The following is a 72,089-nucleotide window of genomic DNA, read 5'->3' as shown; positions in this document are numbered from 1 at the left end:
GCCTCCTGTACATTTTGGTTGACCATGTCTAGTAGCATCTCTATGAAATTCTCCTTAATTACTTGTAGAATTTCTTCTTTCAGGGTGTTCTTATCATCTTCATTGGGTTCCTTTGTATAGTTTATCTTTGTTTTGTTAGAGTCTGGACCTGGGTATCTGTTTTCTTCATTTCATTCTAAATCCTGTGCTCTTTTTTTTGTAGGGGAGAATGGTTTCTATCTCTTTTTCTTTTTCCCATATTTCCACTAGGTACCATTTCTGTCCCTGGACTATGTGCAATTTAGTATTAGCTGGGTTACAATATTAATACTAACAAAATTGCAAGAGAAGAATAAAAAAGAGAAAGAGAAGGAAAGATAAAAGGAAGAGAGAAGAGAGGAAAAAAAAGAAAGGGAGAAAAAAATGGGAGAGATGTTAGGCTGCCAAAGCCTTGAAGAAGGGAGAAAAAGAAAAAAAAAATCACCAGTTCTGGAACAGTAGGATTGCAGTCTTAGTTGTTGTTGCTACTCCTTTAATGTCCAATCCAGTCTGTGAGTGTCTTTTTGGCACACTTGGAGCCCTGTAGTGGTGGCCCAAGTGGGAGCCTGGTGGAGTGGTTATCTGGGAAGCCTCTAGAGCTGGGGCTGGCTCCTCCCAAGGGGCAAGGTTCCTGGAAGACTGGTGGGTGCATCTGCCTTGTGCCAGGCTGGTGCCTGTCCCAGCAGGGCTGGGCTCCAGTTGTTCCTCATGGAGCTGGAGCCTGGCAAGTCCTGATAGGCTGGGGTAGTCCAAGGGGCAGAGGTTCAGTCATCCTAGGCATAGCTGTGGTTCAGCAGGGCCTGAAGAGCAGTGGGCTGGGGGGGCAGTTGGGTATCCCAGCAATCTGTGGGACCATCTCCAGGCTGGAGTCTGGTGCAGATGGGTAGTGGGGATTCTGGTGGTTGTGGATCTTGCTGCTCAGCTGAAGGGTGTGAATTCAGGCACAGTGTGGGTGGGGAGCTGGAAGCCAGCATGGTTGAGAGGCGGGGATCTCGCCTTGAGTGGGTCTGGTGCCGGGCTGAGGCCTGGCACCGCCCAAGGTATGGAGAGCCCAGCAGAACAGACAGCGGCTCTGCAGACCTACTTGGCATGGTCAATTATAATCTATAATAATAATAGTTTGTGGTACTGGGGTTTGAACTCAAGGACTTGTGTTTGCTAGGCAAGCACTCTACTACTTGAATCACACATCCAGTCCTTTTTCCTTTACATTGTTTTTCATGTAGGGTCTTGCTTTTTGCTTAAGACTTGCCTCAGACTGTGATCCTCCTACCTATACCTCCCACATAGCTGGAATGACAGACATGTGACATCATGTCTGGCTTGTTTTGTTAAGAAGGGTTCTCACTAACTTTTTGTTCTTGCTGGCCTCAAACTGTGACCCTCCTGATCTCCACTTTTTGAGTAGTTGGGATTACAGGTACTCAGAAAGCATGTTCTCTATGATTTCAGATAGTTTAAATTTGTTAAGATTTGTTTTATGGCACAAGATATGGTGTTTGAAAAGAATGTGTATTCTGCTGTTGTTTGGAGGAGTATTTTACAAATGTCGGTTAGTCCTATTGATTGTGTGTTTTTTAGATATCCTTGCTGTGTCTAGTCATTTTATTAGTTACTCAGAGGGGCGTGATGGAATTTTCAACTACATGGTAAATTTTTCTTCACGTTCTTGATGTTCTGTTGTTTGATTCACATATATTTATATCTGTCTGTTCCTTACATAGCATTCTTTTATCATTATATAGTGTCTTTCTTCATTTTTTTATTATTTTCTTTGCTCTGATATTTACTCTGGTATTAATTTAGCTACTCTTCAATTTTTAAAATTAATGTTTGCATGGCACATTAAATTGACCGACTCCATTTTTGCCCTTTTTGCTGACAGCTTTCATTCCATACAACCCCCTTTTGCCACATATATCTAAAAAATGATAAGAAACCCTTGACTCTCCTATATTTTGTGTTAACAAAGGTTCAGTCCATGCATGTATGTAGACATACATGACAAAATGATTATTACAATTGAGCCATTAAGTATGCATCATCTTACCTAGCTGCCTTTTTAAAATTTTGTGGTAAGTACACCTAAAATCTGCTCTCCTAGCAAATTTTCAATATAAAATATAATTTTATTAACTTTAATCCTTATGCTGTGCATTAGGTCTTTAGACTTATTCTTCCTACATTATTGCAACTTTGTGCCCTTTGACCAACACCTTCCCATTTACTTCTCTGTGTTCACCACCATTCAACTCCCTGATTTAAGATTCTGTATGTAAGTAACATTATCAAGTAAATTTTTTCTGTATCTGTCTTATTTCACTTTATAGAAAGTACTCCAGGTATATCCATATTGTTATAAATGACAGGATTTCTTTCTTCTTTCTAATCTTTATTAGCGCATACTAATTGTACAAAATCATGAGTTTTATTATGACATTTCCATACATGTACATAATGTTGTTTGATTGTATTCACCCCCATTATCCTTTATTGTTCCCCCCTTCCCACATAGTCCGTCTTCTATTTTCATATCTTTTAAAAAATTAGATAGATTCTTCCTATGACAGAAAAATGTCATATTTGTCTGAGTCTGGCTTGTTTTGTTTAATATAATTACCTCAACTTCTACCCATGTTCCTTCAAATGATGTGATTTCATTCTTTATGGCTAAGTAATACTCCACTGTGTGTATATACTCCAAGTTTTCTTTGTCCGTTCATCTGTTGATGGGCACTTAGGCTGATTCCATAACTTGTTTCTTGTAAATGGTGTCTTGCGGATCTCTTCTTTTGAAAGGCTAAATAATACTCCAGCATACACATATATAAATATGTAAATCATAATTTCCTTATTATTTATCCATTAAAAACTCAAATTGTTTCCATAATTTTTTTAGACAGTGTCTCTCTATAGAGCTCAAGCTGCCTTTGAACTCATGATTCTTTTGCCTTATCCTCCCTGATGCTGGGATTACAGCATGTGCCACATGCCAGTTCTCTTTCCTGTATATATCTGCTGTATGATTTTACTTTGTAGTTATTGGGAGGCAATATTTATACCCATATACTTGAAGACAATAACTTAACTTTGATCACATACAAAATAATTTTTGGCAGTACAGGGGGTTGGACTCAGGGCCTTAGACTTGCTAGGCAGGCACAGGACTACTTGACTGACTCTGCAAGCATACACATGCAAAAATTCTGAACTTCTACTCTCCTATCTTTTTAAAAGTAGTTTTGTTGTTGTTTGCATTAGTATATATTAATATTATGAAGGAGTTCATTGTGATAATTCCATACATGTGTACCATGTACTTTGAACAAGTTCTTGAGCCACACATCCAGCCCTTTTTCCTTTATGGTATTTTTCACATAGGGTCTTGCTTTTTGCTTAAGAGCTGCCTCAGACTGTGATCCTCTGAATTCTATTCCAATTCTTCTTCTCTCCTCTCCCCTGTTTTTAAACAATGTTTGATGGGTTTCATTATGCTGTCTTTGAACATATTCATGTACTGTTTCCCCACAATAAACTTTCTTTTCTCCCTCTCATTGATCCCCCTCAGACTTTCCTCCTTTTATAATCATGTGACATTAGTATTATTATTACTAATTATTAGTATTGTTACATCGTCATTATAGTCATCATCATAGTTTTAAGTCTAGCTTCCACAAATGAGTGAGAACATGTGACATTTGACTTTTTGAGTTTGGCTTATCTCACAGTTCCATTAATTTTCCTGCAAATGATATAATTTAATTTTTCTTTACAGCTGAGTAATAGTTCATGGTATATTTATACCATATTTTTTTATCTGTTCATCAATGTTGGGCATCTCAGATGACTCCAGTTTAGCTCTTGTGAACAGAGCTGCAGTAAACATGGGTGTGGAAGCACTTCTTTTGCATATTGATTCATTCCTTCAGATATGTGCCCAAGAGTGGTGTGGTGGGACTATTTTTAGTTTTTGAGGAATCTCCTTATTTATTTCCATAGTGGTTGCACCAGTCTACATTCCTACCAACAGTGTGTAAGTGCTCCTTTTTCTCTGCATTGTTGTAAACATTTGTTGTTTGTTTTCATGATGATTACCAATCTGACTAGGGTGAGATTGAATCTTAATGTAGCTTTGAATTGCATTTCCTTTATAGTTAAGAATGTTGAAAATTTCCTCATGTGTTTATTAGCTTATTGAATCTATTCTGAGAATTGTCTATGCATTCATTTGCCCATTTATTAATATGATTATTTTTTCCTTCATTGTTTAATGTTTTGAACTCTTTGTATATTCTGGATGTTAATCTATTAACTGATGAATAGCTGAGGAAGATTATTTCTGATTTTATAGATTATCTCTTGAGTCTACTAAATGTTTTATTTGATTTGCAGAAACTTTCTAATTTGATGCAGTCCATTTGTAAATTATTGCTCTTTTTCCTGGGCAATTGGTGTCCTATACAGAAAACAATTGGTTATACCTGTATCTTCCAGAGTTTTTTTTTCTATTGTTGTTTTAAAGCTGCAGCTTTTAAATTAAAGTCCTTGATCCATTATGAATTGATATTTGTACCAAGTGAGACATAAGAGTCTGGTTTTAGTGTTTTGCATGTACATAACAAGTTTTCCCAGCACCATTTGTTGAAGAGGTTCTTTTTCCAGTATGTATTTTTAGCTCCTCTGTCAAAAATCCAATGGCTGTAGTTGTGTTGTTTTATTTCTATGTCTTCTGTTCTGTTCTATTGATCTTTGTGTCTTTTCCATGCTAGTACCCTGCTGTCTTGATTACTATGACTGTAATATAATTTGAAGTCCGGTCTTTTGGTACCTCTGGTCTTTCTCTTTTTTCTCAGGATAACTTTTGCTATTTGGGGTCTTTGATTCTCCTATGTGAATTTTAGGATGGACTTTTTTTTTTCATTTCTGCAAAGAATGACATTGGAATCTTGATGGCCATTACATTGAATCTGTGGATTGCTTTGGTTAGGATAGTCTTTTTAACAGTATTAATTCTGTCAACCCATGAGCATGGTAGATCTTCCCATCTTCTTCAATTTCTTTCCTTATGGTTTTGAAGTTTTCACTGTAGAGATCTTTTACCTTTGATTAGGTTTATACTAGATATTTTATTTTGTTGTTGCTGTTGCGAATTGGATTATTTTCCTAATTTCTTTCTCAACCTCTTTGTTGTTGGTATATAAAAAAGTTATATTGTATGTTTATTTAATATTATTCTACTTTTTCTGAAAGTGTTTATCAGATCTAAGGGGTTTGGGTGGAATGTTCAGGATGTTTTAAATATAAAATCATATCATCCACAAATAGGAACAATAGGAAGGACATCCTCCTTCTCTATTTAAATCTCTTTTCTTTCTTTCTTTTGCCTTATTTTTCTAGGAAGGAATTCCAGTACTATATTACATAAGAGTGGGGAGAATTATCACCCTTGTCTCATTCCTGACTTTAAAGAAATATTTCAGTTTTTCTCTTGTAAGTAAGGTGTTTACTGTAGATTTGTCATATAGAGCCTTTATTATGCTAAGGTAATTTCCTTCTATTGCTATTTTCTTTAGACCTTTTAACATAAAACAATGTTGATGTTTGTCAAAGGATTTTTCTGCATCAGTTGAGATGATCATGTGATTTTTGTGCTTGATTCTGTTTATATACCATATACATTTGTTGATTTATGTTTGTTGAACAGTCCTTGCATCCCTCAATGAACCATACTTGATCATGGTGTATGATCTTTTTGATGTGCTGTTGAATTCAGTTTGCAGTATTTTATTGAGAACTTTTGTGTCTATGGTTCATTAAAGAGATTGGCATATGATTCTGTTTTTGTTGTATCCTTGTGTGGTGTAATGCTGGCTTCATAGAATGAGTTTGGCAGTCTTCTGTTTCTGTTACATGGAAAAGTTTGAGGAGTATTGGTACTAGTTCTTCTTTAAAGTTCTCCTTGAATTCAGCTATGAACCAAGCAGGTCCTGGGATTTTCTTTATTGGGAGACTAAAACTGCTTTAGTCTTAATCCTCATTTTAGATCTGTTGAAGTGGCCTATATTCTTTTGGTTCAATTTTACTAGGTCAAATGCATGTAGAAATTTATCCATTTCTTCTAGACTTTCCACTTTGATTATAGGTTTTCAAACTATTTCCTTATGATGCTCTGGATTTCATTGGTAATTTTGTGACACATACTTTTTTCTCTCTAATTTTATTAATGTGGGTCTTTCCCATCTTCCTTTTAGTCAGATTGGCTAAGGTTTATCAATCTTATTTACCCTTTTGAAGAACCAACTTTTTGTTTCATTGATTTTTTTCTTCAGTTTTTTTGGCTATTTCATTAATTTCTGTCCTACTTTTTATTTTTTCCATCTGCTAATTTGGAGTTTAGCTTATTCTTATTTTTCTAAGAGTTTGAGGCACACCATTAGACTATTTATTTGAGATTTCTCTGGGATTTTTGTTTGTTTGTTTTTATGTGGGCATTCATAACTATAAACTTTCCTCATAGCACTGCCTTTAATGTATCTTGTAGGTTCTGCTAGGTTATGTTTTCATTAAATTCTACAAACCTTTAGATTTTCCCCCTTGTTTGTCCAATAACACACCAATCATCAACAATGTTATGTTCAGTCTACATGTGTTGGAATGTTCTCTGCAGTTTCTTTTGCTGTTGAGCTCTAATTTTTTTCCATTATGGTCTGATAGGATACAGGGAGTTATTTAAACTCCCTTATATTGCTAAGATTTGTGTCCTAAAATATGATCTATTTTGGACAAAGTTTCATGGGCTTTTGAAAAAAATGTGTTGTGCAGCTTCTGGATGAAATACTCTACAGATATCTGTTAAGTCCATTTGGTCTATAGTATCGTTTAATTTTCTTGTATCGTCGTATGTCTGGATGATTTATCTACTGGTGAGAGTGGGGTATTGAAAACTCTCACTATCATTGTGTTGGAGTCTATCTTTTCTTTTCAGTCTAGTATTGGTTTAATAAAGTGGGGTACACTGACATTTGGCACACATAAGTTAACAATTATTATTTCTTCTTGCTGAATTGTCCCCCTTATTAATATCAAGTGACTTTTTTGTCTTTTCTGATTTATTTTTATTTGAAGTCTACTTTATCAGATATGAATATAGTTACTCCTACCTACTTTTGGGGTCCATTTGCTTGGAAAATTTTCCACCATTTCACCAACATCCCAATGTTTGTATCTGTCAGTGATATGCTCCTCTTATAGGCAGCAAGCAAATTGTCAGGGGTTGTTTTTTAATCTATTTCACCATCAAATGTCTTTTGACTGGGGTATTTGAGAACATTAACATTCAATATTAATATAGAAACATATGTAGTAATTCCTGCCATTTTGTTACTGTTTTATTTTTTGATTCTTTCTGAATTTTTATTTGCTTAAGTACTCATCTGGTGAGATTATTTTTATTCCTATACTTTTATAGTTATGTTTATCTTCACATTCTGTATATAGGATCCACTTGAGTACCTTCTGGAGTGCTGGTTTAGTGGCCATAAATTGCTTTAGTTTTTATTTATCATGGAAGGTTTTTATACCTCTTTCAGTTATGAGTGATAGCTTTTCTGAGTAAGTTTGCAATTATTTTCTTTCAGCATTTGAAATGCCTCCATTCCATACTCTCCTTTTCTAAAGTATCTCTTGAGAAATCTGCTGCTATTCTGTTGGGTTTGCCTTTATAAATTACTTGGTACTTATCCTTTGCAACTTTAAATAGTCTTTCCTTGTTCTCTGTACTTAATGTTTTAACTATGATATGCCATGGAGAGATTGTATTTTGGTCTTGTCTGTTTGAGGGTCTAGATGTATCTTGTACTTGGATAAGCATCTCTGTTTGAAGACTTGGGGAGTTTTCTGCTATTATGTTGTTGAATATGCTTCTTATGCTTTTCATTTGCACCCTTTCTTCTTTAATGCCCATGATAAGTATTTTGGTCTTTTGGTGAAGTCATAAAGTTCTTGGACATTCGATAGTTCTTCATACTTTTTTCTATATATTCATTTGATTTTTCTGTTATACCTACTTTGTCTTCAAGCTCTGATAATCTGTCTTCCACTTGATTAGTCTGTTGGAGAGATTTTCAACTGAATTTTTTATTTAATTTAAGGAACTTTTCATTTTGAGGGCCTCAGTGTGACTTTTTCAGACTTTCTTTACCTTTACTGAATTTCCCTTTGATATCTTGCATTGTCTTCCTTATTTCATTTAGCTGTTTATTTATATCTTCCTTGAATTTATTCAGCTGTTTACTTGTGTCCTCTTTGAGTTCATTTTGATGTATATTTGAATTCAGTTTAAAATCACTTACCTGTTTATTCATATTCTCTTTAATTTCATTGAAGTGTTTATGCATGTCTTCTTTCAGGTCATTAATCATTCTTATCTTCATTCTTTTGAGGTCAGAATTGGGATTTTACCACCATCACTAATGTGTGATTGTTGACTTTTTGAGGTATCATATTCACTTTCCTCTTCATATGTCTTTGTGCTTCTATTTTGAGATCTTCTCATCTGTAGTCAATTAGTTGGTTGAGGATTTTAGTCAACTAAAATTGTTCCCTTGAATTATTCTGTATGTTCTGCAGGACTAGTTAGTGATAAGGTTCATGTATCATTTCTGGCCACTGGCCTGGGAGTAAAACTTAGCAATAATAAATTCACCAATTCAATATCAAGCCAGATATTTACATAAAGTAAAATACCACTGGCAGCATTATCTATACAACTGATCACATTTTATATAAAAAAGGGACTAGCATTCTTATATGGTATAGTAGGGGGTTAAAACTTGTTTGCATAGGAGTTAAAACTTAGGTAGTTAAAGGATTGAAGATGGAAATAAGGAAAATGGGGAGAAGTGGGAGTGAAGTTAGAAGGTTGAAGGTAAGCAAAGTTCTAGTGTGTAGGAATATTGTTCAATTATTGTGGAAAAGGGTGATATTGTCAGGGATTACAGGATATAATGGTTAAGAATAATAGAAGAAAGTGGTAGATTAAACCATCAGTAGAAGAGCTTGTATTCAAGAGAGAAAAATTAAAAAAAAAAAGAAAAAAGAAAAGAGAGAAAATGACAATATAAAAGAGATAAAATAACTTTTTAATTTTAAGAAATTTACTATTTGTTCCTTGTTGAGAAGAATGAATGTGTGCTAGGCAGTATTAGTACACTGGATGCTCCTCCCCAATCTCTGGTTGTCTGGTTTTGTCTGCAGTTCTTCTTTTGTGTTTACTCATATGTCCCCTCAGAGCCCTGAATTGCTCAGGTATAACTTAGGAGCACAGGGCACTCTGGATTAGGACATTTACTTGGATGAGTGAGGCATTTCCAGGTGTGTGAGCTAGGAGTTGGAGTTGAGTGGTAGGGCCACTGAGTACAGTGAGTAGGTCAGAAAGCATTCTGCCACTCTCAAAGCCTGAGTTTTTCACTGTTCAGGGAGTCCATTGGCTGTTCTGACTTACCCACAATGAGTTTTTTCCCCTTTTTGACCTAGGCCTCCAGTTTTCATTTGAAGAGTGAGAGCCAAATAGCTCCTGTCACTTTTGTATATGCATACACTGCAAGGTTGGCCAAGTTATTAAGGGTTCTAGCTAGCTGGCCAGCTTGCTTCCATATCCTCCTTGTCTTGGGATAGAAAGCCAGATGTTGAGCTCTAGGCAGTTAACCTGCCCACTTCTGTGATCTTCCTTTGGATAGAGACCCTGCATGAGGTGGCTTTACCTCACCCCCCAGAAGTATAGGGCCATGTGAGGGTGCCTTTGATCAACCTGCTTAGCTGAATATTTTCATGGGGGTCACATGTATTTGTGTTCATGCACTGGGCTTAGTTGGGCAGCAGCCCTCAGAGGTAACACCATTTATAGTAAATTTAACCTCCCACCCCCACTCCACCAGGCTGGGGCTGGGTGTGGGGTTCTTTAATCAGTCTACTTGACCAAAATTTTCTTCAGGGTTAGATGTATTTGCAACCAGGCACTTGGTCAGGAAAGCTGTGTGGTGACCCACAAGACTGAAACTGGTTCATTCACTCCCTTGCCCTCATCCACCTCATTTCTGTGCCATTTTTTTTGCCTGAGGGTATAAAACACAGATGCCAGTTGACTTCTATCCAGTGTCCTAGGCAAGGCTTGCCAGCCTGCTCATAGCTTTCCATGCAGTTGTTTTGTTCACAGGCTGGCCCTCACTAATGGCTCTCATTGGAAACAATTCAAGCTCAAGACAGTCAAAAAAAAATTGGCCCTGAGGGGTACAGGATGGAGCAGAACCCATGGCAGATTTGCACTGTTAGAGAATTAATTAGAAATCAGTATTTCTAGCTACTCTCTGTCCTTATATTGGCATCCTTCTTTAGTTTACTAACTTTCCCACCTCTCCTTGCAGCCATCTCTTGAGGAGATTTGTGGAGGCATAGAAAAGTGGTGCCTATCAGCAGTCCACCATTTTAGAATGCACTCTTTTTCGTATCATAATTTATCTCTATTAAAGTCAATAGAGATACATTTGCTTTTAATAATTTTATCTTTTAGTGTTTGTATTTTAACTAAATGGATTTACACACCATCATTACAGTATTAGAGACTTCTAAATTTGACTTTGATATTTATCTTTAACAATGAGTTTTTTGTTTTGTTTTGGTAGTACTTGGATTTGAACTTGGGGCCTCATGCTTGTTAGGCAAGCGGTCTACCTCTAGTAGCACTGAGTTTTATATTCTCAAATGTTTTCATGTTACTAATTAGTAGATTTCATTTCAGCTTAAGGAATTCTCTTCCTTTACTATTTTTCAAGGTATATCTACTAGTGATAAACTTACTCATTTCTGAAGGAGTATTAGCAGGTTAAGTATTGTTGTTGGTCATTCTTTTCTTTCAACACATTGAACATATCATCCCACTCTCACCTGGTCCACAAAGTTTCTTCTTGAAATCTGCTGATGGCCTTTTTGACCCTACCTTGTACTTGCTCTTTCCAAATTCTTTCCTTTCTTTCATTTTTTTCCCTTCAGTTTGATTTTCACATAGTTTGGCAAGTTTTTCTTTGGGTTGAATCTGATTGGAGTTTTATGAGCCTTCTGTGCCTGGATGTTCATATCTTTCCTCAGTTTGGGAATGTTTCCAGTCATCATTTCTTTTTTGCTATATTTTAAATAATTTTTGCAATTTATCAAATTGTATTTACTTATGATATATAATGGGCTGTTTTGATATAGGTATATATCATGAAATGACTAAATAGAGATACTATATGAATTACATTATATACTTTAACAAATAATCAGCAATTTTCAAGTACACAATATATTGTTATTAAGTCACCATAGGGTACAATATATCTCTGAATGTATGCTTTCTTTCTAACTGAAATTTTATAACCTTGACCAATTTCTCCCAATCCTACCTATCCTATTGTCTGGTAGTAAAGCAATTAACAAGAGATGCTGGTGAGGATGTACAGAGAAAGGAACATTTACCATTGTTGGTGGGGAAGTAAATTAGTACAGCCACAATGGAAGTCACTATGGATTCTCCTCAAAAAATTAAAAATAGAACTTCCACTTGATCCAGCCATACTACTTCTGGGTAAAAGAGTCAAGGTCAGCTTACTACAGTGATACCTGCATACCCATGTATACCAGAACACTATTCACAACAGCCAAATTATGGAATCAGCCTACATGCCCATCAATGAATGAATGGATAAAGAAAATGTATAGATACACAATGGAGTTTTACTCAGCCATGAACAAGAATAAATATATGCTGTTTTCTGGAAAATAGGACTATACGTTATGATGTTAAGTGAAATAAGTCAGTTCTACAAAGACAAATATCACATGTTTTTTCTCATTTGTGGAAGTTAGAGGAAAAAAAAACAAAATACAACAAAAACCAAGATTATGAAAGTAAAAGTGTGACTAATAGGAGGTGGAGGGGGAAGAGAAATGGGGAAGAGGAACAGGGAGCATAAGAAAGAGTAATTGAAGGGGTGAAAATGACCTAAATACACTTTATGAATATGTGGAAATGTCATGATGAAACCCCTTTGTGCAGTTTAAACATACTAATAAAAATCTACTGTTGCATTATTCAGTTACTTCTATTGTTCTATATTCAAGTTCACTGGTTGTAGCCTCTGTCATTTCTACTGTACTATTAATATCATTCAATACATTTTTATTTCAGTTATAAAATGTGGCACTTTTTATAATTCCTTTATTGTAAGCTTTTCCATATTTTCATGTTTCAAAAGATATTTAATTATTTATTGAAGCATTTTTGTTATAGTTATTTAAAAATCCCTAATTCCAGAATCTGATTAATCTTGGTTTGGGCATCAGTCCATGGTTCTCAATGAAGTTGATAGTTTCCTGGCTGTTAGCATGATTGGTGATTTTTGTTCAAATATGGACATTTGAGCTATTATTTCAGAATACCCTGGGTCCTGTTGAAAGCTTTTATTAATCAATAGTTACCTAGGGTTAGTACTCAGGAATGGGTCTGCTATTGCCAGTTGTGGTTACAAAGACAATTTTTGAGCCTTTTAAATTTTTCATATACTTGAATAATTCGCTAATCTTAGGGTTCCTGCTGATTATTTCTAGTGCTGTCTGTAGAAATAGAATCTGCTCCCCCAGGTGAGACTCCCTATATTTCTAGGTGAGGTAGAAGAGACTCTGTCCCACAGGGACAAACAGTATTTCCTCTGATTTCTTGTCAGTGGAGCTGCTGCTCAATTTTTCTGCCAATACTGCCAGGTCTACTTGATGTGAGTGATGAGGAGTGGGGAGGAGTGAGACTACCTAAGACAACTTTTATTGGTAGGTAATAGAGTGCGCAGTTTCAACCCTTGGTCTCTAGTCAGTTTACCTTCCTTTTCCTCGCTTCCAGAATTTCCCTATGGCTGCCTCTTATGTTATTTTTAGTGCTTAAATTTTTACTTAGAATCTCAGGTATAGTGATAGAGAGAGAGAGAGTAGAAAGAGAGAAGGGGGAGGGAGACGTCTACACTGTCTTATATGAACCCCCTTCCTTAGAACTTCCACCTTACATTTATCCATTTATTCCCTCAATGAACAATTTATAAGGCTCTGTGCACCATTCAGTATCTGGGGAATGGCATGAAATGGAATACAAAATAAAATTTCTGTCTGGATTATGGATATGGGCCATAACAAATGATGAAGTAGGTGTTAAATATTTAGGAGTGCTCATCTTAGTATCCCACATCACAAATGGAAGTTAGACTAAACCCTCCTTGTGTTTTAGTTAGTGATTTAAATCAAATGCCCAAATAACTCCCGTATCTGTCTCTCCTTTCTCACAGCCTTCTTCTCTTACCCATTTCTTCTCTTTACTGGTCCCTGGAACCTCATTTTATAATGATTTATAAAGGATATCAAAAATAAAGTTCAAGTCATAACTATCACATGATGTAAAGCAGTCAATTGCCCTATAAGACTTTAGCACATGCTGTGCTTACCGGATATGGTCCACATTCCTAGGATCAAAGCATTTACTCCAAATCTGATTCTGTGCCAGTCTCAGATCTCATCTTGCATCTTTTCCTTTTGCACATTACAGTCCAGAAATACTAAATGCACATAGGTATTTCTTGAAAGCACTTTGGCACATTCACTCTCCATTCCATGTATGTACTTGCACTTTTGTCTTTATCTCCTCTTCTTCTCCAGCTTCAGGAGATCATTTATCAGATACAGAAGGATACAAATGTCACCTATGAGAAACTATGACTCTCCTAACAGTCATCCACTCTCTCTTTAGTGCTAACTTAACCATGTTTGTATGGTTTCAATTTTATTTATTACTCACCCTGTTTAGTCAGCAGACACCTTATTAAAAGGAATTCTGTCTTATTTACTTTATCAAATTTAGTTATTAGAAGTAGCCATGTATACAGTACTTGCTAAATGCTCATTAAATGAACAGGTGGTAGAAAGGCTTAACAATGTTACACAAGCCTAAGAAAGAGAATGAGAGATAGAGGAAAGTTTACTATGTGGATAGGCTAGATGAATCTGACTTAAGACAGCTGTGGCCTTAGAATGTGACCTTTGTTTTCACTCTTTCTGTGTTTACTCTGCAGAAATGAGCTCAACTCCTCTCATTTCCATCATGGGATACGTTGATGGAGGCATCCAGCTACTCTGTCAGTCTTCTGGTTGGTTATTCCAGCCCATAGTGAAGTAGAAAGGACCAGAAGGACTTGAACTTCCCACACTATTCAAAGTGAAAAAAGACATGCATGGTCAGTTTGATGTGGAGACCTCCCTTACAGTTCAAGAAAATTCTATAATCATATCATGTTCCATGCAACTCACTGACCAGAGCCCAGAAGTGAAATCCAGAATATTCATAGGAAGTGAGTGAAAAGGGGCAGGTGTTGTTCGGCACTTTGGAGGAAAAGAGGCTCTATCTCAAATGTTCAGTATTGTTTTATTTTATTTTATTGATTAGGTTTGAAAGGCAAAGTCAATGAAATATAAAAAGAAAATCATAAATATTTGATTAGGCAGAAACAGAATGGCTTACAGTTCTCAGAAGTGGAATTAGGTGTTTCCTTTACTACATGATCACCACCATGGTACACCCCACTAAACTTAATGTACATAAAAATTAGAAAACAAAATCCAGAATCAAGAAAAAGTTATTTTTTACCCATTTTTATACAAAAGTCTTTAGTCTCTGGAACAGAAAAATAAAAATATAATTTCAGTAAGGATTTCAAAAGTCATAGAATCAAGGCTAACTCAAATATTCCAATTATCATAATCAATGTGATTAAATTCCCAGTTCAAATACAAAAAATACCATTTGCTGCATTTATAAAAGAAAAATGTAAAACATGAGTTATTCATTATAATATTAAAAGTGGGAAAAAATATTCCAAACAAATATTAACCAAAGGAAAACCATAAGAATTATATTAGTGTCAAAAATGAAAAAGTTATAAGAAAAAATTTACTAAATATAGAATTATTTCATAAATACAAAAAGTTAACTCACCAGGAAATATAAATATTTTAAATATAAATGAATCTTGTAACATATATTTAATACATATTAAGCCAACATCCATGAAAATAGAAGGAAAACTCAGTAAATTGTATGCTCCAAAACTATGTAAATAGATTAAATTAGAAACAATGATGACAATTGAACTATAAATGAATAAGTCTGAATTATTTTTAGAAGACTGTACCCCAAAAAATATTTCTGCAGTGCTGGGGATCAAACTCAGGGCCTTGCACATGCAAAACAAGCACTGTATGACTAAGTTGTACCTCCAGCCCCAAAAACATTATTCTAAAGCTCACATGGAACATTTGTAGAATTTTACCAGGTATAAGAACATAAAATGGTTTTCATAAAATTTCCAGGATATAGTGTTATTGAGACAATGTTTTCTCTTCACAGTAAAATTAAGTTAAATGGCAAAAAAATTAAAATAATTTAAAATTACCATATATTTGAAAATTTTTAAATTTACTTATAAATGATAAGATCATTGAAGATATGCTGAAGGTAATTATAAAATTCTTACAACTAAATGGTAATATGATCACAATATATTATAACATGTAAAATTAAAGTTTTCTCTGAGTCAAAATTATATTCTTAAATGTTCCTCTTGAAAGTTAAAAGGCTGAAATTTTATCCTTTGGATATTGATATTCATTTCAAAATAAGCTGAAAAAGAACAGAATGATGGAATAAGTAGAACAGTTTTCAGAAATGAACAGACAGCACAAATTAACAGAGTTAAAATTGTATGTTTCAAATATTACACATTAAGCAGCATAGAAAATAACTTGGAGGTAAAACTAAATGCAGAGATACAGCAGAGACTACATTGATCATGCTAGGCAAGTGCCTACCACTGACCTACATTCCCAACCCAAAAATTGTCCAGAAACAAGAATCTCTATTTAGTATATATCAAGACATATTCTATGGCTGTGATGAAAGAGACTGTCATCACAGAGACGACAAGTGGACCAATGGCATGGAACAGAGACAGAACACGTGCAAGTGTAAACAGAAACTTGATGCAGATGATATGACACTGTGTAAGGGTATAAGGAAAGTCCATTTTAAAATGATGCTGGCACAGTTGTTCATTTAGAAGAAAATGAAATAGAACCTCTCCCTCATTTAGATAGAAAAATAAAATCTAGTTGGATCAAGACTTACTCAGAAATGCAAAGGCTTTTTTGGTTTTCTGGGGGTGTGGAGTACTGGGGTTTGAACTCAGGACCTATACCTTGAGCCTCTCCACCAACCCTTTTTTGTGATAGATTTTTTTTTAGCTAGGGTCTCACAAACTATTTTCCCAGGCTGGCATCAGACTGCAATCCTCCTGATCTCTGCCTCCTGAGTAGCTAGGATTACAGGTGTGAGCCACTGGCACCAGCACAAGGTTTTAAAATTTTGTTTATTTGGTTTTGTTTTGGTGGTATTGTGGAGTTAATTCAGAGCTTGGACTTGCTAGTGCTTGCTGTGTAAAGCAGGCAGGCCTCAAACTCAAAATCTTCCTGCTTCTGCCTCCCATGTGCCAACACACAGCCAGAAATGAAGTTTTAACATGTTGAAGGAATTATAGAAAAATACCCTTGAACAGCAAATGGAGTCCTTAAATGAGAATCGAATGGCCACTGCAGTTAAACATTAAGTGTCCTCTGTGACTGTTTTTCAGAGACATTTTTCCAGATCTCACACTGGTTACCTGTTTCTATCATACTGATGCTCCTCTGTATTAGTGGATGTGTTTGCATCATTGTGATGACCATTTTGCTCTTCAAATTCAAGGGTGAGTGAGGAGATATAGATACATACATATATACATATATATAAAGAGAGAAATGGCCCATGGTTGATTCATGGTCTAGTTTCAGTGATTCTGAGGCCTCTTGAGATCCATCATGTCGTCCACAAGAATCACAGTCCTCCTTCTCTTCTGTGCTGACCTGAAATGACCCCCTCAGAAAACACCAGCATGACCAGGTTTTTTCTACATTATAGAGGACCCAGATTTAAGGAAAGAATGATTTTTAGGAACTTCAGAACTGATAAAAAATTTCTTAGAATTCATGAAAAAGGATTCACTATATATACAAAGAATATATATGTGCAATACATATAAATACACATAATATAGATACATGTGGAGAACAAGATGAAGTAATATTCAGCCTCAAGAAGAGTTTTCATCCCCAAGAGTCAATTTTCTCCTCTTTGGAGGTGACACTTCCCCTTAAGGGTGCATGCCTTAATCCCACCTCCCCAGCTCAGCCACTTCTCCCTGATATCCTCCATCATCACAACCACAGGATCCTAGAGTTCCATCCTCTCTGCAGTGTGAATGATCCTGACATCTTGTTTGATTCCAGATAGAATTGCTCAGTATAGGGATTGGGACTTTGGACAAAAGAAGAGTTCTAAGAGAGACCCTGTCATTCAGACTAACAGCTTGTCCCGCCCAAGCAAGAAGCCATGCTTGTGTTTATACACTACTCAATTGACCACTGAATGCTCTGTCTCAGAAAGAAATCAGAAAGAATTGCATACATGTTTTGTTATGTTTGGATCCTTCCACACACTGCTCTTCTAAGACCTAAATTGTTTGAGTCATCTCTTCCTTGGACAGAAAACTGTTCACTGGACAGAAAGCTTGGGAAATGAGAATAGATGGTTTGCTCTTCTTCAATCTTTAGCAAGAAACCAATCCTTAGATAGCTTAGAGCTTTAGTAAAGGCAAAAAATTTATGTGATTTGAAGAGAAACGAGAATACTTTGGCTTTAGAATGGGAATCAAAGTCAGGAAACACTCTAAAACTGTATGCAAATTTTTCCTATTTGTTCATTTAAAGCAAGAGAAGAACAGTAGATTTCATGAGCTCTCTGTAGGTACGCAGACCCAGAATCTAATGATCACCTGGGGTGTCTCCCTTGGCTCCCCTTGATTATTGCACCTTTATCTCTTGCTTGTATCACCACTAAATATTCTGCTTTCCTCCATTTCAGGGAAACTAGAGGATGAACTGGGTAAGAGCATTGTCAAGTGCAAAACTTTCCTCTCACATTTTCCCCTGCACCTCAACCTGTGACTTGAGCCTTTTCTGTGTTTTTGGTTTCAGAATTTGAAAAGATACTCAGACTTGCAGGTAAGAAAAGCCATTCTTCTTCATTCCCCATTTGTATCTTCCTTTTACACTCCTGGGTTTATGAACTCATATCTGAAGCCCATGGGTTCCTCAACAGGTGCACTTCACATGGGTTTCAATGTTCTAGAGACCCTAAAACTGTTAGCAGATACTGGGTGAGGCACATTTTGTAAAGAGGCCTTATTGACTTAATGATATTTCTGGTGAATCCTTGGCCCAAAGAGGGCAACTACCTTTGGTCTCTTCTCTATCCCTGTTTCCTGCTCTCCATATAAATAATAACATGACTGTTCTGTCTGCTTGTTTTCAGAATGGAGAAAAGTCCAGACTTGTTCAGGTACCAAGGAATGAAGGGGTGACAATGGGACAGAGCCTTGGATTGGCATAGGAGAGAGTCTGACAAGTGACAGATACAGGGTTGCTGAGTGATACTGAGGGCTATATGACCTGAATAAGATGAATCTGTGATTCACATCAGGGAGCATCTACCTAACACACTTCTCAGCCCAAATTTAAAATGAAAGCATGGAGAGGGGGGCTCAAATAAAAAATTCCAGAACATCGAGAATACTACTGATTGGTCAGGGGACTGAGCTGATAGAGACATAAGTGGATTTGGACAAGAATTGATAGATAGGAGAAACTTGGATGATAGAGTTATTTAAGATACCACAAAATCAAATATGAACTTACATGACGGGACCATGATAGGGGCAGGATGATACAAAGGGGTTCATGACCTCAAGTGTCAATGAGTCCCCAGTCAGTACTAAAGATGAGACATGGGTCTGGAAGGGCAATGTTCAACTGATATTGTTTCTAAGACCTCCCCTAATCCCAACTTGAGTAGGTGTGTATACTGGGTGACCTCAGGGCCTAATTCAAGTTCCCCTACCCCACAGTAACATATGTTCTTTATTTTTCCCCTAATGTGACTAGTGAAGGTAACTCTGGACCCAGACATGGCTCACCCTCAGCTCTCCATTTCTGATCTGAAAACTGTGACCTACAGGAATGCTCCCCAAGAAGTGGCCTTCTCAGAGAAGAGATTCATAACAAAATGTGTGGTGGCTTCTCAGGGTTTCAAGGAAGGGAGACATTACTGGGAAGTAGATATAGGATGCAACAGAAGTTGGCATGTGGGAGTGTGCAGGGATGATGTAGATAGGAAGAAGGATGTGACTTTGTCTCCAATCAGTGGGTACTGGGTCCTTGGACAAGAGACAGAAAATTTGTATTTTGTAAACAATCCCAATAGAATCCACTTCTCCTTAACAACCAACCCCACACGACTGGGTATCTTTCTGAATTATAATGCTGGGACCCTATCGTTCTTTAATACAGATGATCACACCCTTATTTATACTCTTACATATCAGTTTGAAGGATTACTGAGACCCTTCATAGAGCATAGTCCATCTGATGAGGAAAATGTGACTCCCATTTTCATCTGTTCAGTGTTACAGAGAAAGAAGGCTGTTTTTAAAAAAATATCTCTACGCCCTCCCACATAGAAAAGAAAGCCCTAAGTGTCCCTGTCCTTCATCTGCAGGGAGACGCCGAGAAAGAATCACATTCAAAGCTTTTTTTAGGTACAAACTTTCTTTCTCAGACCCAAAACCCTACACAGCCAGCAGAAATGGGTTTTAGGTAAGAGGTGACTATCTCATCCATGTGAGAGTCAGGGATAATAGCTGTCATGAGGTATAGAGGGAAGATGGATTGAGTTTGTGAAAATTCCATTCAGACAAGAGATCTTGGATGAGTCACAACCTCTCATGCTCCTTGCTTATTAGTTGGAGACAGTGATTCACACCTCAAAAGTCATAATGAAGCATAAAGAGTAAACAAATGTGAATAGAGCTTGCATTTTGTCAATTGCATATTGTTTGCTAATGATGTGTTCTTAAATTACATTTTTCCCAATATGACCTTTATTTTCCACATTAATTCAATTCTCCATACTTCAGATAACCCATGGAATAGGTATTAATAATCTATATTTGTGAGGCCAAATAATTGAAAAGAGGTGGACTTGAAGTATGGTTCAAGAGGTAGAGCACCCCCTTGAAAGTGCCACCAAAAAAAATTGAACAGAGAAGAGTGTTGAACACTTTCTAACTTATTCTATAAGAGCCACATTACTCAAACCAAAAACAGCCAAGCACATTATAAGAAAAGAAAACAAAACTACAGGTTTATGTCTGTCATTAGCATTGATACAACATTCCTAAATAAAATTTTAGCAGATATATGTCACAACATATTTGCCAGATATGGTGAATCACATCTGTAGTCCCAGCACCTGGAGGGCTGAGGCAAGAGAATAGTTAAGTTTGAGGCCAGCCTGAGTCACATAGCCCAGGGAAGGAAAGAGGAAGTATGAGGAGGGAAGGAGGGGGAGAGGGGAGGAAGAACGAAGGAAGGAAGGAAAGAAGGAAGGAAGGAAGGAAGGAAGAAAGAGGAAAGAAAGAAGGCCATCTATTCAAGAACAATCAATCTATTCAAGCACATTGAGTGGCTACTGAATGTGATCTCTCCTGGCAATGCAGAGTTAGTATAGTAATAACCAAATATCAGCCAGAACAATTCACCACACTGACTAGCAAGATGATACAAAGAACACTTGAATGACTACTAAGGATATTTTACTGAATGAAAAAATAGCTATTTCAAGTGGTTATGTACTGCATAATCTCATGTATATAATATTCTCAAAATATACAGCAATGGAGAACAGATAAATGGTTGGGGAAGGAAAGGATGGTTGTTCATATAAAGGAGAACCATGAAGAAAATGTTTATAATGGGGGAGCCATATTTTGACCATGATGATGGTATATGATCTATACATGTAATGAATTGTACAGAACCACACATATGCATGTACATACATACACTCCATGGATGCAGAAAGTGGTAAAATATGATTTAGGCTGATATTCCAGCTAAGTATTGTGCTGATGTTAATTTCCTGATTTTGATAATGTACTATAATTGTGTGAGATATTACCATAGGAGAAGGTATGGTGGAGGGTAGTCAGGACTTCTGTTTTGCTATTCTCCATGTAAATGATTTTTAAATAATTAAAATATCATCTTATAAACCTACATTGTGTAAAAATGGTCATTGGAAAAAGTGATTCTATTGAACTACAGATCATTATATATGGCAATAGAAATGAGTATTGTTAAACCATTTCAGAGACTTAACTAGTGTTAACTCACATAAAACAATAATGAAGCAGAGATATCTACATAATAGCATGTATCTACATGATGGGGGCTCAACACCCCCTTTCTCCCACAGAAACACTAAGTTAAAAAATATATGTGGATCAGAATACTTCTGTCAGAACTCTAGAATCTACTTTGTAAGCTAAAACACCCAGACTATCATAAAGCCAAGAGAGGATTTCAGCAAAAGTGATATGAAAATTCAGATGGTTTGCACATCACCTGTGTCCCTCTCCCTATCCAACCTCATGCAGTGAAACTGAGAGGAAGTTTCACACACTGATGATACTCTCTGAGGAGGGAAACAAAAGACTAATTAGTGAATCCCACATTTTAGCATGTCCAAGAGTTGCCTGGGGCATTTCTTTCTTCTTGCCTGACTTGGAGTGCTGAAGGGATGGGCAGCATTACTTTGAAACTGCTGAAAAGAGGAAGTAGTGTCAGGATGATAGTCATCTAGGAAGTTTTAAGCACTTGCTCTAAAAGCAATGAATTGTTAACCTAGTTAACAATGTATGAACCAGTATACCTATACTTTTGTGAAAGCTCTAGAGAACAACTGAAAATCTATAGCACCTAGACAATGTCAAACCAAGACAATACCCCATTGAAGGGAAAACTAAACAGCATTTTACACTCATCTGTGCCCCGCCCCATGGAACAAAGCACAGTATGATGTCCCACACAGTGGGACTCCCCAATCAGGATGGGAATGAAAGATGGGCCATGCATTCAGCATTCTGGCTCACTTGAGGAACAGCCAAATGACTTCTTTATCTCTTGCCTACCTCAGGGTGCTGATGGGAATGGCAGTATAATTTAGAAATTTCTGTAAACAAAGATTAGCCTGGGGACATGTTAGAACTGGCAGGCAGATGACATGAATGCAAAAGATCAAATTGATCCTAGAAACTCTAAACTCTAGCCAGGCTGATTGGTGAAGGGTTTCCCCTGCATGGGAGCCAGTATCCAAAGACCAGGAGAGATGGTCTATTTTTCTTAATGTCAAAATCCCAGCAAAAGATTACATAACATATGAATAAAAAGGGAAAACGTCTAACCAAACAAATACAACTTCTGAAACTGACCCTAAGAAATGCAGGTGCATGTTCTGCCAAATAAAGAATTTAAAATAACTTATAAAGGTGCTCAGGAGGCATAGACAGAAGGATTGCAATTTGAGGCCAACCTAGGCAGGAAACTTAGTGAGATCCTATCTCAAAACAAGCCAGCTGTGGTAGTTCACACTTCTAATACCAGTTATTTGGGAGGCTGAGGTAAAAAGTTCACAAATTTGAGGCCCACCTGGGAAACTCAGTGAGATCCTGTCTAAAAGAAGAAGAAGGAAGAGGAATAGAAAGAGGAGGAGAAAAAGGAGGAGGAGGAGGAGAAGTGAAGTAAGCCTAAAGGATTTATTGAACACTAGCAACTAGATCAATATATGCATTTAGACCATCCCAAAACATGAAGAGAAAGAGAAAGTAGCCAGAGATTATTGAAGAAATTCATGCCTCCAAGTTTCCTAATTAGAGTTTTTAGGTTTTCTTTAGTCATTTTTCTGAAAACATGACTAAAAAATCCTCCAAATTTGGATAAACCCAAAGAGAACATAATCAAGCTGTCTAGAGTCAAAGGAAAGGGGAGAATCTTGACAGCAGGAAGAAAAGAGCTACTTATTATAGGGAGCTTCCATAGGATTATCAGTATAGTTATTTATTTTGAAATTGGTGTATATTAAACTAGACACAATAAGATGTTTAATCATGACACTTCCACATGTGTACTTTGATCATATTTAACTTTATTGCTCTCTATTGAAGAGGAAGATAGCCTTGAAACAGGGTTGTAAAACATGGTAAACTGTCAATTAAAAGCTGTAACCTCGGACAGAGCTGTGAGGAATTGCCCATTAGAGCCATGCAAAAGTTTGGGACCAAGATGAAAGGCACCATGCAGAGATAAGCACCCATTCCTGCCTTCCTTTGTCTCCACTTATAAATAAACTTTCCAAAGCAGACCTCCCCCACTGCTCTTATCTAAACCTTAGTTCTCTAACCCACTACTAGCCCTACTTTATGGGAGAGCACATTCCTTGTAACCTGATACCCTGCACTGCCTTTTAAATATCCTGTGAATCCTTTGTTCGGGGCTCAGACACTGGTACACATCTGGGCCCGCTAGCATAAAAATTAAAATCTGAGTTCTCCACTCCTCCGAGTGTTGCTTGGTTTCTCCTCTGACAATATTGCCACAACACTATTACACCCTCTCCTTCCTTCCCCTCTTCTCTTCACCATCAACTTTCTTAGCAGTCTCCTTTTACATAAATAACCTGGGTGTTTTGTTTTCTCCTTTCTTCCACAAATGAGAGAAAACAAAATACTTGTCTTTGTGTGAGGGGCTTATTTCACTCAACAGTATGATCTCCAGTTCCATCCATTTTACAGCAAGCAACATAGTTTGCACTTTTCATTATGGTTAATGTTCCATTACATATATATATATATATACATATATGCAATATTTGCATTTTTTCTTTATCCATTCATTGGTTGTTAGGTACCTAAACTGAATCCACAGTTTAGTTATTGTGAAGAGAGCTGCAATAAATGTGGGTGTGCAGATATCTTTCTTGTATATTGATTTATACTCCTTGAGATATGCCCAAGAGTGGTAGAATGGCAGGGTGATAAGACAGATCTATTTTTAATTTTTTGGAGAACTTCAAAAAATGATTTCCATAATGGTTTCCATAATGGTTGCACCAGTTTACTTTCCTACCAATAATATATTAGGGTTCTTTTTTCCCAGAATCCTCACCAAGATTTATTATTGTTTCTTTTCTTGATGATAGTTATTCCATCCAACTGGGGTGAGATGGACTCTTAGTGCAGTTTTGATTTGCATTCCCTTTATGGCTATAGATATTGAACATTTCTTCATGTATTGATTAACCATTTTTTTCTTCTGAGAAAAAAATTGTATGTTCAATTCATTTGCCCATTTGTTAATTGGAGTATTTTGTTCTTTTGCTGTTTACTTTTTTGGGCTCTTTGTACATGCTGGATATTAATACATTATCTGTTGAATAGCTGGTGAGAATACTTTCAATTCTGTGGAATTATTTTCTTGATTTTTTTCTCAACCTATTCTTTGTTAGTGTAAATGAAAGCTACTGATTTTTGTATGTTGGTTTAATATCCTGTTACATTTCCAAAAGTGTTTAGCAGGTGTAGGAGTTTTTTGGTGGAATCTTTACAATCTTTTAAATATAGAATAACATCATCCCTCCTTATTTGAATTTACTTATTTCTTTCTCTTTCTTGGGCTAGAAAGTCTAGTAACAGATAGATAGATAGATAGGTAGATAGATGATTGACAGATATATAGATGTATCTAGATAGATACACAAATACATTTTATTCAATATTTTGCTGGCAGTTGGATTTGAACTCAAGGCTTAATGCTTTTTAGGCAGGCACTCTCACCTCTTTAGCCACTCCACTTGCCCCAGTTCTATATTAAGTAAGAGTGAGAAGAGTAAAAGTGACATTTTGTCTCATTCCTGATGTTAGAGGAAATGGTTTCAGTTTTTCCATTTAGTATGATGTTGGCTATTGTTTGTCATATATAGCCTTTGTAATGTTGAGGTACTTTACTTATAATTCAAGTTTCTTCAGAGCTTTTACTATAAAAGGATGTTTAATGCTATCAAAGACTTTTTCTGATTAATGAAGATGATCATGTCATTTTTGTCCTTTCTTCTTTTTATGTACTATGTACATTCATTGATTTGCATCTGTTGAGCCATACTTCCATCTCTGGAATGAAATCTACTAGATTATGATATATGATCTATTTTTATTTGCAAGTATTTTATTGAGAATTTTTACATCTACGTTCATTAAAGAGATTGGTTTATAATTCTCTTTTTCATTGTGTCCTTGTCCAGTTTTGCAATGAGTGTAATACTGGCTTCGTGGAATGAAGTTGGTAGTGTTCCTTCCCATGCTACTGTGTAGAAAAGTTTGAGGAGTAATGATAGTCATTCTTCTTTAAAGGTGTGGGAGAATTTGGGAGTGAATTCACTGGGTCCTGACCTTTGCTTTATTAATGCCTCAATCATATTGCTTATTATAAATCTATTTAAGTGGTTTATATCCTCTTGGTTCAATTTTGGTAAGTCAAATGCATCTAGAAATTTATCCATTTCTTCTAGATTTTCCAGTTTATTTGAAAATAGGTTTTCACAATCCTCTGGATTTCAATAGTATTTGTTGTAATAACCTCATTTTAATCTCTAATTTTAGTAATTAGGGACATTGCCCTCTTCCTTTTACTCATATTGACTAATGGTTTCTCCATTTTATTTGTCTTTTCTGAGAACCAACTTTTTGTTGCATTGATTCTTTGTATCATCTTTTTGTCTCAATTTTGTTAATTTCTGCCCTAAATTTTATTATTTCTTTCTATTTGTTAATTTTTTGCTTGTCTTGTTCTCATTTTTCTAGGAGCATGAGGTGCATGATTAGGCTATTTATTTGAGATTTCTCTGAATTTTTTAATATATGTACTCATAGCTATAACTTGCCCCTAAGCACTAACTTTGCTGTATCCAATAGGTTCTGATAGGTTATGTTTCATTTTCATTAGATTCTAGGAACTTACAGCTCCCCCTGACACACTGCTCATTTCTTCAGTGGTACACTGGTCATTCATCAATGTTTGAATCAGTCTCCATGTGTTTGAATAATTTCTGTAGTGTTGTTGAATTCTAGTTTTATTCCATTGTGGTCTTAAATAATATAGGAAGTTATTTCAACTTTCTTGTATTTGCTAAGACTTGATTTGCATTCTAAAATGTGAACCATTTTGGAGACAGTTCTGTGGGCTGCTGAGAAGAATCTGTGTTCTACTACTGCTAGATGAAATACTCTGTGGATATCTAGTAAGTCCATTTGGTCCATAGAATCAATTAATTCTAATGTTTCTTTATAGATTTTTTTGTCTAGAAGACTAGTGGGGTGTTGAAGTGTCCCACTATCATTGTGTTGGGACCTATCTGTATCTTTAAATTCAGTAGTGTTTGGTTAATGAAACTGGGTGCACTGGCATTAGACATATTTTTGCTAACAATTGTTATTTACTCTTGATGTATTATTTCCTCTATTAAAATGAAGAGGCCTAATTTGTCTCTTCTTACTAATTTAATTTTGAACCCTGATTTATCAGATATGAGTATATGCCTGGTTTTGGATTTCACTTCCTTGGGTAATCTATTTCTAACCCTTAACCAATATTTGTATTTGTCTGTGAAATGTATTTCTTGCAAACAATAAATCATCAGGTCTTGCTTTTTAACTTACCTCAGCATTCTATGCCTTTTGATTAGGGTACTGAGACCACTAGTCTTCAATGTTAATCTTGAAAGGTATTTAATAATTCCTGTCATTCATTCCTTATTTTTTAGTGTTTGATATTTTCCTATTCTTCATTTGCATATCTACTCATTTGGTGGGATTTATTTATTCCTAAATTTTCAAGGCTATGTTGATCTTAAATCTTCCTCATATAGGATTCCTTTAATATCTTCTGGAGCACTGGTTTAGTGTTCATAATTGCTTTATTTTTTGTTTACCATGGAAGGTTTTTATTTCTCCTTGAGGTATGAATGATAGTTCTGCTAGGTAAAGTAATAACGGTTTGCAAGTATTTTCTTTTAGCACTTGAAATACCTCATTTCCATGTCTTCTTTGTTTTAAGCTTTCTGTTGTGAAATCTATTATTCTGACTGATTTGCTTTTATAGGTTACTTGGTACTTCTCCCTTGCTGCTTTCAATATTCTTTTCTTGTTCTCTGTACTTAATGTTTTAGCTATAATATGCTGTGGTCTTGTCTCTGTGGAGTCAGAGACCTCCTGTATCTGGATGGGCTTCTTTTTCTCATGATTTGGGAAGTTTTCTGCTATTATTTTGTTGACTATATTTCCCATGCCTTTAGTTTGCACCTTTTTTTCAATACCTATCATTTGAAGATTTCATCTTTTGATGGAGTCACAAAGTTCTTGCATATCCCATCAATATTTTTTTCATTCCTTTTTATATATAGTCATCTGAATTTTCTTTTATATATACTTTTTCTTCAGGCAGATGGTCTATTTTCCACTTGATCAATCTGCTGGAAGCTTTCAAATAAATTTTGTATTTGATTTAGTGATTGCAAGTGTTTCCATTTGACTTTTTTCAGGCTTTCTGTATTTTTATTGAATTCCATTTTCATTTCTTGCATTGTCTACCTTATTTCACTTAGCTGGTTATTTGGATCCTCCTTAAGTTCATTCAGCTATTTGTATCCTCTATGTATTGTTTTAGCTGTTTATTTGTATTATCTTTGATTTCACCAAAGAGTTTATGCATGTCTTCTTACATCGCAAACATTCTTATCACTATTCTTTAGAACTCAGAAATCGCGATTTCAGAGACTCCAAGACAGCAGATTGCTGAAAGACTTCAGATCACTGAGCTCTCATAATCCTGAAAGATAACCTTAGGTTTGTGATAGTAAGTGCAGTTGACCTGGATATTTTGCAAAATACAATGTTGCCAATATATAGACAATCATACATACAATGACCAACCTTCAAAAAAGCCTTTTAAAGATCAAATCCACCCCAGACACATGGGTGCAGCCAGCCAGAACACATTGTGCCATTGGCAGATGTTCATTTTTAGCTGGACCAGAGTAGACTCCAGTCCACACAGACCACTCAAAGTGCTAAAACTTGATATGCAATGCTGTCAAATTTCCAGGAGCTGGGGAAGTCCTGGACTTTGGAGAAAGGGAACAGTCACTGACCACAACCACCAACCACCAGCCTGAGGATCCCTCCAATGTCAAAGAGAGATACCCACAAACCATTAAGGCAAGCTAGCCACTTTTAGTCCTGAAGGCTATCACACAGCCCAACTCAGCTTGTGAGAATTTGATTGCATCCCTCTAGCTTATTAAGCATTTGGCCTAGTAAACTGAGTGGAAATCTTCCACCCTGCCTGGTGGGGAAGTACCATCATGGACCAAGGCTCAGTCCATGCTTCTGTATACAAAGCAAACATGTGGGTGCCAGATAGCCAAACCTGAACCCAGCCTGTGGAAAAATAATAACTCATCTAACTACCTCTAAGAAGCCTAGTTTAGGGAATAAATCCAGCTGCCTTCCCAGAGAAGAGCTTTTAGCCAAATAGCCTGAGCTAGAACTCCCAGACAGAATTTTAGAACTTGAAAACAAAGTAGATATAACAGAAAAAAACAGGTGAATACAAAGAGAGAAGAAAGAAGAAATACAAAAATAATATACAAGAAGTCTGTGACTCCATTAAAAGAACAAACCTACGAATAATGGACATTGAAGAAAGAGAAGTGCAAGTCAAAAGTGTAGGAAACATATTTAAGAAAATAATAGAAGAAAACCCAAAATCTTGAGATACAGATGCCCATCTAGGTACAGGAGGCCACTAGGACACAATACAGACTTGACCAAAATAGAACCCCTTCACAGCATATTATGGTTAACTGATTAAACACAGAGAACAAGGAAAAAATATTGAAATCTTAAAGGGAGAAACATCAAATCACCTTTAAAAGTAAACCCAACAGAATGACAGTAGATTTCTCAACAGAAACCTTAAAAGTAAAAGGGCACAGAATGTGGTATGTTAAGAATTGAAAGAAAATAATTTCAAACCTAGAAAACTCTATGAAGAAAAACTATCATTTGTAATTGAAAGAGAAATAAAAACCTTCCATGACAAGCAGAAACTAAAACAATATATGACCACTCCAGAAGATACTCAAAGAAACCATGCAAACAGAACATGAAGGTTAACATAGCCATGAAAGGATTAGAATAATTATACCTCAGGAGATGAGCAGATAATCAATTTGTAGTGTAGTCAAGAATCAAACACACACACACACATACACACACACACACACAGAAAGCAACAAAATGGCAGGAATTACCACATACCTCTCAACATTGGCACTGAGTGTTCATGATCTCAAGCACTCCATCAAAATCCAGATTCCCATTTGCAATCTGGATTAAAAAGGAAGACCCTATGATATGTTATTTTCAAGAAACCTGTCTAACTGACAGAAACAAATGCTGGCTTGCATAAAAGGGTGGAAAAATATTTTCCAAGAAGTGGCCCTGAAATCAGGCTGGATTAGCTACACTTACATCTGATAAAGTAGACTTCATAATTATATTAGTCAGAAGAGACAAAGTTGGTCACTTCATACTAATAAAAGGAACAACATATAAAGAGGAAATAACTATTGTTAACTTGCAGGTGTCCAATTTTGATGTATCTAACTTCATAAAACAGCCACTACTAGACTTAAAAGCACAGACAGACCCCAACACAATGATAGTGGGAGACTGCAATACTTCAGTGTCATGAGAGGATAGGTCAAACAAAAAAATCAACAAGAAAACCTCAGAATTAAATGATACCATAAAACAAGTGGACTTAACAGACATCTACGGAGTATTTCATACAGCAGTAGCACAATGCAAATTCTTCTCAGCAGCCCATGGAACTTTCTCTAAAACTGATCATATTTTAGGACAATAAGTCTTAACAAATATAAGAAAATTGAGATGACCCCCTGCATACTGCTTGACCACAATGAAATAAAACTAGAACTCAACAAAAGAAACAGCAGGACTGGAGGTGTGGATCATGTGGCAAAGTACCTGCTTTGCAAGCATGAAACCCTGAGTTCAAACACACTTCTACCAACAAAAAAATCATACAGGAACAATGGAATGTATTCAAACTAGAGACTGAATAATACATTGCTGCATGACCAATGAGTCACCAAAGATATAAAGGAGGAAATCAAAAGGTTCCTGGAATCTAATGAAAATAAAAACACAACCTACCAGAACAACTAGGATACAGCAAAGGCAGTGCTAAGGGGAACATTTATAGCTATGAGTGCCTACATTAAAAAACATAAAGAGATCTCAAATAAATATTGCATCTCAAACTCCTAAAAAAAAAGAACAATCTAAACCCAAATCTAAATCTAGAAGAAGAGAGATAATAAAAACAAGGGCCCAAATCAACAAAATAGAGGCCAAAAATTACATAAATCATCCCCAAAAGTTCTTAAAAAACAAAAATAAGATTGATAAACACTTGGTGAATCTAACTAAAAGGGAAAGGAAAAGATCCAAATTAATAAAAATTAGAGGTGAAAAATGGAATATTACAAGTATCAATGAAATCCAAAGGACCATTAAGGAATACTTTAAGAACCTATACTCAAATAAATTAGAAAATCTAACAAAAATGGATAAATTTCTCGAGGCCCATGCTCTCCACTTGTACTCAACATATTTTAGAATTCCTAGACAGAGCAATAAGATAGGAAGAAAAAAATAAATTAAAATAGGAAAGGAACAAGAAAAACTTTCTCTATTTACAAATTATATGATTTCATACCCTAAAAACTCCATTAAAAACCCCTAGACTTCATGAGAACTTTCAGGAAATACCTTCAGCAGGATAAAAAAATCAATATACAAAAATCAGTAGCTTTTCTCTATAACAACAATAAACAGACTTGAAAAGAATTTAGGAAAAAAATTCCATTTACAATAGCCTCAAAATATAAAATAATGTGGTATCTATACACAATGGAATTTTATGTAGTAATAAACTTAATGAAGGAAATGAAAGACCTCTACAATGAAAACTATAAACCACTAAAGAAAGAAACTGAAGTAGACATCAGAAGATAGAAAGATCTGCCATGCTCATGGATTGGTAGAATTATTATTGTAAAAAGGTTGTGCTACCAAAAGCAATCTATATGTTCAATGTGATCCTCAGCAAAATACCAATGTCACTCCTCACAGAGATTGAAAAATCAACCCAAATGTTTATATGGAAGCAAAAAAGGCTGTGAATAGCCAAGATCATAATGAACAAAAATAGCAATCCTGAAGGTACCATAATACCTGGTTTTAAACTATACTATAGAGCCATAGCAATTAAAACAGCATGTTTGTTTTTGTGTTTATATTTATCTTTTGGCTCTATCTTTCGTGGATGAGAGAAAAAAAATGCAGCCTTTGCCTTTCTGAGCCTGGTTTACCTCACTTAACATGATGTCTTCCAATTGTATCCATTTATGTTCAAACCACATGTATTTATTCCTTATGGCTGAGTAGAACTCCATTGTGCATATATACCATATTTTCTTGATCCATTCATCAGCTGTACGGTATTTGGGTTGTTTCCATAGGTTGTCTATTGTGAATAGTGCTGTGATGAACATTGGTGTACAGGTGTCTCTATTGCATCCTGACTTACATTCCTTTGGCAGATGCCCAGGAACAGTATCACTTGATCATATAGCAGTTCTATCTTTAGCTTTTAGAGGAATCTCCATACCACTTTCCACAATGGTTGTACTAATTTGCATTCCCACCAAGAGTGTATAAGGGTTCCTGTTTCACTGCATCCTTGCCAGCATTTGTTCTTGTTTTTGCCTGTGACTATGGCTATTCTAGCTGGAGTAAGATGAAATCTCAGTGCAGTTTTGATTCACAATTCTTTTATAGCCAGGGAGCTTTTGGGTTTCTTTATGTGTTTGTAAGTCATTTTAACTCTGCCTTTGAGAATTCTCTGTTTAATTCATGTGCCCATTTCTTCATTGGGATGTTGGTTCGTTCTTTGGGGATTGAGTTTTTTGAGTTCTTTGTAGATTCTGGATATTAGTCCCTTATCAGATGAATAACTGACAAAGATTTTCTCCTATTCCTTTAAGTCTAGTGGCTGTTTCTTTTGCTGTGCATAAGTTTTTTAGTTTTATGCAGTCCTGATTGTTCATTCTTTCTCTTAGATACTGAGCCTTTTTCATTCTATTTAGGAAGTTGTTCCCTATGCCTATATGTTCCAGGGTATTTCCTACTACTTCCTGTAGTTTTTTTCAAAGTTTCAGGCCTTATATTAAGGTCTTTAAACCATTTTGAGCTGATTTTGGTACTGGCATAGAAAAACAAACACAAAAGACCAGTAGAAGAGAATACAAGACATAGACATAAATCCATGCAGCTACAGCTACCTGATTTTTTGACAAAGGCACTCAAACATATAATGGAGAAAATACAGACTCTTCAACAAATGTTGCTGGGAAAGCTGGATGTCTGCATATAGAAGACTAAATTAGATCCCTAGCTTTCATTCTGTACCAGCATCAATTCAAAGTGAATCAAATACCTTAATATAAGGCCTGAAACTACAGCAGGAGGAGTAGGGAATACACTGGAATATGTAGGCATAGGTAATAACTTTCTAAATAGAACTCTAATGGCTCAGCAATTAAGAGAAAGGTTAACAAATAGGATGACATGAAACTAAAAAGCTTCTGCACCACAAAAGAAATGGTCACCAGATTGAAGAGGCAGCCCACTGAATTGGAGAAAGTCTTTGCCAGCTATACATCTGGCAAGGGATTAATGATCAGAATTTACAGTAAACTCAAAAAAACTAAATTCCTAAAGAATCAGTGATTCAAAGAAGAAATGGGCAAAGGAACTGAACAGAAATTTTTCAAAGGAAGAAGTCCAAATGGCTAAAAAGCACATGAAGAAATGCTCACCATCCCTTGCCACAAAGGAAATGCAAATCAAAACACTAAACTTCCACCTCATTCCTGTTAAAATGGCTACCATCAAGAACACCTCCAACAACAAATATTGGTAAGGATGCGGGGAAAAGGAACCATCATACACTGTTGGTGGGAATGTAAATTAGAACAACTACAATGAAAAACAATATGGAGGCCCCTCAAAAAACTAAACATAGAACCACTATATGATCCAGCAAGTGTTGTAAAAAGAATAGAAATGTTAAGAGTAATAAAAAAGGAGAATAAGCCACCAGTAGAACAGTTTCTAATGAGAGATAGTAAAAGTGTAAAAAAAAAAAAAAGAAAGGAGAAAAGTGACAATATAAAAGAGATAAACACACTAAAAATAAAAAATTTAAATTAGTATTCTTTGTTGAAAAGAGTAGATGTCTCTGGCTCTATCAGTACACTGAATGCTCCGCTCCAATTTCTGGTCCCCAAGTTTTTGTCTGCAGTTCTCCTGGTGTGTTACTCATGTGTCCCTCAGGGCCCTGGATTGACCATGCATAACTGGGGTGGAGGGTGCTCTGGATTAGGACAGCTGCCAGCATGAGATAGGGAAGTTGCAGGCATGTGAGGAAGTAGTGGTTGGGTGCTGGGGTTCTCAAGCACACATAGCAGATGAGACACCATTCTGCCACTTTCAAAGTCTTCACGTTTTCCTGTTCAGGGAGTGCAGTGGCTGCTCTGCCTTATCCACAATGAGCACTTTTGCCTTGTACTTAGACCTTCGGTTTAATGTTTCATTTGGAAAGCAAAGGGAAAATAGATCCTGTCACTTGTGTATATGCATTCATATGCTCATTTCCTGGACTGAGCTACTTCAACCCACCCCCACTGGTCTAGGCCCAGCTTGCTTAGCCAAAGGATTTTTATGAGTTAGGTGAATTTGCATATGTTGGACTTGACTGAGTGGTGGCTCTCAGTGGTAGCACTGGTTGTAGCAAAGTTTGTACAGTTTTTCCCCTCCCCTGCTCCTCCAGGCCCAGTATGACAGCCTTTAATCAGCCAAAAGTTTTCTAAAGTGTCAAATGTACTTATCATACCTGTGCACTGAGCTGGACTATGTGGGAGCCCTCAAGACTGAAACTAGTTTGCCTGACCAGTAAGTTTCTGTACCAATCTTTCTGCTCTGGGTGGTGGTGACACAGATGTCAGTTTTCTTCTGTCTGGCAGCCTGGGCAAGGCTTTCCAACCTGCTCTTAGCTCTTCATGCAGTTGTTTCATTCACAGAGTGACCCTTGAAAGTGGCTCTTGCAGAAAGTCTGGACTTGAAATGTTAAACTGAAAAAAATTTTCTGAATTGAAAAAAAAAAAACAGGCTGGGAGAGGGAGAGGTGTGGGATGGAACAGATAACAGATAAAGGTTCATGCCCATATGCCAGTGCACCCACAATGGATTTGAACTTTTAGAAGTTAAGAGATTGGTATTTCTAGCCTCTATCCACCCTTATTCTAGAACCCTCTTTTTTTAAATACATACTACCTTGTCTACCTGTCCTTGCAGCCATGTACCCGAGGGTTCTCTTTGAATTTGTGGACACACAGGAAAATAGTGTCTGTCAGTAATCCTCCATCTTGGAGTATTTCCCTCTGTCTAGTTTTCATTTGCATTTCCCTGGTGGCTAAGAATATTGAGCATTTTTTCATGTAATTATTGGCCATTTGTATTTCTTTATTTTAAAAACATCTGTTCAGTTCATGTGTACATTTACTGTTGGATGACTTGTTCTTTTGGTGTTTAATGTTTTGAGTTTTTTATGTATTTCAGATATCACTACCCTGTTGGATGACTAACTAGCAGAGATATTTTTTCCTGTTTTGTAGCCTCTCTTCACTATGATAATTATTTATTTTGCTCTGCGGAAGCATTTTGATTTGATACAATCCCATTTGTCAACGCTCGTTATTATTTCCTGATCTATTGAAGTCTTATTCAGAAAGTGATTACCTACGCCTATATCTTAAAGTGTCCACTCTTTTGTAAGTACAAAGTTTCAGATCTTACATAAAGCTTTCTTGATTTAATTTGAGCTGGCTGTTTTTGTACAGGGCAAGAGTTAAGGATGTAGTTTCAGTCTTCTATACGCGAATTTCCAGTTTTCCTTGTACAACTTGCTAAACAGGTTCCTTTTCCCAATATTTATCTTTGTTGCCTCTGTCAAGAATCAGGTGACAATTCTTTCTTAGACTTAATTCTGGATCTTCAATTCCATTCCATTTGTCTATGTGTCCATTTTTGTAACACTACCATGTTGTTTTTGTTGCTACAGCTGTGTAGTATAATTTGAAGTCAGGTATTGGGATACTTCAAGCATTGCTTTTTTTGCTCCAAATTACTTTGACTACTCAGAGTCTTTATGTTTCCATAAGAATTTTAAGATTATTTTTTCTGTATCTGTGAAGAATGTCATTATAATTTTTAAAGGCCTTTTAAAAAACTTTTTTATTCATTTATTCACATGTGCATACATTGTTTAGGCCATTTCTCCCCCTTGTCCACCACCCCCTTCCTCTCCCTCCCACCTCCCCTTGCTTCCAGTCACAAGCTGTTCTGTCCTTATCACTAATTTTGATGAAGAGAAGTCATAACAATAATAAGAAACACAAAGCATTTTTGCTACTTGAGATAAGGATAGCTACACAGAGAGATTCTTAGCATTGCTTCCATGTACAGATGTGTTACAACCCAAGTTGATTCATCTCTAACTGATCTTTTCACTGGTTCCTGATCCTCTTCTTATGTTGACCTCTGCCACTTTAAGATTTCTGTATTAGTTCCTCTGCAGTGGGGATATCCAACACTTTCATGCTTTGGGTTTCCTACTACCCCCATACCTCCCATATGTGCTCTTCCCTTAGCATGTTACCCAAGTCCAACCACATTGCTGAATTTGCCCTAGATGTAAAGTCCACATATGAGGGAGAACATATGATTTTTGGTCTTCTGAGCCTGGCTAACTAACATCACAGAATGATGTCCTCCATTTCCATGCATTCACTTGAGAATAATAAGATTTCATTCTTCTTCATGACTAAGTAAAACTCCATTCTATATAAGCACCACATTTTCTTAATCCATTCATCTGTAGTGGTGCATCTTGGCTGTTTCCATAACTTGTCTATTATCAATAGCACTGTAATAAACATGGGTGTACAGGTGCCTCTGGAGTAATCTGTGTCACATTCCTTTGGGTATATCCCCAGGAGTGGGATTGCTGGATCATATGGCAGATCTATGTTTCGTTTATTAAGAAGCATCCATATTTTTTTTCCAGAGTGCTTGTACTAGCTTGCATTCCCACCAGCAGTGTAGGAGAGTTCCTTTTTCCTCACAACCTCGCCAACACCTATTGTTGTTGGTGTTTTTGATGATGGCTAGTCTACTAGGAGTGAGGTGGAATCTTAGTATGGCTTTGATTTGCATTTCCTTTATGGCTAGAGATGGTGAGCATTTTTGGCCATTTGAATTTCTTCTTTTGAGAAAGTTGTGTTTAGTTCAGTTGCTCATTTCTTTATGGTTCATTGATTTTTGAGAGAGTTTACTTTTTTAAGTTCCTGTATGTTCTGGTTATCAGTCCTTTGGCTGATGTACAGCTGGCAAGTATTTTCTTTCACTCTGTGGTTGGTCTCTTCAGTTTAGAGAACATTTCCTTTGTTGTGCAGAAGCTTTATAGTTTTATGAAGTCCTATTTGTCCATCCTTTCTCTTAGTTGCTGAGCTGCTGGGTTTCTATTGAGGAAGACCTTGCATATACCTATTACTTCCAGAGTATTCCCTGCTCTTTCCTGCACTAACTTCAGAGTTTGAGGTCTGAATTTAAGGTCCTTGATTCATTTTGAGTTGATAGTAGTACAGGGTGATAAACATGGATCTACTTTCAGTTTTTTTGCAGATGGATAACCACTTTTCATAGCAACATTCATTGAAGAGGCTGTCTTTTCTCCATCATGTATTTTTGGCACCGTTGTCACAAATAAGGTGGGCATAACGTGTGAATTCATATCCGGGTCCTCTATTCTGTTCCACTGGTCTTCATGTCTGTTTTTGTGCATGTACCATGCTGTTTTTATTGCTTTTGTTTTGTAATATAGTTTGAAGTTGGGTATTTTGAAACCTCCAGCATTGCTCTTTTTGCTAAGGATTGCCTTGGCTATTCGTGGTCTCTTTTGTTTCCAAATGAACTTTAGGGTAGATTTTTCAATCTCTGTGATGAAAGTCATTGGGATTTTGATGGGAATTGCATTAAACATGTAGATTGCTTTTGGTAGTATAGCCATTTTTACTATCTTGATTCTACCAATCCATGAGCACTGGAGAGCTCTCCACCTTCTGTAGTCTTTCTTGATCTCTTTCTTCAGGGGTTTATATTCTCCTTGTAGAGGTCAATCACATCCTTTATTAGTTTACCACTAGGTATTTGACTTTTTTTGAGGCTATTGTAAATGGAATTGTTTCCATATATTCTTTCTCAGTTTGCTCATTATTGGTGTATAGAAAAGCTACTTATTTTTGTAAGTTGATTTTGTATCCTGCCACCTTGCGAGATACAGCTACAGCTGTTTATGGTGTCTAGGAGTTTTTGGGTAGAGTTTTTTGGGTCTTTACAGTACAGGATCATAGCATATCATCTGCAAATAGGGATATTTTGACAGTTTCTTCACCTATTTGTATTCCTTTTATTTCTTCTTCTTTCCTAATTGCTCTGGCTAAGAATACCAGTACAATGTTGAATAGGAGTGGGGATAGTGGGCACCATTGTCTTGTTCCTGATTTTAGGAGGAATGGTTTCAGTTTTTCACCATTAAGTATGATGTTGGCTGTCATATATAGCCTTTATGATGTTGAGGTACATTCCTTCTATTCCTAGTTTTCTTAGAGCTTTTATCATGAATTGGTGTAGGATCTTGTCGAAGGATTTTTCTTCATCTATTGAGATGATCAGGTGGTTTTTGTCTTTACTTCTATTGATGTGCTGCATTAATTTATAGATTTATGTATGTTGAACCACCCCTGCATCCCTGGGATAAAGCCTACTTGGTCATAGTGGATGATTTTTCTGATTTGTTGTTGAATTTGGTTTGCTAATATTTTATTGAGGATTTTTGCATCAATTTTCATTAAGAATATTGGCCTATAGTTCTTTTTGGAGGTGTCTTTGCCTGGTTTTGAGATAAGTGTAATACTGGCTTATAAAATGAGTTAGGCCATTTTCCTTCCCTTTCTGTTTTGTGGAACAGTTTAAGGAGTGCTTGTATTACTTCTTTAAAGGTCTAATAAAATTCAGCAGAGGATCCATCAGGTCCTGGACTCTTCTTTTTGGGGAGACTCTACTGCTGCTTTAATTTCAGTTTGTGTTACATATCTATTCAGGTAGTTAATGTCTTCTTGATTCAGTTTAGGATGGTCATAAGAATCTAGAAATCTGTCCATTTCTTCATGATTTTCAAATTTATTAGAATATAGGTTCTTAAAGTAATATGTGATGATTTCCTGGATTTCCATGGTGTTTGTTGCTATCTCCCCTTTTGCATTTCTGATTTTACGGATTTGGGTTCTTTCTCTCCTCATTTTAGTCAGGTTTGCCAGGGGTCTGTCAATCTTATTTACTTTTTCAAAGAACCAGCTTTTTGTTTCATTGATTCTTTCTATGGTTTTTTTTATTTCATTGATATCAGCCCTTATTTTAATTATTTCTTTCCTTCTGCTTGTTTTGGGATTTGCTTGTTCTTGTTTTTCTAGGAGTTTGAGATGTAGCATTAGGTTATTGATTTGAGAACTTTCTGTCCTTTTAGTATATGCAGTCATGGCTATAAACTTTCCTCTTTGGACTGCCTTTGCTGCATCCCATAGGACCTGGTAGGTCTTGTTTTCATTTTCATTAAATTCTAGGAAACTTTTCATTTCCTATTTTAGTTCATCAATGACCCATTGATCATTGAGCAATGTGTTTTTTGGCTTCCAGCTGTTTGCATGTTTTCTACTGTTGTTTTTGTTGTTGAGTTCTTGTTTTAATGGATTTTGATCAGATAGAATGCATAGGATTATTTCTATTTTCCTATATTGGCTGAGGCTTGCTTTGTGCCTTAAGATATTAATCAATTTTGGAGAAGGTTCTGTGGGATGCTGAGAAGAATGTAAATTGTGTAGAAGTTGGATGAAATATTCTGTAGACATTGGCTAGTTCCAATTGATCTATGGTGTGATTTAAGTGTAGAATTTCTTTATTTATTTTGTTTGATGACCTATCTATTGGTGATGGGGGGTATTAAAGTCTCCCACTAATACTGTATTAGTGTTTATATATGTTTTTAGGTCTTTCAGAATATCCTTGATAAAACTGAGCACATTGACATTGGGTGCATATAGATTCATAATTATTATTTCCTTCTGGTGTATTTCCCCTTTTATTAGTATAGAGTGTCCTTCTTTATGTCATTTGATCAATGCAGGTTTGAAGTCTACTTTTTCCAAGAAAAACATTGCTACTCCTTCCTAATTTCAGGGGCCATTAGCTTGGTAAATCTTCTTCAAGCCTTTCACCCTAAACCAGTGTTTCTTTCTCTTGATGAGATGGGTCTCCTGTAAGCAACAGATTTTGGGTCTTCCTTTTTAATCCAGTTTACCAATTGGTGTCTTTTGATGGGGGAATTAAGTCCATTAACATTCATTGTTAGTATTGATATGTATGTAGTGATTCCTATCATTTAGTTGTCTTTGTTGTTTAAGTGTTTGATTTTGTGGAGTTAAATCAATGTTACTCTCTACTTTCTTACCTTTTCTTCTCCTTTGGTTTGGTACTGCCTGTCCATAGTTTTGTATGCTTTCACTTTCTGTATGCAGGATTCCTTGAAGAATCACCAAGTAGTGGCTTGGTGATCATGTATTGTTTTAGTTTCTGCTTGTCATGGAAGACTTTTATTGCTCCATCTATTTTGAATGATAGTTTTGCTGGGTAGAGTATCCTAAGGTTGAAGTTATTTTCATTCAGTGCCCAGAAAAACTCACTCTATGCTCTTCTTGCTTTTAAGGTTTCCAGTGGGAAATCTGCTGTGATTTTGATGGGTTTACCTTTGTATGTTATTAGTTTTTTCTCTCTTACAGTCTTTAATATTCTTTCTCTAGTCTCTGTGCTTGTTGTTTTAATGATAATATGTTGTGGGATAGTTCTATTTTGGTCAAGTCTGTTTGGTGTCCTGAAGGCTTCCTGTCCCTGAATGGGCATAGTTTTCTCTAGATTTGGGAAATTTTCGGTTATTAGTTTGTTGAATATATTATAAATTCCTTTTGCTTGCACCTCTTCTCCTTCTTCAATCCTCATGATTCTCAGGTTTGGTCTTTTAATAGAGTCAGTGAACTCTTTCATATTCCTTTCATAGGTCTTGAGTTGTTTGAGTAATTTCTCTTCAGTTTTTCCTTTAATTGTCATTTCATCTTCAAGTTCTGAGATTCTGTTTTCTGATTGTTTGATTCTGCTGGAGTGGCCTTCCATTGTGTTCTGTATTTCTTTTTCATTTTTTTCTGAGGTTTTCCATATCATGGGTTACTTCCTCTTTAATATCAATTTTTATCCTCAATTCATTTATATCTCTTTACAGTATTCTGTTTCACTTTGGTATTTATTTAGGGCTCCTATGAGTTTAATACTTTGTTTTTGTGTCTTCTCACATTCTCCATTTTTGTTGTCTTGGAATTTCTTGAGAACTTCCTGTACATTTTGGTTGACTTTGTCTAGTAACATCTCCAAGAAATTCTCAGTGATTTCTTGTAGGATTTCTTCTTTCAGAATGCCCTTGTGGGCTTTGTTGGGTTTCTTGGAATTGTCTGTCTGTTTTGTTGGGATCTGGGACTGGATATCTGTTTTCTTCATTAACCTCTGTGTCCTGTACTGAATTAGGAGAATAGTTTCCATACTTTTTTCCTCTTCCCATTGTTCTACTTGGTGCTATTGCTAATGCTGTTCTCTGTGTAATTTGGTATTGTCTAACTTACAATATTAAAACTAATAAAATCAGGAAAGGAAGAGAGAAAAGAAAGAGAGAGAAGAAAAAAATAAATCAACAAGGAGACATGATGGACTAACAGTGAACAAGATAAGTGCTTAGAGAGAAAGAGAAAAAAGGAAAAGAAAAAGAAAAAAAAAAGAAGAACCAAACAAATCTACAGGGAAAGATGGTAGACTAACACACAGTGAACAAGATAAGCACTTAGAGAGAAAGAAGAAGAAAAAGAAAAAAAAATTCCAGGTTCAGGAACAATGGTATTTCAGTCTTTGTAGTTTTGGTGTTTCTCCAACCTCGGCAGCCAGGTACTCCTGCTGGCTGCTTGCTGAAAGTTTGTTTGGGGAGCTGCCCCGCCCCCCCTTCTCCAGTATGCTCAACGGACCCTGCCCTCTCTGCTCTGTGCCCTTCTTAATTTCCAGTTTATTGTTCAGTTTTTTTTTCCCTTTCTGTGGGGCAGGGATGAGTCTGTCCAGGAGACTATGCTGGCCTTTCCCAGGGGTGGCTGTGGGAGTACTGCGTGCCACTTCTCCACTCACCTGTTGGTCCATGTCTCCCAAGCAGGTTTGGAGCTGACAGCATCTGACAGCATGGAAGCCCTCCTGTTTTCTCAGTGTAATGTGGCATGGAGAAGCCTTGTAAGGGCTGGGGGTTTGGGATGTCTTAGTTTTGCTTTTTCTTGTTGTTTTTTTTTCTGGTAAGTGTGGCTCCAGTGTCTCAGCAAGATTCCAGATTTACAGAGCTCATGCTGCCAGCTACTTGCCTCTAGTCGGCATCTTGAAGCTCCTCCCCTGGCTTGTTTTTGAGATAGGTTCTCATTAAGTTTTTGCCTGAGCTGACCTTGAACTCCTACCTCCTGTAATTATTGGTCACTGAGCATCTTTGTAAACTATTTTAAATTCTCTGTTGAGCAGAACATACATCTGCATTTCTTAAGGTCAGTTTCAGGAATTCTATTCTGTTTGGTCATTTTTTCCTTTTTATTTGTATGACATGTAATTTTTTGCTGGAATTTTGGCACTTGAGAAAAATATACCAGTCTTTGCATACTGGCTTCATGCAAGGGAAAACCTTCACCAGTCAGTCTGGTTCCAGGACCAATTTGATCTCTTGTACTCATGGCATCTGCCTGCCAGTTGTAACATGCCACAATGCTAATTTTTTTTTACACCAGTTTCCAAATTATGCTGCCATTCCCATCAGAACTCTGAGTTAGGCAAAAGATAACTCAGTCATTCAAGCTTCCTCTTAAGTGAGCCAGAACAATGAATACATGACCCATTCTTTCATCCTGATTGAGGTGTCCCAGCATGTGGGATATAGCACTTGTTAGGTTGCATGTGGGACCCAGGTGAATGTAAAGTACTGTAAGGTTTTCCCTTTGCTGAGATATTGTCTTGGTTTCACATTGGTCTAGGTGGTATAGATTTTCAATTGTTCTCTAGTGCTCTCACATGGGTATTCTGGTTCATATTGTCAACTAGGTGTGTCTGTGTGAGAACAAGTGATTAAAACTTCCTACATTACCACTATCCTGACACCACTTCCTCTTTTCAGGAGTTTCTAAGCAATGCTAACAATCCCTTCAGCACTCCACCCTGAGGCAACACAGAAACGAATATACTGGACATTGCTAGAATGTGGGGATTCACCAACTAGTCTTTTGTTTCCACCCCAGGGAGTTTCTTTGGTGTGTGTTACTTCATCTCAGTTTTACTGCATCCAGCTGGATAGGGAAAGGGACACAGGTGGGTTTGCAAACCATCATAAATTTTCCTATCATTTTCACTGAAATCCTCTCTTGATTTTTATGATGACCTGGGTGTTATATCTTCTAAAGTGGTCTCTAGAGTTCTCCCAGAGGTATTCTGGTCCATATATTCTTTTTAACTCAGTGTTTCTGTGGGAAAATATGGGAGTGTAGAGCATCCTAATGTTCTGTAATGCAGATACCAGTGTTTCATTGTTTTATGTGAACATTGAATGCATGGTCCACTCTTTCATTTCTGTCTTGATTGAGAAGTGCCACTGTGTAGGAGCTAGCACTGTGCTATGTTGCATAGGTATTGGGGCAAATTTTTATTTACATTTTTTTATTATAATATTATTGTTGTATTGGGAGTACATTGTGACATTTACAAAAGTTCTTACAATCTATCATATTTGAATTCACCCCCTCCATCATTCTCCTTTATCTCCTGTACCCACATTCCCAGAATAGTTTCAGCAAGTCTTATTTTTCCATTTTCATACATGAGTGCATATTTCCAACACATTCATCCTCCTGCATTCTTTCATGTATTCTCCCCACTCCCACTGGTACCAACCCCCAGAGAGGACTGAAAGGGCACAATTAACACTAGTTGAATCTCTAAAATTCCATATAACAATACATGTTTCAATTACCATATATAATTCCTGTGGCCCAGTTGAACCACTTTTTGCCAATCAACATTTTATTTTCTGACAATTCTAAGTTTATAAGCTTATTTTCAAACATATGTTTATTTAAAAGTAAATGTAAGTTTACAGGAAGTTGCAAAAATAGTAGTTCCAAATACCCTCTATTAAGCTTTCTCCAATGGTAACATCTTATATAATTACCAAAACCAAGATATTTACATTGGCACAATACTTAACTAGACTACAGGTATAAATCATATTTCACTAGTTTCTTTAGATGTGTACAGTATGTGTATACACATGTATATGTTTACTTCTGTGCAATTTTATTACACTTGTAGATTCATATAACCATTATCATGGTCAAAATATGACTCCATCACCATAAAACGTAATTTTAACCCTCCTCCTTTATATAGACACCCACCATCTCCTTCCCCAACCTTTCTGATCTACTCATTTATTTTCTATTTTTGTATATTTCATAATAGTTTATACATAATCATACAATGTGTAACCATTTGAGCTAACCAGTTTTCACTCAATACAATGTCCTTAATAGCCATTCAAGCTTCATCTTGCTTGTGAATATGGTGAATTATGCTGGCTGATATTTGATAATTAGTATGCCAACTCTGTACTATCAGGATAAGTCACACTCAGTAGTGATTCTATGTCCTTAAATAAATTGATCTTTCCCACTCTCCCTCCCTCCATTCCTTCCTTTCTCTCTCTCTCTCTCTCTCTCTCTCTGTCTTGTGAGACAGGGTCTTTCTATGTCCAGGCTAGCCTCAAACTTATAATGCCTTAGCCTTTTAGGTGGTAGAGTTACAGATATGTGCCACAATGCCCAGCAAATGTTTTGTTACGTAGATCCATTAAAATTTTGTTTGGGATTTTTGTAACGATGTTCATGGTGGACATGAATCTATAGTTTTGTTTTCTATTCTTATAATGTCCTTGGCTTGTTTTGGAATCACATTAATGCAGATCTTATGTAATGAGTTAGGAAGTACTTACTCCTGTTCAGTTCTTTGTCCTGGCCCAGGCTAGATGCTTAATGTCTATTCCACGACTTATTTGAAGTATGGAAAAATGAATTAATGTGGAATAAATAGAGGTCATACTGGGGGGAAATGTAATTTAAGAACACATAATTAGCAAACACTATGCCATTGACAAAATCAAGCATGATTCACATTCATTTTTCTCTTTACACTTTACTGTGATTTTTGAGGTGGGAATCACTATGACTGACAAGTAAGGATTATGAGAAGTTGCAACTCATACAAAGTCTCTTAGCTGAGTGGAGTTTTGGTAAACTAAATCCAACATCTACTTTCTTTCATTTTCATATTAAGACAGCCACGATTCCTGACATGGATGGACGAGTATTAACTAAAACCCATCTCTACTGGCTGTGTAGGGCTCTGGGTTTGGGGAAAAAATGCTGTACCTAATGGAGACTATGAAGTACTGCTTTTTCTGAGCACCTTCCTGCAGAAGAAGGGCATGGTCACTTTAGGGGAGGGTTCTGTTCTCCATGTGGGAGGATATGGAGACATTTTGAAAAGAGGCTTCTCTGTCTTATCACGATGGCACAGGGCAGATGACTATGGGAGTCATATTTTCCTCATATTGTGAATTATGCTGAATGAAAGGCTTCAATAACCCTTCAAACTGATATGTCAGAGTGTAAATGAGGGACTGATCATCCACATTAAAGAATGAGAGGGTCCCACCCTCATAGTCCAGGAAGACACCCACTCGACTGGGATTGGATTCTAGGAAGAAGTAGATTCTATTGGGATTACTTACAAAATAAAAATTTTCCCTCTCTAGTCCAAGAACCCAGTACCCATTGTTTGGAGACAAAATCACATACTTTTCATTCCTGTCCACATCATCCCGGCATACCCCTAAGTACCACATGTTATTGTTTCCCACACCCACTTCCCAGTAATGTTTCCCAGACTGGAAACCCTGAATAGCCACCACACACCTTCTCTTAAATCTCTTCTTTGAGCAGGGTACATCCTGGGGATGACTGTTACATATTACAGCTTGCATCTTAGAAATGTAGAGGTTGGGGTGGGCTGTGTCAGGGTCCAGAGTCACTTTCACTAATCATATAGGGGGAAGGAGAAAAAGGATGTGTTATTGTGAGGAAAAGGAGCTTCAGAAGTCACCTATCTCATAGTATACAGATTCAGATTGGGATTAGGTGAGATCTTGGAGATAATTTCCATATACACTGCCCTGCCAGAACCTTCCTTCATCTCTAGTACAGCCTAGGACCTCACTGACACTTGAAGTCCAGCTGTGAAGTGACAAATTTCTGTGTGTTGTCCTGATTCCACTACTGTCCCTCCATGGACTAGGAAGTATATCTGGGGGAAGATGCACCTGGAGTGGATCACAGATTAGTCATATGCAGGTCATATGGCTCTTAGTATTACTCAGCAACCCCATATATGTCAGTTCCCTCTCCTATGGCTTCCCAAGGCTCTGTCTCACTGTTTCTCCCTCAGCCCTTACCTGCATGTTTCTGGGCTTCTTTGAATTCTGAAAGCAAAGAGAAAAACACTTATGTCATTACTTTCATGGAGAACAGGAAACAGGGAGAAGGGAGAGACTGAAGCTGGATGCCATTTTGGGGACACAAAATATGATACGACCAATAAGATCTCTTTGTAAACTGTGCCTCACCCAGTATCTGCTGAAAACTTTGACAGTTTCAGAGTCTTCAAAACTTTGAAGTCCATGACAAGGTTGCCCTTTCAGGGATCCATAAACCCGGGGACAGATAAGGAAGACACCAATGGAGGGTAGTTGGAATAGCTTCCCTTACCTTCCTGTCTGTGATTTTCTCTCCATTCTGAAACAGAAAACACAGAAGATAAACAAATCACAGAGCAGGGCCAAGAAGAGCATATGGGAGGAGAGTTCTGCAAGTGACAATGCTCTTACCCAGTTCATTCTGGAGTTTCCCTGAAACAGAAAGCAGAATATTCAGTGGTGATTCAAGCCTGGATAAATGTGGAAATAATCAAGGAGTAGAGGGAGACACCCCACAGGTTCCTCAGCATCTTAGATCTGCACACCCTCAGAGAGCACACAAAATCTACTGTTTTCATCCTGCATGAATAGGAAAAATTTGTAGATAATTGTTAAAAGTGTCTAGACCCTGATTTCCATATTACAGTTTTGACAATGTTCTTTATTTCTCTTTAGATTGCAAAAGTCCTTTACAAAGTTCCTGATATCTGAGGATTGATTTCTTGTTAAATATTGGGGAGAACAAACCAGCTGCTCTCATTGCTGAAGCTGAGCTTTCTGTACCATGTGGAATCATGATAGGGAACAGATAGCTCACACTGCAGGCTTCAAGAGAAGTGAGTGTGGAAGAGTCCAAACATAACAAGGCACTTACGTAATTCTTCCTGACATATTCCTGCAATAAAAACAGAACATTTAGTGTTCAGCAGAATGATGTATAAGATACAAACACAAACATGGCTCACAACTCAGGTGGGATAAGCAGGGAGTATAAATGACAGTATCTCTCCTGGAATTCTGCTTCTGTGCCAAATCCCCAATCCCTATACTGAACATCTTTATCTGGAATCAAAGATGATATCAAGATCATCCACACTGTAGAGAGGGATGGGATTCTATGATTCTGAGGTTATAAAGGTGGAGGATATCAGGGAGAAGTAGTTGAGCTGGGGAGGTGTGATTAAGGCATGCGCCCTCAGAGGGAAGTGTCACCTCCAAAGAGGAGAAAATTGGTTCTTGGAGATGAAAACTCTTCTTGAGGGTGAATATTACTCCATTCTTGTTGTCCACTTTTACATATGTATTATACATATAAGAAATTTCAACTGCAGTGATATATATAATTCAACTACAGTGTAATTTTAAAAAGTTAAATCTTGGTGCTCTATAGTTTCTGGAAATCAGTCTTTCCTTAAATCTGGGTCCTCTATAATGTAGGAGAAGCCTGGCTATGCTGGTGTTTCCTGAGGGGGTCATTTCAGTCAGCACAGAAGAGGATGAGGACTGCGATCCCTAAGGACCATATCATAGGACTCTGGAGGCCAGGGCTATAAGAACAGAGCCAAATAAGAACAGAGCCAAAAGGTCTGAGAATCCCTGATACCGGCCCAGTCGGAATATTAATCAGCCATAAGCCTTGCTTTCTTTCTTTCTCCCTTCCTCCCTCCCTCTCTCTCTCTCACTTACCTTGGGATTTGGAGGATGAAATCCTCATCCCAATGATGCAAACAGCTCCACCAATGCAGAGGACCATCAGTACAATAGAAGGTGGTAACCAGGGTGATATCTTGAAAAATGTCTCTGAAAAACGGTCCCAGAGACCCCTTAGTGTTTGCTTAGCAGCAAAAGTAATTTGACTCTCATTTATGGAATCCTCTTGCATCCCACAGATATTTTTATATAATTTCTTGTACATGTCAAAATGTTGCATTTATGACTGAGTGTGGTGGTGCACCTCTGTAATCCCAGTAATCAGAAGGGTGAGGTAAGAGGATTGTTGAGTTCAAGATCAGCCTGGGCTACACAGTAAGTTCAATGCCAACCTCCATTACATAGCAATGTAAAAACCAAAGAAACAAAAAACCTTTGTGTTTCTGAATAAGTCTTTATCCATCTGGATTTTATTTTTCTATCTAAATGAGTTAGAGATTCTACTTCATTTTATTCTAAATGAACAACTGTGCCAGCATCATTTATTAATGGACTTTTCTTACACACTGTTAGGTACATTGTCATATCCGTCTACATTATCTTTCAGTTTAGGCTTGCATATGTGTTCTGACTCTGTTCTGTACCATTGGTCCACTTCTCTGTCTCTGTTCCCAAAATTTTTACTGTCTCATTTGTCACAGCCATGAAATACTTACATTTTGTGGTGCTCAAAATTGAACCATGGTTTGTGCATGCTAGGTAAGCAAGTCTACTACTTGAGCCACACTCCTGGCCCTTTTTAAAATTTTGCTTTTGAGATATGGTCTCCTGCTATTTTTGCCTAGACTCACCTCAAACTCTCCACCTTCCTGCCTGTGCTTCCTAAATAGCTGAGACTACTGGCACATACCACCACACCTGGTCCATATACTAAATATATACTAAATAGAGATTCTCAGTTTGTTCTTACTTATCTGTGTGTAGGCAATTATTGACCATTTATGCTAACATATAAATTCCTGGAATTCGACTGGGGACATAACTTAGTAGTATGCACTTTCCTATCATGACCAATTTATTTCTGCTCTATCTCTGTTCTTAGTTCTACCTCCAAGTTTTTCCTACACTGCTTAATGTGCAATAGTTGGAAACATGTAACTTTAGTTTTGTTAATCTGAAATTTTGGTTTTTGTAAACCATTCTCCTTACTATTTCCATCCTTACGCTCTTCAGTTGATCCTAAAATAAATATCAATACCTAACATGCTAGTCCTTTCACTTCTAATATGAACATTTAATAGTATAATTTAGATTCAGAAAACTACTTTAACTTTACACATTATGATATGTTGTGATTTTATTACCATCCAGTTCTAAGAATTTTTTAATGACCTTAGGGACTTTTCTCAATGACTCTATCTTTTATAAATTATTAAAAATTTATAAAATTTTTAAAATTTAAAAATTTAAATTTAAAAATTTTTAAAGCATATAATAATTTTGGATTATTTTTATTATTATCATTTAAGTTAACGTTATGGTTAGAGAGCATTTTCTCATGGACACTATATACTGGCAAATTTCTGAAAGCCATGTTACGTGCTTGTACTGGTGAAATTTTGTTAGTGTCCCATGTGTGCTTTAAAATAATGTTTTGGGAGGCTAGAGGTGAAGATCAGTGATGGAGTGCTTGCCTAGAGTGCATAGGGCCCTGGGTTTGATTGCCAACACTGTAAAAATGTTTTTTAGGGTACTGTCTTCTAATGATCATATGTTCAAGCTGCTTAATTTGTAACTCAAATTGTCAGTATTAGCACTGATTTTTATTTGTTTACCTAATCAGCTTTGGAACACACAAATTGTCATTTTTCTTCTGCTTTCATGATACTGGCTTTATAAGTGTGAAATATATATCATATAGTTTATTTACATTTAAAATATTTATATTTCCCTGGTGAATTGACTTTTAATTTTTAATGAAATAATTTTACTTTTTAGTAACTTTTCTTAGAATGTTTTTTTTCTTTTCTTGATACCAATATATTTTTTATGGTTTCCTTTGGTTAATATTTGTCAGGAATCTCTTTTTCCACTTTTTGTATTTCAATAAAGAATTCACACATTTTAAATATTTTTTCTATTAATGAAACAATTGGCATTTTTAAACCCAGTACTATACTTTTTGTCTTTTAATTATATTATTAAGTCTCTTCCCACTAATTGTAATTACTCAAATATTTGGATTAGCATCCATTATTCTATTAGTTTCTAAATCCTTCCTGAAATCATATATATTTTTATTCTATTCTGTTTAATTCAGAGAGTTCATCATGAGGGTGATTATATGGTGAAGGAAACACCCTATTCCACTTCTAAGAATTGTAAACAATCCTGTTTCTACCGAATCAAATATTTATGACTTTCTTTTTACACCTCTTTTACTTTGATTTTCAAAACTAATCATTAAAATAAGACAATGCTAAACAATCCTAAGATAGAGTTTCTGTTCCTCTGAAGTGTTACAGTGTACAAGCTCCTTTCCACTTACTTCCTATGAATAGTCTGGATTTCAGTTCTCGTTTCTGGTCAGCAAGTTGGATGGAACAGGATATAATTCCAGAATTTTTGTGGACTGTAAGGGTGGTCTCCACATGAAACAGACCATGCATGTCTTTGTTCACTTTGAAGTCTGAAGGTAAATCAAGTCCTTCTGGACCTTTCCACTTCGCTATGGGCTGGGATAGCCAACCAGAGGACTGACAGAGTAGCTGAATGCCTCCACCATCATATCCCACGATGGAAATGAGAGGAGATGAGCCCATCTCTGCAGAGTAAACAGAAAAGGAGTGAAAACAAAGGTCATATCCCAAGGCCACAGCTGTCCTAAGGCAGGTTCATCAAGGCCAAACAAAAACGACCTTCCCTCTGTCTCTTGTTCTCCCTCTTACTCACATTCATGTATAACAGTTTTTTAAGCCCTTCACAGCCTATTCATTCCACAAGCTTTTAGTGACTACTACATACATGAATATCCTTGGTAACCAAATTTGATGAAGTTAATAAGACATAGTACTCTTTAATAAGGTACTTGCTGAATAAACAGGGAAATTACTGCAAACAAATAAAAGTGCAATAGTACAAATGTAGTCAAGTTAGCACTGAGGACAGAATGAGTGACTATTAGGAGAAGTCATAGCTTTCTTGAGGTGACATTTGTACCCTTCTCTGTCAGATGAATTGGGTTCTATAGCTGGATAAGTGAAGTAGATAGAGAACAATTCCTTTACTGTGGGATTGAGAGTGGGCATGCTACAGTGCTTATTAGCATTTTGTATCTCTGGACTGTGATGTGCAAGAAAAGGATATGAGTTGAGTCTGGCACAGAATCAGACCATGAAGTGACCACACTGACCCAAGGAATGTGGACCATACCTGCAGGCATAGTAGTTACTGAAACCCTGTAGAGCTGTTGATTGATTTCTACCAGATGTTAGTTATGACTTGACATTATCTTAGAGAACCCCTCTAAAACTACATGAAATGGGGTTCCAGGATCTCCCAAAGAGATGTGTGCTTAGGCAGACAGACACTGATGTAATTCAGGTGACAGGCAAGAAAGGCAAGAAAAGAGAAAATCTATGAGAAAGGAGAGGTGGAAGCATTAATCATTTGGGAGTTTGGTTCAAAGGACTAATCAGAATCCAGGAGGTTTCTAGTCTAAACTCTAATTGTTATTTGAGGACTAAAGATAACACTACTTGTGAAGTTAGGATTTATTTGATCATTTCTAATTGCCTATCTCCCAATTCCCAATAGAAATTTCCCTCCATGTGCCATTCTATGCCTTGCCCCACGTCTTGGCCAGTACACAGAGTCATATAAATGTTTAGTGATGGAACAAATTAATTAATGATATAAGTTCTAAGGAAGGGGATTTATATAAGACAGTATAGTCTAATTCTGTCTGAGTTTCTACTAAGTAAAAACTTAAGCCCTGGAGATAACACAAGAGGGACACTTTGGGAAACTCGGAGAGGGGGAAAGATGAAGGTAGAATGTCTAAAGACCTAGAATTGAAGCAGAGCACTCTATTATACACCTCCCCCCATCTACCAATAGAAGTTGTATCAGGCATTCTCACTTCCTTCCCCAGATCACTATCAACACCAGGCAGACCTAGTACTACTGGGAGAAGAATTGAGCAGAGCCTCACTGACAAGAAAACAGGGGAATCACTGTTTGTCTGTGTGGTCTAGAGTCTCTCCTGCCTCACCTAGAGATACAGGGAGTCCCATCTGAGAAATCAGATTCTATTTCCTCAGGCAGCACTAGAAGTACTCAGCAGGAAATTTAGGATTAGCAAATTGTTCAAGTATATAAAAACATCAGAAGGTGTTTAACCACAATTGGCAAAGGCAGACCTGGACCTGAATTCTAAATCTAAAGAGGGTGCTACCTGATTAAATAAATGGTTTAACTAGGATTCAGATTATCCTGAAATAATTCCCTAAATGTTATATTTTGAGACAAATCACTAATCATGCTAAGGATCTGAAAAATATCAACTTTGTTGAGAACAGACAATCTACTTAAGCCAAAACCAAATGAATCACACATTGGAATTATCTGACAAAGAGTTTTAAGTAATTGTCACAAAAAATGGTTCAACAAATAATTACAATATCTCTTGAAACATATGAAAATACAGAAAAAGGATTAAAAAAGAACTATATGGAGTCATAAAAAAGAAATGTAACAACTGAAATAAAGAATTGTTGAATTGGACCAATAGTAAAGTGGAAATGATAGATAATACAATCAGTGAACTTCAGTAAAGAAGAATAGTATTTACTGAATTTTAACTCGGAATCAAGAGAGCTTTTAAAATGCCTGTAAGATGGTATCAAAGGATTCAATGCTTATTTATCAGAGTCCCAGAAGGAGAGAAAAAAGAGTGTAGCTGAAAAGAATTTTGATGAAATTATACCTGATAAATTCTCACAATTGGTGAAAAGACATAACTAAGAAGCTGAGTAAACAGCAAGGAAAAGTCTAGATAAATTCACACTTTGAAACTGCTATAAATAAAGTCAAAGGGAAAATCTGGAAAGCAACCAGAAAAAAACTGCATTGCTTTTAAAGGAAATTTCATATGAATGAAAGGAGATTTTTTATCAGAAATCTTGGGAGCCTAAAGAAGTGGCCTAATATTAAAATATTATTTTGCAAAGGTCAAAAGAAAAGATCAGGACATAGTCCTAAAGGAAAAGAATGAGAATTTGTTACTATCAACCCATGCTGCTATCAAACCAAGCATTAAAGGATGACTAAAGGAAATTCCTCAAATAGAAAGGAAATGACAAAAGAAGGAATCTTAGAATAACACTAAGGAATAAAAAACAATGAAACAACAAAAATAAAGGTAAATACAATAGACTATCCTTCTCATTGGTTTCTTAAGCCATATTTGATGATTAAAACAAAAATTATAACTTAATATATGTACAAGAAATCCTCAAGACAATGTCACATAAATGTGGAGAATGTAAAATGAGTCAAGTGAAAATTCCACATCTTACACAAAGTGTTAAGATGTCAATATGAACAAATTGTGATAAATTACCTGTGAATACCATAATACCCAGAGCAACTGCTAAGAAATATATACAAAGTGATATACTCAAACACATGACATATAATAAAGATACAATCCAGAAAATGTTCTAGTATCCCACAGAAAATCACGGAGGAGAAAAGAAGCAGGGAATGTTGAAAAAAAGAGTAAAAAAAAGCATAAAAAAATAAAATGGAAGACTTAAGTGTTAATACATCAACAGTTACCTTAAAGGCAAATGATCTGAATATACCAATTAAAAGTCACAAATTGGTATAACACATTTAAAAGAATGAGATCAAACTAAATGTTCTCTATAAGGAACCCATATATAATTCAGTGATATATTTAGCCTAAAAGTAAAATGATAGAGAAATGTATGCCATTTTCTTCTCTGTTCAGATGTGGGATGGACCCTTTCCCCCTCCAATTAAATGTGGCTCAGATGTCATGACTGATGGCATCAGAGCCTAATGTCCCCTCTCAGTAACTCATAATGGCACTTAAAACCATGCACATATATAATGTCAGCCCCTACTACCTTACCTGAATCTATACTTAGCCCTGGGTCCTGACTCTGGCCGTGTTCCTTGACATCATGTGTGAGCCTATAGAAGGAACCTGCCACCATGCAGCTGTCTGTAGCTGTCTGCTGTAACTAAGCACAGCCAGCTCTAATTTCCCTCCTCCTTGCTGCCTTCCTGGTCTCTTGTTGTTGGACTCGGATGCACCACTTGGAAACCTCAACACTCTTCACAGCCACTATAGATAACCCATCACCCTTGACATCAAGGACCACACACTTTCAGATATTACTGGTACGAGTTTCCTGAGCCCATAAGAAAACACATTTCTCTCAGAGTTGGAACTGCCTCACACTTGGCACTCTTTACCACGGTGTCACAGCATGCTACAGCATACTCTTTCCTTTCAAAGGTGAAGGCCTCTCCTTACTGAAGCCAGTCTGTAAAGTGTGGAAAAGGTGGCTGCTTCTTCAAATGTGCAGACACCTATGAAAGGTCACTAAAACAACACAATAAACTACTAAAACTGGTCCCAAACAATTACAATTCTATAAATCGCATGAAAAATAATTGTCTTAAATAGTCAGTGAACTACAATAAAACACAAATGTATATAATTTATTGAAATGAGGAAAACAATACAAGAATAAATGGGAATCTCAAAAAGAAAGAAAGAAATCATAACCAAAGAGAAAATTTTGAGCAGAAGAATATAATGACTAAACTTAGGAAAAAACAGTGGAGAGCTTTGAGAGGAGACTAGATTAAGCAAAAGAAATAATCAGTGATCTTTGAGATTATTATACAAATCATCCAGTAAGAGAGAAAACAAAAAATAAGGAATAAAAACAGTCTGTAGAATCTATGGGAGAAAGGTAACATTCATATAATAAGTATTAAGGAGGAGAAAAGAAAGAGGAAGAGACAGAAAGCAAGTTTAAAAAAATAATGGCTGACCTGAGGCCCAAAGAACCCAGTCTGTGGTCTCAGTTGAACATGGAGCATACCACCTGTACCCTATGGCCAGGAAATACAGCCTGGAACCCCACCAGAACAAGAGTAATTGTGGAACCCTGTCTGCATCTAGCCCAACTGTAGAGTCCAGCTAGCAGAATGAGACTGTCAGGAATACAGCCTTAAACTCTGCCCAGATGAAAGCAGTTATAGAAGGCAGCCAACGAGTTCACATAACTGAAGTTACCAGAAATGGATCTGGCCCAAGGAGCCCAGTCAGTGGCCTGGTCTGAACATAGAGCCTAGCCAGCACTCTAATGTGACAGCAGAAATGTGCCAAAAGCTGTACCAAACATCTTAGCATGGGTTGCTGTCCTGTACAGCTATAAAACCCAACACAAAGACCCAACCGTATATAGACACTGCCAGTTGGCCCATACATAACCTAAGGCTGGACTGGCTAGGCTTATATATCCTTTCATGACTGATATATCCCTGCTAAGTAAAATTATAAAGCCTAAAGAGGTGGCCACTCCTTCAAATACACAAACATCAATGTGAGTATACAAGGATCATGAAGAATCAGGGAAATATGACTCTACCAAAGGAAACTAATGAGGCCCCAATAGCACACCATAAAGGCATGGAAATCTAAGATCTGACTGACAAAGAATTGAGACTAGTGTTCTTAAAAAGGAAAACAAGATAGACAAGCAAATGAAATTAAGAAACCAATATACGAATCAAAGTTCAACAAAGAGAAACAAAAATGATGAAATAAAAAAGATGAAGAATTCATCTATACTTAAAAATTCAACAGAGCTGTTCAATGATAGACATGATTAAACAAAAGAAATAATTAGTGAATTTGAAGATAGGTTATTTGATATTATCCAAATAAAGGGCCAAAAAAGAGAAAAGAATAAAAAAGTGTGAGGAAATCCTACTGAATCTATGTGGTGCCACCAAAAGAAACAATATACACATTATAGAATCTAAAAAGGAGAAGAGAAAGAGAAAGGAACAGAAATTTCATTTAAGAAAATAGTGGCTGAAAACATACCAAATTTGAGCAGAATAATTGAAATCCAGATTCATGACACACAAATGTTACCAAATAGAATGGAATAAAAATAATCTACACTGAGTAAATTATAATTTGTTAAAAGTCAAAGACAAAGAGGATTCTGTAAGTAGCAAGATAAAGTGACTGATGAAATACAAAAGAGTGTCAATATAACTATCAATAAATTTTTCAGCAGAAGCCTTTTTGGGAAGGAAGGGGAAGATTTGTTTAAAACACTGAAAGAAAAAAAATACCATTAAGAGTACTATATCTAGCAAAACTGTTTTTTCAGAAATGAAGTTGAAATACTTTTCCAAACAGAAGCTGAGGGAATTTGTCACCACTCAAGCTAACTAAAAAGAAAAGCTGAAAGATAGTTCTTCAACTGCAATAAAATCTCCTTATTAGTCATATGATCATATGATAATATAAAACCAATGATAAAAATACATCTTAGTCAAATTTAAAATACTCTGACAATATATGAATCACTTATATTTTAGTAAAAATGTTAAAACCTAAACAATTTAAATATTTATGCTACACAACATAAAAAACATACACTATAGCATCAAAACCATCATATGGGGTAGTAAAAATGGAGTTTTTGTTTGAAATTCTATTTATTAGCCTATAGTGTCCGGTTAAACTATTAGATGTTTTATTTAATCTTCATGATAAACACAAAGGAAAAAAACTGTAGTAGGTATACTAAAGATAAAAATTAAGAAATCAAGGCATACCACTATAAAAGAATCATCAAATCCAAAAGAAAGCAGCAAAAGATGAAAAGAACAAAGGATTTAGAAAACAAAACAAAAACTGCTAAAGTCTTTACCTATCAATTATTACTTGGATGTAAAAATATTAAAATCTATAATCAAAAGACACAGTGTGGATAAACATGTAAAAATAAAAGTACCTGGATATGTACTGCCTATGAGAGACTCACTCCATCTTTAGGGATACATGTAGGCTGAAGTAAAGAGAAGGAAAAAAGATGTATAATGTAAATAAAAACCAAAAGAAAGCAGAGGTAGCTACATTTATACCAGATGATGTAAACAAAACTGCAAAAAAGCACAAATGTCATCATATAATGCTAAAGGGTTCAATTCATCAAGGTGATATAAGAATTATAGATATATAATTATATATAATTTAGCAAATATATATTCTGTGTGTGTATATAAATGTGAGTGTAGCTATATACACACAGACAGTTATGTGTTACTTAATGATGGGGATACATTCTGAGAAATGCATCATTAGCCTCACAATTTAGTCACTGGGAGAATATCAGAGCGTACTTATACATACTAAGACAGTTGGGGTATCATTAGGTGGTATGGGACCACTATGGGACCACTATCATACATGAGTTTTCATAACCCAAAATGTCATTATGCTGCACATGATGATACATAAGTAGATGATAGATAGATAAATAGATAGATAGACAGACTCAGGTTGCCACACCAACCTGAATTTGCCCAATCTTGTCAGATATGTACGTAGGTGGACCCACCATCAGACTAAATATATAATTTCCTACTACTGGACTAAACAGAACTAAACACAGAAATTAGTCAAAAAAAGAAATAAACATGACTCTCAGAGTGGCTCAAGTGGTAGAGTACCTGCCAAGCAACTATGAGGCCCTGAATTCAAACTCCAGTATGGCCAAAAATAAAAGGAAAGGATCCACATCAAAAATTAAGAAGCTAAATTGTATCTGTATGTAGAAAAATGATCTTATATAAAGAAAAATCTAAATTACTCCATCAAACAATCAGCTAGAACTAATAAATGAAATCAGTAACAGTTACAGTAACAAATTATCACAAAGTAAGTAGTTTTGGTCTTTTTGAGGCAGGATCTCACTATGTTGCCCAAGCTGGCCTCAAATATGAGATCCTTCTGCCTCTACCTCCTGAGTGCTAGCATCATTTTAAGCTCTAAATCAGTAGAATTTTATACATTAACATGATCTCCACAAAAAGAAAACAATTCTACTTAAACAGTGACTAAAAATTCTTAAGAATAAATTTTAACAAGGAGATTAATGATCTGTACAATGAAAACTACAAAATACTGATGACAGAAATTGAAGGTGACACTAACAAATAGAAAGATACCACATGAACATGAGTTAGAAAATTAATATTATAATATCCATATTGCCCAAAGATATAGATTCAGGCAACCCCTATCAAATTTTAGTGGCTTTTTCACAGAAATTGAAAAGATAATACTATAATTTTCATAGAACCATAAAAATCTCAGTCAAAAAATTGAGAGCAAAGCTGGATATATACACTATCTGATTCCAAAATGTACTAAAAAGATGTGATAATGAAAAATCATGGTACTGGCTTTAAAAATGGACAAATAGATATGTGTAACATGATAAAGAACACATAATAAATCCTTTCATTTATGGTTAGTTAATTTTTGATACAGATGTCAAGACTACATAAAGAAGATAGGGTAGTTTCTTTGATAAATGATTTTGAGAATACTAGATGTACACATGTAGAAGAATGAAATCAAGAACTTTATCTCACATTATATAAAAAAAAGTGAAAAGTGGATGAGATACTTAAATGTAAGCTTATTAGAGAGACTGTAATACTCTTAAAGGAACACATAAGAGAAAAGCTTCCAGAAATCAGTCTGGAGAAAGATGTTTTTGGCATGCCCCAAAAGCACAGGCAAAAGAGCAAAAATATACATCAAACTAAAAGCTTGTACGCAGGTAAAGAAACAATCAACAGGAGAAAGAGATAATCTAAAAAAGGAGAGAAAATATTTTCAAACCACACATCTGACAAAGGGTTAATATAAAAAAATAAGGAACTCAAACAACTTATCAGCAAGAAAATAAGTAGCATGATTTAAAGTTAGTTAAAGGTCTTGAATAGACATTTTTCAAAGAAGAGATACATGACAAACAGGTATGTGAAAAAAAATGTCCTACAAAGTCTAGTGGTGAACATTTGTAATCCCAGCACTTGGTAGGCTAAAATAGGAGGATTATGAGTTCAAGGCCAGATGGGCTACATAGGGCATTCCAGGATACCCTGAGGTATCTACCAAGTCCCTCTCTGAAAACACCAAAAAAAAAAAACAAAACAAAACAAAAAGAAAATGAAAGAAAAAGTTTAACAACATTAACCATTAGGGAGATGCAAACTAAAGCTGCACTGAGAAACTGCCTCACATTTTTTTCTTTTTGACTAGCATCAAAAAAGATGAAAGATAATAAATGCTGGTGAGGATGTGGAGAAAAATGAACCCTTTTATGCACTGTTGGTGGGAATGTAATTAAGATGAATGTAAGGAAGTAATTAAGGAAGATAGTATGGAATCTCCAAAAAAACCTAAAGTTAGAAGCCTAGTGTGGTAGTACACATCTGTAATCACAGCACTTGGGAAGTTGAGGCAGGAGGATTGAGAGTTTGCGGCCAGTCTTGGCTACAAAGAAAGACTCAGTCTAAAAAAAATCCCTCCAAAAAACTAAAAATAGTACTGTTACATGATCACAAATCCCATTTCTGGGTTTAGATCCAAAGTAATGAAATCAGTATATTGAAGAGATACCCATACTTCCATGTTTACTGGAACACTATTTATAATGACCAAGATGGAAAAATAACATAAGTGTCCATTCACAAATGAATGGAGAAAGAAAGTATGAATATATATAATGTAATATTGTTCATCCTTTAAGAAAAAGAAAATCCTGTCATTTGTGACGATATGTAAGGAGGACCTGGAAAGACATTACATTAAGTGAAATGAGCCAAAATACAAATGGAGCCCAATCTTATTCATCTCCAGATGAATAAACCTTGAGAATAAAAGACAAATAAAAGTTGAGGAAGTTCACCACTGACATGCCTTGCAAGAAAGTACTAAAGGAGAAAAACTCTTTAAACTGAAGTGAAAATCTGCTATTTAATAACCTGAAAACATATGAGAGCATAAAACTCATTGCTAAGGATAATTATCTAGTTCAATTTACAATACTTTAACACTGTAATGATGGTGTGTAAATCACTTATAGTACAAAGAATAAAAGGTAAAAGTATCAAGTAAATGTAGTTTCATTGACTTATTAATGTATACACAATATTAAAAGATGTAAATTATGATATTAAAAAACATAAAAGAGGGGAGTTAAAGTGCAGAGTTTTTGTATGTGATCAAAATCAAAATCAAACTGTGATCACTTATGGTAGAAGGGTTTAACTGTATAGTTGATATAAGCTTCAAGTTAACTACAAAATAAAAACCTGAAGTAGATACACAAAGGAGAAAGAAAAAGTCAGGCATGCTATAACTCCAGTTCTTGGAAGGCTGAAATCTGAGGATCATGAGTTCCAGGCCAGCCTGAGCTACATGGGGAGACCTTTTCTCAAAAAGAGAGATATAGAGAGACAGAGAGAGGAGAGAGAGAGAGATGAGGGAAAGAAATCCTGTATTCCATAAATATATGCAATTATTTGTCAATTAGAAATAAGACAAATAATTAGAAAATGAAACACTAAGAAGAACAGACATACGAAAATAAGTTAGACAAACTGGGATTGATATACAAAACAATAAAACATATTCAATAAGAAAAATCTCATTGTATCCTGAACACTAAACCTTTATAATAGCACCTAACACTTGTATGTAGAGTATTAAAAAGCTGAATTTCTAGAAACAGAGGGTAGAATTAGAACACAGTTGTCAGGACTAGGGAAATTGAGAAATGAGAAGATATTGGTCAAAAAGTACACAATTTCAGTTAAAACATGAATAAGTTCTGGGATCTAATGTTCAGAATGGTGCAATATGTTTAACAGTGCTATATTGTACATTGAAATTTGTGAAGAGCATAGATCTCGAATGTTGTCACTACCAAAACCAATGAACAAAAGCAAAAATCTATGTGAGATTATAAGTTAAATGATTGTGATAATCATTTCACAATGTATGCCTATATCAAAATATCACATTGCATATAGAAATATATTGCACATAGAAACAGATTTATTTTTTCAATTAAACCTAAAAAGACATGGAAAAAATTAAACTTACTTAAAGGAAATATAGTTATACTTGATGAAGTTTACAAAATATATTGTCTTTAGCTTTGTGGGGGTGGGTGAATTTTCTTTGGGTTTTTGGTGGGACTGGGGTTTGAATTTAGGGCTTCATGCTTGCAAAGCAAATGTTGTACACTTGAGCCACATCTCCAGACCAAGGTTACAAAATATAAAAAGATATAAACAAAGATTTTAAAAGGCCCAACTACATGCTGCTTGTCAGAAACCATTAACGAAAAAAAAACCTAAAAACAAAAGGATAGAAAATTCCATGAAAATAGAAGCCAAAAGAGAGAAATTGTATCTATATTTATATGAGACAAAATATACTTTATGTCAGAAACAAAGGAAACCATTATATAATGGGAAAATGAAAATTTATTAAGAAGGTATAACAATAATAAGTAGTATGCACCCAATATCTGAGCACCTAAATATATACAGCAAACATTAACAGACATGAGTGGAAAATAACCATCAATACAATAATATTAGAAGACTTCAATACCACAGTTTCAATAATGAATAAGTCATCCAGACAAAAATATCAATAAGGAAATATTGCACTTGAACTACACTAAAGACCAAATGGAGCCATCAGACATATGCAGAACAGTCTACTCAACATAAGTAGAATATATATTCTTCCCAAGTACCATTGAACATTTTTCTGGATGGATCATATGTCAGGTCATGAAACAAGTCTAAATAAGAAAGAAGAAAGAAGATTTAAATCAGAAATGAAAGAATAGGGAGTAGGCAGGAGAATGTAATAGGGGATGAACACAATTGATGTGTATTATATATGTTTGAAAAATGTCGCAATGAAACCCACTATTTTGCACAATTAATATACACTAATAAAAAGGAGAAAGACATGAAAGAGGCAACAACATAACAGATGCCTCAGAAATAAAGAAGGATAATAAGGTACTTATATGTCAATCCTAGAAAAATTGGATAAATACCTGAAAACAACCTACAAAGATCAAATCATGAAGAAATAGAAAGCTGAGTCAACCATTATAAATTTTTTAAAAGCCCAGAACCAGATGATTTTATAAATGAATACTATCAGACATTTAAAATGAATAAATACTAATTTTGAAATATTTCAAAAAAGTAGAAGTTGAGGAGTAATACAAATTTATTATGAAGCTCATTTCCCCCTATACTAAATCTATACAAATACATTCCACCAGAAAAATTATAAGCCAATATTTCTGCTGAATATAGATACAAAAATCTTCCAAAATTACTAGCAACCCAAATGCAACCAAGGCATCAATAAGACTATACATCATTACAAAGTGAAATTTATCCATGACATGCAAATATAAGCAAATCAACTAATATGATAAAACACATTAACAAAATGCATAATAGTATGATCATCTCAATAGATTTAGAAAAGTCATTTGACAAAGTTCAATATAATTTCATGATTAAAAAACCCAAAAACAAATTTCTTCAACCCAACAGAGGTCATTGCGAAAACCCACAGCTCCTATGAGAGTCAATGGGGAAAAACTATAATCTTTTTTTCTGGTGATAGAAGCCAACAATGCCATTATCTCCACTTCTGTTCACCCAAGTACTAGAAATGTTAGAAAGAAAGAGATCAGACAAGAAAAAGAAATATAAGGAATACAGATTAGAAAGAAGTAAAATTATCCTTGTTAGTAGATGACATGATTCTGTATGTATAAGCCTTAAAGATGCCAAGAAAATCACTATGAGAAGTTATAAATGAAATCAGTAAAAATGCATTATATGAAATTAATATATAAGAATCAATTGCATTTCTTTATTCCAATAATGACTTATCTAGAAAAAAATCAAGAAAACAATAAGACAAAAATATAATATAAAAATATTGAAATACTTAGGAATAAATTTTACCAAGGAGATGAAAGATGTACACTGAAAACAATAAATGAGTGATCTCAAGAAATAGAAGACAGCAATTAAAGTAAAGCTATTACATGTTCACAGAAAGGAAGAATCAAGATTGTTACAATGTTCATAGTACCAAAAACAATATACAGATTAAATATGTGCCCTATCAAATGCATATTTCATATAAATAGGGAGAACAATTCCAAGCTAACTACCCAAAACAAAAAAAGTGGGTGTAGGTAAAGCAGTACTGGTTGGGAGATTTATAACACTAAATGTTTTTATTAGAAAAGTGAGAAGTTTTTCAAAGCATTATTTTCATTTCCTACATCAATAAATAAGAAAAGAAGAAGACAGAAGAAAGTAATAAAGATAACAGCAGAGATTAATAAAATTTAAAATAGGAAAATAATGGAGGAAATCAGTGAAATAAAAAGTCTGGTCCTTGAAATAAAGAAAATTGGTAAAGAAAATCTTGCAATCCTGACAAAAATCAAAAGAAAGAATGAACATATCACCAACATCAGATTAAACAGGAGACATCACTACAGATCATGGAGCAATTAAAAAGAAAAAGGTATACAATGAAAAAGGTAGATAAAGGTATACATATACACCTGAAAACTTGGAAGAAATACACTAAAGCCTTAAACCACAAACTACAAAAACTCAATTATAATGAAATATGTATTCAGAATATTTTTATAGCCATTGAAAATTGCTTGATTTATAACTTATAATTTCATAGTAAATTATAAATCCAAGAAGGTTTCACTAATAAGTACTTGAAAACATTTAGCAAATAGAAGAGAAGTAACAGTTTTCACACTCACTTTCAAAGGCCAGTCTTTCAAAAATATTATTAAATCAATTCAAGCAGTGTATATAAAGAATTATGTACCATGACTAACTGCAATTTATCCTAGGTATGAAAGGTAATACAATGGGCAAAAAGTAATTTAAATTATCCAACATATCAAAAAGTTAGAGAATAAAATAATTGACCATGTATAGCTGTTCATTGACAACTATTTGATTAAATGTAATGTAATACGGTAAATTAACAGAATAAAGGAAGAAAACGCATAATTATCTCAACTAGTATTGTCATCATAAAAATACTCAACAAACTAAGAATAGAAGGAAACTTCCTTAATATAATTAAGTCCTTATTAATCTCTGAACATCATACTCAATGTGAAAGGAATATAATTTTTTCCTCTAAGAAAAGGAAAACCTCAAAGATGAACTTGACACTTCTCTTCAACAGAGTACTGGAATTTCCATCCAGAGAAATTTACAAGGAAAAGATACAAAGGACATCTAAACTGGAAAGGGAAATGTAAAATTATAAATTGGGAGGATAAGTGGGTCATGAAGTTGATGCCATCATTAATGAGAATTCCAGGGAGTTCTTGTGCCTTTTTTGTGCCATATATAACATTACATTGAAAAGTCAGCAGGTTGCAATGGATGAGGGCCCTTACCAGATCCCAACCATACCACATCTAATCTTGGATTTCTAGTCTCTAGAACTGTAAAAAATAAATTTCTGTTCTTTATTACCTACCCAGTCTATTTCATTATAGCAACCTAAACCAACTAAGACTACATTAATTAAAAGGAAAAAGACTTTAAACATATGCTTAACAAACATCCCAGAAATCATATTCTGGGAATTTATCTGAGAGAAATGAAAACTTATATCCACGTAAAAACCTACCCATGATTCTACTCAGCAATAAAAAGGAGTGAACTAATGATACAAGCAACAACTTGGATGGATCTCAAAGTCATTATTTTGAATGAAAAAGACTATCTCAAAAGATCACATGCTAAATTCCATTATTAAGTAACATTCATGAATTGTCAAAATTACAGTGATGGAGAGCAGACTAGTGATTTCTACGAGTGGGGATAGCAGTGGCAAGGAGGAGAATGGATGTGACTATCAGAGGGAGTGGCTCAAGTGGTAGAGTGCCTGGCTAGCGGGTGTTGAGGCCCTGGGTTCAAACCTCAGTGCTGCCAAAAAGCGGGGTGGAGGAGTGAGGCAGCAGAGAGACATCTTTGTGGTGATGGGACAATGATGTGAAATGATGCATGTGATAAAATGACAGAACTATACACATAAGACATAACAAAATGATCATGTAGGGTACCGTTTGCTAAGTAAATGATCGAAGATGGAAAAAAATTTCACTCAAAAAACTGTAAAGTCTAGGATGATTCTATAAGATAACTCAATTGTGATTTCTCTGAAATAAGCAACAAACCTGACACCTGTAGCTCCCAGGTAGCCTCCTGGCTATATGTCTGTGAGCCAAACCAGCACCCGTATAGGCCAGTATCTGAAAGAGTGACTTTCTTCAGCCTCAGGAGCACATGCCCATTCATGATGAAGTCCTTCACCAAATTTGTTCTCCCTTGAAAGACTGGCATCTGCATATAGTTCTGATCTTTCCCATCCCGGAAGAGGTGGACCACAGCACTCAGCTCTTCCTTGAAGAACCTCACTTCCATGGCCTCTGCATTTATCTCAGGCGAGATGAAGCAGGGGACTATTACATCCTCTCCCACCAAGACCTGGATGGGCTTGTCAGGCCCAACCACCTGCCACTGCCCTGTGGGAAGAAAAATAACCCAAATAACTGATGACACATAACAGAAATTCCCTTATCAATATATCCTACTCAGACCTCAAGTGCAAGGGGGTGGAACACTTATTACAATGTCCCTACTAAACCAAGGGACTCATAGCTATGACTCATGTCTCCTTACACTTGACATATCTTCATCAGGTACTTCACTCAGCCCTCCCAAACATCCAAAAAGATGTATATTATTAATATTCTCATTTTCAAGGTAAAAAACTGTTTCAGGGACACTAAGTATGTTACCCACACAAATGAAAGACACTTTCCAAATGCAGACCTGCTGACTAGAGGACATTTTATACCCACATTCTCTCCCTTCTGCCTGTCTGCTTCACTAAAACTTACAACAGCCCCTTTCCAATTTTTAACTAAAAATAAAGGACTGCCCCTTTTGCAATGACCCATGGGGAATGGGTATGACCATAAATCTCCAGTTTGGGCCAGTTTCTTTCCTTCATACATGTGATTAAATTTTGTTTCAATGGAAGAATGCATACACTTTGACCATCAGTCTAACCTTGTATTTGTGCTTCCTTGTTTTATTTACTTGGTCTGTCAAAATATGAAAGATGCACTATGACACTGTGAGAAGGAGATTTTCCAGTTTTTATTTTAGAGCTTTCTTCTTAATGCATTTATACTGTGGCATAATCTTTGTATAGCATGTACTTTTTACACTTAAACAGTATTTTTTCCACGTTGTGATTCTGGCATTCAATAGTACTTGATTTGACATTTCACTGACAAGTCTTACCTTCATTTTCTTCATATTTTTTGGTCCTCATATACATGTTGTCCCTCACCTTCATTTTAAAACTTTTTTCATCATCTGGTACCAAGGATTTAAAATTGATTTGTTTTCTGGAAATTTTTCTCTCAGCTATGTGGACAGGGGCTGTTTTGCACAGAATTGAATCCCATGTCTAGCACAGGCCACGAGCTTAAAAACAAGGGCTACATGTGTGAATGATGAGTACCATTTTTCCTTCTCATTTGCTCATCTGTTTGATGATCATTTCAGTAACTTTCCTGATATAAATCACACTTACCGCTCTGTAATAGTTTCCTATTTAGAGAGACAACATATTATAGAGACTCCCTCCCTTCAACTTCTGTGAACACAACCCCTTTGACTGGGGACATGTTCTCTTGATTAATGTTGAAACATTCAGTTACCAATTTTTTCATTTAAGTGTGTGTGGGAGGGTGTATATGAAAAGGAGGCAAAACAGGTTTTATGTGTGAGTTCCCAAATAAGTGAAAAATTTTATTTTAGCCCAAGTATTTCTTAATTTAAGCACGTCTTATTGAATTTCACACATTCTTGAAGCAGACTGTTATTAGATGAACTGTGGCTTTGTAGCATGGTCTCTGACCAACTCACCTGGCATAGCAGAGTTCAAGGCCCTGCCCCTTACCATGTACTCAGTCTCTGTGTAACCCACAGTAGGATGGGCACACTCCACAGTTGCTGATGGCTCCACCCTAGGAAACTGGCCTCTCCCCTCTGCTAAGGCCTCCTCTCCCATTTGGAACTTAGTGATCCCAGGGGTAAGGCAACTCAGAAATCCTGAGATTTTAATAACCTTGAGGGCATCCCTATGATGAATGGGAAGCAGCAGATGAAGTTCAAACTCTTCTCATTCTGATTGAGATGATGCTAAACCACTAAATGCTAAAATCCTATAAAGGTTCCCCAAAAGTTTCCCAGTGGGCCTGAGTCCCAGTTGTGGCTCATTAGCACACCCTCCATGGTTTCAGACTTCACTCTCCCAACCACTCATTTTGTTTCTCAGAATCATCTCCTAAACAAACCACCTGCAAACCAGCTCTTGTCACTGGATCTGCTTGGGGGAAGCTGGAATGCTGTTAGTGCTGCCTGCAGGGTTGTGAGGGGCTCCTGAGCTAAGGGAAAATATTTCAGAATGTCTCTATTTCTCTGGTCAGTCTTTGTTGCTGTCATTTGCCTTGCCTGTAGCAGAAACTTCCACTCTTCACTTTTCCTTCTACTGGGGAGCACTGAGGAAAAATGGTGATGGACACACTGTACACCAAGGGAGTTGTACACTATGTGCTTTTCATGCACAAACTCATGCAGTTTTCTGATAGTCCTGTCAGGAATGTGATACTAACTCCATGTCAGAACAAGCAAACTGACACTTGGAGAAGTTATAAGCCACAAAGCTCATAAGCAGAGGAAAGGGGAAAGTTAAAAAATGAAGTTTTCTTGCTTCTGTGTCATTTTCAGGATTCCCTGCTGCCTCTCCTGAAACCAGAAAGGAGGCAAAGCAACTCATCAGGAAATGGATGAGAATGGACTTAATTAGAGGTTCTCTTAAGAGCACATGTATAGTTGGTGTGATGGAGCAGGCTTGTAATACCAGTTACTCAAGAAGTACAGACTGGGAAGATTGTGGTTTGAGGCTACCCAGGGGGTTAGGAGGAATAGAAAACAAGACATATTTCAGCCAACAAACCAGAAAGCTGATATCTAACTGTAATCTCATCCATTTGAGTGGTATAGTTAGGAAGATAAAGTATAGGGCTGGCCTGGGCAAAAAGTGTGAGACCATAACCCCCAAAACAATTAAAAGCAAAAATGGGCTGGTGACACGGCTTAAGTGGCAAGCACCTGTGGACATGGCTCAAGTGTTATAATACCTGCCTAGCAAAAGCACAAGCCCCTGAGTCCAAACCTCAGTACTTCCCCTGCAAAGAAATACATAGATTTTGTTGTGAAAACAGAGTGTATGTTTTTAAAGTTATGGAATCAGCCTAGGTGCCTGTCAACAGATGAAAGAATAAAGAAATGTGATATATATTCACAATGGAGTTGTATTTAGCTATAAAGAAATACGAGATTATATTATTGTCAGGAAAATAGATGGAACTAGAAATTGTCATGCTAAAAGAAATAAACCAGAAAGACAAATAACAAATGTTTTCTCTCATATGTGGAACTGGGGAGAGAAGCACGTGAAAATAAAAAGAGGAACTGGTAAGGATGTGGTGGGAGGAGGAAGAGCATGGAGGTGGTAAGTATGATCAAAGTCTGTTATAATCATGGATGAAAATGTAATGAAATCCTTTATTTATATAATTAATTATGCTAGTAAAAAGTCCATGTTTTAAAATTATTTTTAGTATTTTAACTGTACATATTTGTAATTTGCTGTGTGGTTATTTGATGCATGTATACAAGTATACTGACAAAAATCAGAGTAATTTACAGTTCCCTTTCCTTATAATTACTTTGCATTTGGAGACTTCAAGTTCCTCTCCTCCAGTCATTCATAAAATATGTAGTAGGTTTTTATAAATTATAATCACACTATTGTTATGTAGAGCAAGGTTTTTTTTTCCTTTGGTACTGGGGTTTGAACTCAGGGCCCTCACTTTGAGCCACTCTGTCAGACCTGTTTTTGTGAAGGGTTTTTCAAGATAGGGTCTCATGAGTTATTTTTCCCTGGCTGGCATCAAACCATGATCCTCCTGATATCCACTTCCTAAGTAGCTAGGATTATAGGAGTGAGCCACTGGTGCCCGGCTAGAGCAAGTTTGAATGCCTTTGTTCCCCCTTTCTTATTGTTGTTTAGCTAAACAGACATATGTCCTGCGTAGAGAGAAGATGAGGATTCATCTGAACTTTATACTGCTGAACACTGACTGCCCAGAGACCTGTGCCTACTCAAAATTCCTCTGATATTTTTGTTCAACTACTCCATGTCTTATGAAGTAGGCTTTGTATTGAATAGTAACTGGAAGGAGAAATAAGATTGGATTTCTGTCCCAAATAAGCCAGATATCTAGTCAAAGATCTAGAGATCTTTTTCACCCTCAGATTTCATAACACAGGGCTTCCTAACTCAGCATGCCCTGAGTTTGACCATTGTTTTTTTCTTAAAAGCACCAGTGTCTTCTTCCAGCTATGCACTGATCTCAGAAGTCTAGGTATTCTAGAGATTTCCCTTGCCTAACCCCACACATGCAATTAGGAACAAACACCTAATACCTTCACCTCAGCGTCCTTTGTGTGTGCCCTCCCCACTACTACAGCCCCTCTTCAACATTCCACTCACAGCATTTCTAGGCTGTTCTCATTGTACCTACCATGCCTAAGTCCTTCCCACTGCCCTATGCCTCCCATAGCTCCTTGGTATTGGTAATTTCCAGGCTGTGGTTAAGAAAAGCCAGGAAAATATAAGCATCACGGATATGCCTACCTCTTTGTTCTGCACTAGCAAGTAGAGAACTCAAACTGCTAGTAAACAAGAAGTGGACAGAAAGAGTCTGTCCTGGATAGCTTACCTGACCCCAACTTGAGGAGACTGACAAGCAACATGAGCACGAGAGCCATGGATGTGTTCCAGAGGGATGATTTCTTGTTATGAAAACCAGACACAGCAAGATGGATGGATAGTTTAATTAGAGAACAGAGGAACCAGTCTAGCTGTCCCAGGGTCAGGAGCTATGGAGGGGCTCATTTGGAATTGACAGTAAATTGTTCTGTTCTTCACGTAGCCTCCTCATATCAACATGGTTGCATGAGTTAGAAATATGAGGACTCTGGACTTTTAATCTTTGCATTTATTGGCAGGCCATAAATGTCTATCTCAAACCAGAAAATGAAGGTAGAAATAGGGTGGTGCACACTGAGAGGGGACTTTGTCCTGGTTTATGTCTGTACCATGAGTGGTGGAAGAGAAACGCCAGATGCAAGGTTATTTTCTGGCAGGGAGATGTTTGTGAGGGTCGGGGCAGAGATCCAGTCCTAAAGGAGAGGTCATCCAGACAGAGGGTAGTGGGGTCTTAAACAAAAAGGTGGAACTCTGTGAGGTTACTGAGGTAATCCTGCCCCATTGCTTTTGTGTCTTGCATTCAGAGTCTGACCATGAGACTAGATAGGTATCTTGATGTCAAGAGACTCACAGTATTGGGAAAGAATCTAATGCAGGTTCACACATAGGGAAAAGATGAAGATGCTTTTATTAGTCATTCATTAAATACGGTAAGCCAGGACATCTGTGATTAGCGATGGTCGTCCTTGTAAGCACAAGGAAACTTGCAATGATTGACCATTTACTAGATCAGAAAGTATGTTTCTACGGATACTACCACAAAGAGCATATTCTTTTATTACAATTCAATTAAGGAAAGAAGCAATTTAAAAATAGGAAACCCTACACAATAAGAAATCATTGATTTTTCAGTTTTAATAACTTTAAATCTTTTAATTTTTAAAAAACTCATGGGTCTAAAAGAAATCACAATAAAAGCTAGAATAAAACAGGAATGAAAAATATATTTGGCTGAAGTTTAGAGCCTTGGCAATGCCAACATTTGGCAAGGATGTGGTGAAATAAAATTCTCATTCCCTGCTGGTGGGAATAAAAGGTACAGTCACTTTGGAAGACAGTTTGGCCATTTCATGCAAAGCTAAACATGCCATATGATTCAGCAATCATTCTCTTTGATATTTACCCAAATAAGTTGAAAATATATACACACAAAAACTTACACACAAATGTTATAGCTGATTTATTTACAACTGTCAAAAGTTGGAGCAACCAACTTTCATTCAATAAAGGAATGAAAAAAACTATGGTAAATTCACATCTTGGAATATATTCACCAATGTAAAAAACATAAGTTATTATGCTACAAAAATACATGTAAGAACCTTAAATGCAAACTGCTCAGGGAAAGTTTCCAGTGTGCAAATGCTATATATAGCATGGTTCCAACTATATAACGTCTACAAGGGAAAACCATAGAGATATGGAGATTTAAAAACTCGCAAATAGCCAAGAACTTGGTGTGGGGATTTAGAGAGGAATAGTGATAAATGGATAAAGCCGGAAAGTTTTTCAGCAAAACTATTCTGTGTAAGATTGTAATACTGAATTCATGACATTAGAAATTTGTCAAAACCCATAGAATTATACTATACAAAGGGTGGCTTTAGTTAATAGAATAAATCAATATTGGTTCATCAACTCTATCTAATGTACCACACAAATGCAATATATTGATAACAGGTATAACTGTGGAGGAGGGGCATTTGGGAAACTGGATTTTCTGCCCTATTTCTTTATAAAACTAAAAGAGCTCTTTAAAAGGTCTGGTGATTTTACAAAAATGAAAAATGATGCTAGATTCCAAAACCTTCATGTAAGTCAGTTCTCTGAAATGTTTGCCCTTAAATATTTATATTAAGAAATAAAATGACTCTGAAAAGTGTCTGAGAAAAGCACCTGACTCAAAAGGCAGAAGTAAATGGGACCTCACATTGACATTCCAGATGTGGGTGAAGGTCCCTGACCTCTCAGAGCTTACAGACTAGAGTGGATATGAGCAGTAATATGAAAACATGCCTTTAGTAAAAAAGACTAAGTGCTTGAAAGAGGTGTGTGCTGACTTCTGAAGCACAGAGGGTCCTATACACAATAACCTGGTCTGGGGAAATTCCAGAAGAGGGAATGC

At 36.1% G+C, this 72,089-nt stretch overlaps 2 protein-coding genes across 2 annotated transcripts; one reads left to right on the top strand and one right to left on the bottom strand.

The window, feature by feature from the left end:
* The first annotated feature begins 15,935 nt into the window (after nt 1-15,935).
* Nucleotides 15,936-21,228, top strand: LOC141417943 (butyrophilin-like protein 3). Its single transcript, XM_074057405.1, has 4 exons — nt 15,936-16,146; nt 18,101-18,121; nt 18,214-18,240; nt 19,180-21,228. Exons 1-4 carry the CDS (start codon nt 15,936-15,938, stop codon nt 19,752-19,754), a joined length of 834 nt encoding a protein of 277 aa, XP_073913506.1. The 3' UTR covers nt 19,755-21,228.
* Nucleotides 21,229-45,109: 23,881 nt separating this feature from the next.
* On the bottom strand, nt 45,110-69,963 carry LOC109680066 (butyrophilin-like protein 8). The gene is made up of 8 exons (XM_074058653.1): nt 69,915-69,963; nt 65,226-65,573; nt 50,345-50,620; nt 47,833-47,946; nt 46,558-46,578; nt 46,439-46,465; nt 46,126-46,152; nt 45,110-45,710 (listed from the first exon to the last, which is right to left on the bottom strand). The coding sequence occupies exons 1-8, from the start codon at nt 69,961-69,963 to the stop codon at nt 45,178-45,180; spliced, it is 1,395 nt and encodes a 464-aa protein (XP_073914754.1). The 3' UTR covers nt 45,110-45,177.
* Between the last annotated feature and the right edge of the window lie 2,126 nt (nt 69,964-72,089).

This window comes from Castor canadensis, chromosome 16, assembly GCF_047511655.1.
Source record: "Castor canadensis chromosome 16, mCasCan1.hap1v2, whole genome shotgun sequence".
In the NCBI taxonomy this organism is placed as follows: Eukaryota; Metazoa; Chordata; class Mammalia; order Rodentia; family Castoridae; genus Castor; species Castor canadensis.
Note: the sequence above shows the minus strand (reverse complement) of the source record. Positions and strands in the feature narration are given on the sequence as shown.

Bases quoted from the DNA above. Each gene is read 5' to 3' on its own strand.
- LOC141417943 (XM_074057405.1), top strand. From the start codon at position 15,936: ATGCTAGGCAAGTGCCTACCACTGACCTACATTCCCAACCCAAAAATT. The intron at 16,147-18,100 runs GTAAGGGTATAA...CCTCCATTTCAG, and splicing joins TGCAGATGATATGACACTGT to GGAAACTAGAGGATGAACTG. The intron at 18,122-18,213 runs GTAAGAGCATTG...TTTTGGTTTCAG, and splicing joins GAAACTAGAGGATGAACTGG to AATTTGAAAAGATACTCAGA.
- LOC109680066 (XM_074058653.1), bottom strand. From the start codon at position 69,963: ATGGCTCTCGTGCTCATGTTGCTTGTCAGTCTCCTCAAGTTGGGGTCA. The intron at 46,579-47,832 runs GTAAGTGAGAGA...TTTCTGTTTCAG, and splicing joins TTCATCCTCCAAATCCCAAG to GGAAACTCCAGAATGAACTG. The intron at 46,153-46,438 runs GTAAGGGAAGCT...CTTTGCTTTCAG, and splicing joins AGAAAATCACAGACAGGAAG to AATTCAAAGAAGCCCAGAAA.